Source organism: Haliotis rubra, unplaced genomic scaffold (genome assembly GCF_003918875.1).
Source record: "Haliotis rubra isolate DU_JTF1 unplaced genomic scaffold, ASM391887v1 Scf87, whole genome shotgun sequence".
Lineage (NCBI taxonomy): Eukaryota > Metazoa > Mollusca > Gastropoda > Lepetellida > Haliotidae > Haliotis > Haliotis rubra.
In genome coordinates, this window is record NW_025767601.1 from 1629793 (window position 1) to 1701881 (window position 72089).

Below are 72089 nucleotides of genomic sequence, written 5' to 3' on the forward strand. Positions count from 1 at the left end.
GTAATTATATGTATACATTTTAGTTCAGGGCCCATAATGGTCCTCTGAAAATTAAGCCAGTACCCAGGCAGAATGATGGCCTCAACAGTTTTTGTGTAGTGATTGCTAAGTGCTCAACTATATGCGCCTATGACGATATGTCCATTATGTCCCCCAATGGGAAAGGTTTCTAGAAGTACTGACCGTTATGTTGTACAAAGTAAATGGGGATGGAGTGGTTGGTGTTCACTCTTCACTGACATGATATCATTGCTTTCATGTTTGCTGTTTAGGTTACGGGATATGGTGATATATCTATGAGTAATACGAAAGACAATGAAACAGTAGTATTACAAAGTCAACAGTAGACACCATGGAAGAGGCAGTTTGGTTCCAATTATGATAGATGTATCATGGATTTTCTTTTGTTGTAGGAGGAGGGACGATGTGTGGCAGCATGGTGGCTGATTAGGGTCATCGCTTCTCGCCTCGTGCTATCGCTTTCTCGTCTCGTGCTATCGCTTTCTCGTCTCGTGTTATCGGTTTCTCGTTTCGTGATATCGCTTTCTCGCCTCCGCATTTTAAGGCGAGAAAGCGATGGCCCTAATCAGCCACCATATGGCAGCGTTAAGAAATGTATCTCTGCAGACTTGAGATTTCGTAGATGAGTGCCCTGATAGATAATATCTCGAGTTTTGAGGCTACGTTAAAATGAACTTTAATGAAGCAATGCGATGACAGGTGCAAGTGCATGAGCAGTGCTTCCTGCAGGTAGGAATGCCTGTTGAAGTGTTTTTCCATGGGTGTATCATGTACTGGTAGTTGTTTGATCCCGGCCCACCTGTAGGTTCTTATTTGAATTGGAGATGATATCTTTCTGTGCGCTATGACACCCATCTCTGCACAACCAATTACGTGACTTAAGCAACTGGCCCAGCGATATGAATGTGTACACACAATACTAAATATACAAATGAATATCATTTGTGATTTATTTACGTTTATACCGTTCTTGTTACACGTATGAAGGATGAGTTGAGCTTCATGGTTAGGACCACGATTATTCTGAAAAGGAAATTTGATAGATGACAATACAATGTAATGAATGTACACAAAACATCTATTTTACATCTATTTGGATGAGACAGAATATAGCGTATTCAAAACTTTGTATGTACACAAATGTACACACAAAAAACAGCTTCAACAAACAAAACCACTAAGCAAATATGTGTGCGTATGATGGTATTGAGATAGGTTTCATAAGAAGAGGGTCAACAGTATTCAGTTTAATTTTACTTAGGTATTTCATATTTTGCACAGGGGATTGACAAAAGATAAGAACTGAGCAAACCATTTAGAAAGTGATATGAAGGTCATCAGTTGATATGTCTACATGGGCTTAAACACTCCGGATTAATCAGTGTTTCAAATAAGAAAAATGTTTCTGTATGTTGACTTTTTTATTCTGCAATTGTAATATATGGTTAACGTCTTACCCAGGTCAAGGTCAACAGCTTCCCGGACGTGACGCTGGTAGAGGCTGATGTCTTCCTTGTCTGCTTCTGGAAACACAACGTGAAAACCCCATTGGTGTGTAAGCCCAGGAATTCAAGTAACGTATACATAGAGTATGTTAGAAGCTCATGCTCCCATATGATAAAGCTGTTATAACTTACATCTATTTAATATGGTGAATGTAAACGTGGATGATTAAACGTTAATATAAATGTATCCTCCAATTTGAGTGATACTTGAAACATGAAATATCGTGGCCATGTAAAACCAGTGTGATCATCTTCTTTACCTGTGATGTAACCATCCTGGACAAGGTCCTCCACGTCTCTGGTTGCCAGCACCATCATGATCTCGTCGTCACTGACTTCCCCGTCACCGTCCACGTCAAACTCGCTTACGTCTCGCTTACCTGGTCACGTAAATTATAACATTTCTATTTCATGTTCTCCTGACTATTTTATGTCAGCTAGCCAGACGTGGAGAAGTAGTTTGGTAGTTGTATACGTGAAGTTCCGGGTTAGAATGAACCTTCAGTTACCCATGCTTGTCGTAAGAGGCGACATTTTGGTTACATCGGAAAACACGTAAAACAGAACAAAACAAGGAATCGCAACATTTCAGTGAGCACTGAGATAGTAAACAAATAAATAGATGAGAGCACTAAAACGGGTGAGGAGTAGGATATGATGAACTGAAATGTTGAGGTAAAAACGCAGCGGTGTGAAATGGTACACACGATGGTAAGATGTTTAGGTGAATATAAATATTTAAGATTAACTGTTGTTAAATTAATGAATACCGGCTGGTACAAAAGAATGACGGAACCTGTTTGTTCTAGCTATCGGCATGTACAGACGACGACCTGATGGAAGAAATTCAAAATCGTGAAAAGTCTTCATTGCTACCCATGTCAGAGCAACGGGGCGATAGTCATTTAGCACTTTCGGGTTTTGCCTTTTCGGGAGTGGTACGATGTTAGATGTTTTCCTCATAGTGGGTATATGATTGAATAGCAGGCTCGGTTGACACTTGTCATCGGTTCCCAATTGCGCAGATCGATGCTCATGCTGTGCTCACTGGATTGTCAGGTCCAGACTCGATTATTTACAGACCGCCGCCATACAGCTGGAATATTGCTGAGTGTGGCGTAAAACTCAACTCACTCATTCACTTTGGTAGTTGTATACGTTTCAGCCTATAACAGAATTTCTACGTTGATAACTGTGGTTGGGGAAGAACTACTTCGCACAATACTTAGTTCTCAAATAGTTGCCCATTACACTCCCAGTATCAGGTAGATGCGCACCCACATACGGCACATTCATTTTACAGGCCGTTGGCCATTTATATCCGAATACATATGTAGTTAGTTATTGTTTGCTACTATCCTTCATCGTAACCAGAGATAATAGAGAGCTATCTCACATCTCATAACCTGTTCACACCATACCCCTCACTGCAACCAGACGAGCACCTACCAGATTTAATTGCTTCCCCAACCTTTTTCACAGTTGAGACAACCTTCTTCCCGGCATTGACAACTGAAGTAGCAACACGTCTGACGGCACCTCCAACAGCACGTCCAATGCTCCTCAGCCGCGGGAAACGAATACCCCAGGAATGAGAGCCGGGCAGGGCCACCATGGCGGTCAGGAACAGGAGGACGAGGGCGATCTTCATCTGGATACATAGAATTGACACATGAAAGAACTGTGAGCACTTTGTACAGACAGCTTTTTCATTTCTGTCAGTGACTGTTACTCGCCTTGACAATCACGATGGGCATGAATCTAACGATTCATTATCAGTTAAACATAATACGTAGCAACTAGCGATTAAAGCATTTAGGCTAAATTGATACCAGAAACGGTGGATCATTCTATTCTCATTTTGACAGCAAGAACTGAATTTCCATTGACACAACCTGTGTTAAATATTTGTACATGCAAATATCTAGTTTCCTGAATTACTATGATTGCATGGGACGTCAACAACAGAGGACGAATATGAAAAATGCATTTACCTTTGCAGTTCTGGAAATCAGTCGACTAGGATATGGTTAGACTAGCACATGTTGGATATATATAACATGGATGTGTTGATGGTCACACTCGCTAACTCCGGATACGATGACCTTTCTGACATTATCTGGATATCAATCTGACAACTCATTTACAATCTTTATTAAGTGTGGGTAGCAGGTTTTATGACATGTGTCATTGAGATATATCCTGAACGTATTTGAAAGAATAGTAACCATATACGAAAGGCCAATTTGTGGAATGAATATTTCGCCTTCTACACCAAGTGGAATATATATCGGCTGGTAATCCAAACTACGTATTCTTTCCATTTCATATTTGTTCATATGAAACAATATATGCTTCAAGTCAGAGTTGTGGCAGAGGTTCATTTCTACCACCTCCACATGACCATAAAACGTCTTGAAAAGTTATTGTCCAAACAGCTTTGAAGTAAGTGTTACATGGTGCTATTTGAAAACTTCGTATCAAAGGTGTGCATTAAACATTTTAATATGAAACGTCAAATAGAAAGAATAAGTAGTTTTGATTATCTGTCGATATATACTGAGAGAGAAACTAAGGGAACGCCACTTCATGGCAGTGTTCCTTTATTTGTTTCTCATATTTACTCCCACAGCGCTATTCAAAGCTAGTGATGAAAACTGGCAAATATTAAAGGAACACTTGAATTTTCATGTGCTCCTTTATTTGTTTCTCTCAGTATATATTCCACTTGGTGTAGAAGACGAAATATTCATTCCACAAATTGGTCTTTCGGATATTGTAACGGGTTGACAAAAGAGGAAAACGGAAGGGCATGTCGATCCATCACTCTCGCCATTTGCTGGCATAACGGAGTATTTAACTACTTAAATTTGAGAATGATTTTAATAAATAACCCTTGGTTGATTGTTCAGTCTATTTTATCAATTAAACTAAGCGACAATATCTGACATAAAATCTTCCACATTGTGTACGATGACCTGATTTTGACAGGTAAGTCTGCAAGCTACTGTAGGAACATACAGGGTGTCAGTATAGCTATTTGACAGACGCCAACTATTGATAAATGGACTTTCACACAACATAACAATGATGCACCGGAGATACAGTATGAATTATGATGTGACATTTCACATCTCGTGTTTGTTTCACTCAGGACAATGACACGTGATATGATTTACAGTTTGGTCACTTTTTAACATACATGATTCAAACCATATGAATAATTGTTTAAGAGATGTCGAGCACTCATAGCATATCAATCCATATTTACACCGGGTATATAGATTTTCGAATTTAACCACAGTAAATGTAGCTATTATGGTGTCATTTAATCAAACATCTCTTACACTTTCTTTTCAATATAAAACACAAACCCACAGTCCCGCTACAAATAGATATTTTTTCACAAACTGCATATCACCACACACACAAAATTATGAAAGGAAGACCTTCTTAAATTGAAAAGAAAGTAATTAACTAAAGTGAAATTAGTGCTATGAAGACTTTCAAACGATTCAACTTCAAAACTTCAAACGATTTTCTTGAATGTTTGCAATCTCAGAAACGATATTCACTCACCCAATAATGTTACTTCAGTTTGGCTAGGTATATTGTTATTGATGGCTATGATCCAACAGATCCGCTGACAATAAATAACCCCGGTTGATTGTTCAGTCTATTTTATCAATTATACTAAGCGACAATATCTGACATAAAATCTTCCACATTGTGTACGATGACTGATTTTGTTGACAGGTAAGTCTGCAAGCTACTGTAGGAACATACAGGGTGTCAGTATAGCTCAAGGTCACGGATGTTTATTCTTTTATTGGACAGACGCCAACTATTGATAAATGGACTTTCACACAACATAACAATGATGCACCGGAGATACAGTATGAATTATGATGTGACATTTCACATCTCGTGTTTGTTTCACTCAGGACAATGACACGTGATATGATTTACAGTTTGGTCACTTTTTAACATACATGATTCAAACCATATGAAATACTGTTTAAGAGATGTCGAGCACTCATAGCACATCACACCATATCATATTATGGATTCATTTAATCAAACATCTCTTACACTTTCTTTTCAATATAAAACACAAACCCACAGTCCCGCTACAAATAGATATTTTTTCACAAACTGCATATCACCACACACACAAAATTATGAAAGGAAGACCTTAAATTGAAAAGAAAGTAATTAACTCAAGTGAAATTAAAATAGAAAACTTCAAACGATTTTCTTGAATGTTTGCAATCTCAGAAACGATATTCACTCACCCAATACGCGAGTGAGTTTGGTTTTACGCTGCTTTTAGCAATATTCCAGCAATACCACGGCGGGGGACACCAGAAATGAGCTTCACAAATTGTACCCATGTGGGGAATCGAACCCGGGTCTTCGGCATGACCAGCGAACGCTTTAACCATCAAGCTACCCCACCGCCCCCTCACCCAATAATGTTACTTCAGTTTGGCTAGGTATATTGTTATTGATGGCTACGATCCAACAGATCCGCTGACAATAAATAACCCCCGGTTGATTGTTCAGTCTATTTTATCAATTATACTAAGCGACAATATCTGACATAAAATCTTCCACATTGTGTACGATGACTGATTTTGTTGACAGGTAAGTCTGCAAGCTACTGTAGGAACATACAGGGTGTCAGTATAGCTCAAGGTCACGGATGTTTATTCTTTTATTTGACAGACGCCAACTATTGATAAATGGACTTTCACACACCATAACAATGATGCACCGGAGATACATTATGAATTATGATGTGACGTTTCACATTTCGTATTTGTTTCACTCAGGACAATGACACGTGATATGATTTACAGTTTGGTCACTTTTTAACATACATGATTCAAACCATATGAATAATTGTTCAAGAGATGTCGAGCACTCATAGCATATCACACCATATCATATTATGGTGTCATTTAATCAAACATCTCTTACACTTTCTTTTCAATACAAAACACAAACCCACAGTCCCGCTACAAATAGATATTTTTTCACAAACTGCATATCACCACGCACACAAAATTATGAAAGGAAGACCTTCTTAAATTTAAAAGAAAGTAATTAATAAACTGAAAAAGTGAAATTAAAATTCAAGAAAACTTCAAACGATTTTCTTGAATGTTTGCAATCTCAGAAACGATATTCACTCACCCAATAAGTGAGTGAGTGAGTGAGTGAGTTTGGTTTTACGCTGCTTTTAGCAATATTCCAGCAATATCACGGCGGGGGACACCAGAAATGAGCTTCACTAATTGTACCCATGTGGGGAATCGAACCCGGGTCTTCGGCATGACGAGCGAACGCTTTAACCATCAAGCTACCCCACCGCCCCCTCACCCAATAATGTTACTTCAGTTTGGCTAGGTATATTGTTATCGATGGCTACGATCCAACAGATCCGCTGACAAGATTTACACTGTATTATGTGTATGGACACAGACTAAAATATTACATGAGATAAAAAACCCGAAATGCTGGACATAAGATAACATTTATGCGAAATGTTTGTTCGTTCTTTGCCTCACTCACTCATATCTTATTTCAGTTGGGATAGGTATATTTTCATTGATGACCACGCTGCAACAAATCCACTGACAAGACATACATTGTATTATGTAATGTGCATGTGGATGTGCATGTGCATGTGCATGTGCATGTAAGTGGCATGAAATATGATATGTGATGAATAACACTGAGGCCATACCATGAGAAATGCTGACCGTCCACGCACATAACATCTATGTGAAATGTTGGGCTAGCTAACTTCTTTCGAATGGGGAAGAAATAGACATGGGCCAAGAAGTTTAACCTTTTCTAATGCTTCTATGCATATCGAATGGGCCAAGAAGTTTAACCTTTTCTAATTCTTCTATGCATATCGAATGGGTCGAGAGGTTTAACATCTGCTTACGGTACACCGGTCATAACATATCGTTTATTATTGGTTAAACAGACAATTCCCTTCCACTGATTTATTCATCTGAACTACACATAAGAGAGACGCTGTCACATCTGTTTAGATTTACGTATACACAAAGAACTTAATTAAACACCCCCTGTATTTTTGCAAGGATAGTTTTTCAACACGTACATAACACTTCTCGTGGTGACCACGATGGAAAAACATGAGTTTTTCTGACTCGCGTGATCCTTTGACGCATAAAAAACGACAAATGATTGGAATCCATTTTGTTTCTATGATGATAATTGCTCAGTTTTTAAAAAAGAAAAACACACACTGATTTTCATACAAACCATGTTTGTACAAATATGGCCCTGGAATGTTTAATGTTGAATTGATTGGTGAATGTGAACATTCAAAATATCATTTTCAAGATCAATACCGAGTGTAATCTCCGTGTGACTGTATGGCAGCCAGCCAGCCTTCCTCATACCCCCTGTCAACCTCCTGATCCTCTGAAAGGGAAGTGTACGCCATTCCTCGTGTAAAGCAGCTTCCAATTGGACCAGGTTCTGTGCAGGAGGATCCCTTTGTTGCACACTATGACCAATCATGTCCCAGATATGCCCAAAAGGGTTAAGATCGGGACTCATTCAATTGTGAGATATGTCAGGGGGTGCTCAACTAATTCCTTTGTGTATATATGATTCGGAGGGACTGTTTAACAAGAATGCGGACTACAGCTTTCCCTTTACGTCAGCAACTCCATTCTTTGAAGGCTACATTTCACAAACATTGAGGTAAATCTACTTTGTGTTTTCTATGATGATCTACGATAATCTATCTCACAAGCTCTACTTATTAGTTGTTTCTATAAGAAACCACAAAGACCACTTATAGAAAACGCAGCCTATGCATTTTGTGTTCCAAGATATTATGGTAATCGTGAAAAATGTACTATTGCTGAAATTTATTGTCCAATAATTCATGTTTCTTGCGAATTTCGTGCAACTGCTTGGATGATTTTCTTCGATCATTTTAATACACTCTTTCTCTGGTTTAATTGCAAAATGCATTAACAAGATTACCTATAGATAGAAGCGACAAACCCCCAAATTGGTGCCTATTTCTTGGCGATGGAATGTTTTACTCTGAAATGTGACAAAGATGTTGTCAATGAGAAAGTCCAGCATTTCACATGTAGTTTTCGGAGTAGGCTTCAATGGACATATGCTCTCATTTTTGACAAATTGTCCTGAACCTCTGAAGATATGAATTAACCATTGCCCCATGGATCATGGAGTGAAGTTTCTCCTTAGGTTTGTTATGTTTGATAGTGGTACACAGAACAGAACTCTATCCGTTTCTGAGATTGTAACAATGTAAGCAAGTACTTTGGGTTTTTGAGAATCCACATGGTATTAATTCCGCTTGTTTCAAATACTTTCTGTTAATATGGAGAAAGTCCGTTCTTGACAGTATTACGGATTATGGTTAATCTTTGAGACAGGGATTTGGTGGTACATTTGCTGGACGCAGCAATGTTTCTCTCTTTGTAGGGATTGTTATGTAGCTTTGGATTCCAGTACAAAAGAGGTATGGATATGGAAAGTGGATATGGAAAAAGCTTCAATATCATTCAATGCCAGAGAAGCAAAGTGGATGAAGCCACATATGAGTTTGATTCTCAGATTGACAAAATGTATTGATATAATTCTGGGTGTCATTCTCCACGACAGGGACGTAACGGGTTCCAAACATCGCTCAGTCACTTAAGTCATCTTAACATCGATAGTGTAGCGATGACGTTAGATTCCGATTGTGATAGGATGATGACGTAGCGTCACTTCACCACGAAGCCCATTACTGGGTATCCTGCAGTCGTGATATTCCTGAACTGTTTGTAAATGTTATATTCCTGAAATGTCTGTAAATGTTATATTCCTGAAATGTTTGTAAACCCAGCTTGTAATTCCTCTCACTCAATTTCTCATTGTTATCTCCCAAGACCTGGGTTATATTTCACTGTGGCAGAATTATGTAAAATACAATGTTTGTAATTATATGTATACATTTTAGTTCAGGGCCCATAATGGTCCTCTGAAAATTAAGCCAGTACCCAGGCAGAATGATGGCCTCAACAGTTTTTGTGTAGTGATTGCTAAGTGCTCAACTATATGCGCCTATGACGATATGTCCATTATGTCCCCCAATGGGAAAGGTTTCTAGAAGTACTGACCGTTATGTTGTACAAAGTAAATGGGGATGGAGTGGTTGGTGTTCACTCTTCACTGACATGATATCATTGCTTTCATGTTTGCTGTTTAGGTTACGGGATATGGTGATATATCTATGAGTAATACGAAAGACAATGAAACAGTAGTATTACAAAGTCAACAGTAGACACCATGGAAGAGGCAGTTTGGTTCCAATTATGATAGATGTATCATGGATTTTTCTTTTTGTTGTAGGAGGAGGGACGATGTGTGGCAGCATGGTGGCTGATTAGGGTCATCGCTTCTCGCCTCGTGCTATCGCTTTCTCGTCTCGTGCTATCGCTTTCTCGTCTCGTGTTATCGGTTTCTCGTTTCGTGATATCGCTTTCTCGCCTCCGCATTTTAAGGCAAGAAAGCGATGGCCCTAATCAGCCACCATATGGCAGCGTTAAGAAATGTATCTCTGCAGACTTGAGATTTCGTAGATGAGTGCCCTGATAGATAATATCTCGAGTTTTGAGGCTACGTTAAAATGAACTTTAATGAAGCAATGCGATGATAATGCCTTGCGAGCGTTATCAAGCTGTTAGCCACACCTCAAGCCCCAGACAGGTGCAAGTGCGTGAGCAGTGCTTCCTGCAGGTAGGAATGCCTGTTGAAGGTTTTTTCCATGGGTGTATCATGTACTGGAAGTTGTTTGATCCCGGCCCACCTGTAGGTTCTTATTTGAATTCGAGATTTGAACCTACGATGATATGTTTCTGTGCGCTATGACACCCACCTCTGCACAACCAATTACGTGACTTAAGCAACTGGCCCAGCGATATGAATGTGTACACACAATACTAAATATACAAATGAATATCGTTTGTGATTTATTTACGTTTATACCGTTCTTGTTACACGTATGAAGGATGAGTTGAGCTTCATGGTTGGGACCACGATTATTCTGAAAAGGAAATTTGATAGATGACAATACAATGTAATGAATGTACACAAAACATCTATTTTACATCTATTTGGATGAGACAGAATATAGCGTATTCAAAACTTTGTATGTACACAAATGTACACACAAAAAACAGCTTCAACAAACAAAACCACTAAGTAAATATGTGTGCGTATGATGGTATTGAGATAGGTTTCATAAGAAGAGGGTCAATAGTATTCAGTTTTATTTAGGTATATTTATATTTTGCACAGGGGATTGACAAAGGATAAGAACTGAGCAAACCATTTAGAAAGTGATATGAAGGTCATCAGTTGATATGTCTACATGGGCTTAAACACTCCGGATTAATCAGTGTTTCAAATAAGAAAAATGTTTCTGTATGTTGACTTTTGATTCTGCAATTGTAATATATGGTTAACGTCTTACCCAGGTCAAGGTCAACAGCTTCGCGGACGTGACGCTGGAAGAGGCTGATGTCTTCCTTGTCTGCTTCTGGAAACACAACGTGAAAACCCCATTGGTGTGTAAGCCCAGGAATTCAAGTAACGTATACATAGAGTATGTTAAAGCTCATGCTCCCATTTATAACGTACATCTATTTAATATGGTGAATGTCCACGTGGATGATTAAACGTTAATATAAATGTATCCTCCAATTTGAGTGATACTTGAAACATGAAATATCGTGGCCATGTAAAACCAGTGTGATCATCTTCTTTACCTGTGATGTAACCATCCTGGACAAGGTCCTCCACGTCTCTGGTTGCCAGCATCATCATGATCTCGTCGTCACTGACTTCCCCGTCACCGTCCACGTCAAACTCGCTTACGTCTCGCTTACCTGGTCACGTAAATTATAACATTTCTATTTCATGTTCTCCTGACTATTTCATGTCAGCTAGCCAGACGTGGAGAAGTAGTTTGGTAGTTGTATACGTGAAGTTCCGGGTTAGAATGAACCTTCAGTAACCCATGCTTGTCGTAAGAGGCGACATTTTGGTTACATCGTAAAACACGTAAGACAGAACAAAACAAGGAATCGCAACATTTCAGTGAGCACTGAGATAGTAAACAAATAAATAGATGAGAGCACTAAAACGGGTGAGGAGTAGGATATGATGAACTGAAATGTTGAGGTAAAAACGCAGCGGTGTGAATGGTATACATGATGGTAAGATGTTCAGGTGAATATAAATATTTAAGATTAACTGTTGTTAAAATAATGAATACCGGCTGGTACAAAAGAATGACGGAACCTGTTTGTTCTAGCTATCGGCATGTGCAGACGACGACCTGATGGAAGAAATTCAAAATCGTGAAAAGTCTTCATTGCTACCCATGTCAGAGCAACGGGGCGATAGTCATTTAGCACTTTCGGGTTTTGCCTTTTCGGGAGTGGTACAATGTTAGATGTTTTCCTCATGGTGGGTATATGATTGAATAGCAGGCTTGGTTGACACTTGTCATCGGTTCCCAATTGCGCAGATCGATGCTCATGCTGTGTTCACTGGATTGTCTGGTCCAGATTCGATTATTTACAGACCGCCGCCATACAGCTGGAATATTGCTGAGTGCGGCGTAAAACTAAACTCACTCATTCACTTTGGTAGTTGTATACGTTTCAGCCTATAACAGAATTTCTACGTTGATAACTGTGGTTGGGGAAGAAATACTTCGCACAATACTTAGTTCTCAAATAGTTGCCAATTACACTACCAATATCAGGTAGATGCGCACCCACATACGACACATTCATTTTAAGGCGGTTGGCCATTTATATCCGAATAGTTAGTTATTGTTTGCTACTATCCTTCATCGTAACCAGAGATAATAGAGAGCTATCTCACATCTCATAACCTTTTCACACCATACCCCTCACTGCAACCAGACGAGCACCTACCAGATTTAATTGCTTCCCCAACCTTTTTCACAGTTGAGACAACCTTCTTCCCGGCATTGACAATTGAAGTACCAACACGTTTGACGACACCTCCAACAGCACGTACAATATTCCTAAACCGCGGGAAACGAATACCCCAGGAATGAGAGCCGGGCAGGGCCACCATGGCGGTCAGGAACAGGACGACGAAGGCGATCTTCATCTGAGTACATAGGATTGATACATGAGAGAACTGTGAGCATCTTGCATAGACAGTCTTGTCATTTTGGTCAGAGACTGTTACTCGCCTTCAATCTAACGATAACATAATATCCCAACAAAATAAAAATGGTATGTACATGGAGCATCTAGACATGACAGCGATTAGGTGTAAATTAATAATGGACACTGTCGATCACTCTATTCTCATGTTGAAAGTAAGAGCCTGAACCTCCATTGACACCTCTGTTAAAAACATTCATTTGATGACAGTTATGGATACCACCATTATGTCCACAACAGCACATGGGCTATATATTGGTTAAACACGACCAACTGCATTTACAGCAATTTGTACATACACATGTTAATCCTCCTGAATAATATACTATGATTGCATCGGACGTAAACAACAGAGGACGAACGTGATAGCTATACAGAATCATGAAACATACACTTACCTTGCAGTTCTTGAAATCAGTGGACAAGGCTGTGGTAAGACTGGTACATACTGGGTATATTATATGTTACAGGGAATGTGTGAAACCAGGGATTTCACGTAATCCCTGAAAGAGTCAGTGATTTCATGAAATCCCTGTGACCCCCAGGGATTTCATGTATTCCCTAAAATTTCCAGGGATTTTATGAAATTACTGAAATATTAGCTCAGGGATTTCATGAAATCCCTGTAAGCCCTTATTGAAATAGAGAACACCAAATTTATAATGCGAGTACAGAGTATATCCTGATAAAATTCATTTGTTGGGACAAGATAGCCTGTTATCATACAAGCTATTACACTTCAGTAGCACATTAAAACATAAGGTATCGATTTACACTGGTTAGGACAACGGTTACATTTCTGGAAACCCTGACCACCACAATTCGACTCGAAAATCACAGCTGTGTGGAGAAACAGTCCATTGTCACATCATTCGTAGAAAGAAGACGCTGAGGACATACATGAAATATGTGCTTTGAAAAATACCTTTTCCTTCCCAAAGCCATATCCCAAAGCTCTTCTTCAACAGCGGGATGATGTATATTCCAAGTTACTTCTATGAATGGCCTAGTCTGTTTAAACTTAAACGTCTATTTTTAATAAAGAAAACGAATGATGCTATTTCACTGTAAAATGTTGAGCCATTCCGTACGGAATAATGAGAGATATTTGTGCCACAATATACAGAGTATAATATATGAATATTCAAAATGCAATAATAAGGGTACAAGTTACATTAAGAAGATATATACAAATTTACAGTACGCTTTTTAAGAATATTAAGGCAGGTTGTGACAGATAAAAACGATACACCTGGACAAGCTAGAAGAAAACTAACTTTTTCAACATTCCCAGATTTTTTAAAAAAACATCTAAAAGACTTGTACATTTAGATAAACGTTGCAATCGCTCATCAGCATACAAAGGACAATGCAATAAAACATGACACTCATCTTCAATAAAATAAAGTTTTAAGCTACAAACCTTAACTTCACACATTCACTGATATCCTAACAGGGAATGTGTGTAATGGAACACCATGAAAATCAGTAATTTCATGAAATCCCTGGAAATTTGAGGGAATACATGAAATCCCTGGGGGTCACACTGATTTCATGAAATCACTGAATCTTTCAGGGATTACGTGAAATCCCTGGTTTCACACATTCCCTGTAACATATATAACATGGATGTGTTGATGGTCACACGCGCTAAATCCTGCTACGATGACGTTTCTGACATTATCGGTCTAACTCAAATTAATATCTTCATGCCATTTGAAAGAATCGTACCTATATCGTACTTGAAAAAACAATCTCCACTCGTCTCATATGTACACACGCCATTTTGGTTTTTATGGCACAAAACATACGCCAGCCTTTCAGTTCTGTCAACTCCACGTGTCCATGTATAATCTCTTGAAAAGTCTCGGGTGCTGTAAACCTGATTGGACCACTTTGAAGCAAGAGTTATATGGTGCTGATTGTAAACGCCGTATCATAAATATGCTCTCACATGTTTTATTGTAGAACGTAAAATGCAAAGAATATTGTCTACCGAAAGAGATTAGGCGTAAAAGGTGAAACAGTGAATACAATATGATTAAATCAGTCTTGATACCAGGATAAACATGCCCTGATCCACCACATCCTAAATTTAAATAAAAATAACTATTGTTGCACAACTGAAATTTTAACTACTATCATTTGTTAATGACTTTGTGATAAGTAGTCAAGCTTACTTGTTACGGTTTATTTTTATTGATTATACCAAAGCATCAGACTCAACCTTTCCACATGACTCATCCTTGACAGATTATTTAGTTATTATAGACACATGGGTGGTGTCACTATAGCTGAAAGTCATAGAAAGGCGAAGAACTAGTCTTAATTTGTCTGCCAAAAGCGATTCCGTTTGTCTTGAAAGACAAAGTAGGGATTACAAAGATATTATTGAATGAGTTGTGAAACCAGGGGTTCGACATTTTCACTCACGAAATTTGCACAAAAACGGAGCATTTAACCACTTAAATTAGTAAAATACCTGTTTCTAATAAACGGCCACTGATTGATTGTTCAGTCTATTTTATCAATTATACTAAGCGACAATATCTGACATAAAATCTTCCACATTGTGGACGATGACTGGTTTTGTTGACAGGTGAGTCTGCAAGCTATTGTTGGCACATACCTGGTGTCAGTATAGCTCAAGGTCACGGATGTTTGTTCTTTCATTTGACAGACGCCAACTATTGATAAATGGACTTTCACACACCATAACAATGATGCACCGGAGATACAGTATGAATTATGATGTGACATTTCACATCTCGTATTTGTTTCACTCAGGACAATGACATGCAATATGATATACAGTTTGTCCACGTTTTCAACATACATGATTTCAAACAATATCATATCTAGGAAAACTTTGTCAGACGAATAATTGTTCAAGAGATAGTTTGGAAATCATAGCATATTAATTCATATTTAAATCACTACCTTTAAAATCCCAGATTACAACACACAGAGATGTTTGAGAAACAAACGTTGACGTGTAACCTTGGAGTCGTTTATACATTTTCTAATTTAGCCACGGTAAATGTAAATGGGTCTCATTTAATCTTACATTTCTTACAGTTCATTTTGACTGTGAAACACAAACCTACAGTCCCGCTACGTACGTCACACAAACCAGGTACTCCGTACACACAGACAAACGCTTGATGAAAGTAATTATTAGCCCTTTGAAAATACGAGAATACATGGTGAACAATAGACTTAAATTGTTTCTGTTCCACAAAATGCACCACCAATTCCCTGTTCAAAGATTGTCATGTTCCCTAATAGGATTATAGGAATACCTTAAGAGTGAGTGAGTGAGTTAAAATTTAACGTCCCATCGGCAATATTGCAACCATATCGGAATACCTTAAGAAGTAGGAAGTTCACTAAAGTGGAATTACATTTTCCCTAAACCCACGCCAGTGGAGTTACAGATCATCAGTTATCTGTGAGATTTTATAAGTTCCTAGCGTACACGAGGACCTTTAGACGATAAAACGTTGGGAACGGTAATCCTCAACTCCGACTTGGTGAGAGGTTATTCTTTCTATTCCCTGTACAGTATGACTCTTGTAGTTGTTTAAGAAGTTTAGAAATGGGATTTCGTGATCCAAGAAGGAGACATCAATGCCATGTTTGAAATGTCATCACATTAAATGGCTTTTGATGTTACGAACACTGGCAAAGTCATCTTCAATTATTTGAAACAATGAGTTCATTCAAGAACTTTAATTTTGTGTGGGCTCTTCGGAGTGTAAACCTTCATGCTCATGATCTGGCGTCAGAATGGCCATCGGGCCGGGCGTCTCGTGAAAGAATTTGAGGAAAGTGATACTTTCATTTTGTGTGGGTTCTTCGGAGTGGGAACCTACAGAATGGTCGTCGGGCCGGGCGTGAAACTTCGTGCAATTCGAAAAACTGCTTAGATGCCTTTTTTGACCATTTTAGCACACTCTGGTTCAGATGCAAAATACATCCACAAAATACATACCAATAAAAAACATCTATGTCAGTATAGTGGCTGATGTGGTTGAAGCTCTTGCTCGTCAGCTCGAAGATTTGTGTTTTTGATCCTAACGTTGATATAATGTGTTGATTTAATTCTGTGTTTCAAAACGTTGCTCACTCACTCTCATAGATGTTAACATCGATAGTTTGGGGCATATTCTGATTGATGACGGGTGATCACGTAGCAATGTCTTTTAAGAGTCAGCTTCTCCATGAAACTCGTTTCACTGATATCTGCAGTATATGTTTGTAAATGATATCTTCCTGGCATGTTTGTAAATGTTATATGCCTGGAATGTCTGTAGACCAAGCTTGTAATTCTACTCAGTCAGTTGCTCATTGTTATCTCCCAAGAGCTCCCCAAATTAGATGCTCTCAGATGCAATTTCTTGCTTTCTGATGGTAAAATGACTCCATTTATGTAATCTCCAATTTTATATTAAATATGGTACTGTCCTGCTACGATTCCCCAACTTTTTTTCATGTTTTTGAAAAAGGTTTCTTTGTTCAAAATTGTAGCATCTGTACACAATGTTCTGAACTCAACTTTACAAATATGTTTAGACATATCTGCATGTATACATGCAAATCAACTGTTTTGTTCAGTTTAAGCATTAATATACAATAGTTGTATTAATAACTTCAGTTGACAGTCCAGAAACCGCACGTGAAATTTACATCATATACATGATATATTCAGGTTTGTTCAATATGTTGGAGTCAAGTGGATTGAATGCAATCCTTTTTATAATTACGTCCTTTGTTCTTTAATTATCATTAGGTTTTGCACAATATACTCGTGCACGGCCATCAGCTCTGTTTGACATAAACCTGGACTCATCAGTGAACAGGACACGGTCCCACTGACGTATAGGCCCTCTCCCATGCTGTAGGCGTCTTTGTCGGTGTTGTAACGTGAGAATCTTTCGCCTTGCTGGTCGTCGCACAATGATCCCGAACCGCCCCAAGCGTCGACGCAAGAATTGTGACGATATCCGACTTGGTCCAGGGGTTGTTGCTGCTGTGACTGTTGCTGGCTGGAACCGGTTCCATAGGTGTGTGTGTCTGATCCAGTTGTCTTGTCGTTGGGTCACTGGTGGTCGGACACTGCGGGGACGGTGTCTGACGTGATTGGTTTGCTGATGTCGATGAAATAAGTTTCATACAGTGTTCCTATGAACATTAAGTCGACGAGCAAATTCCCGTTGTGCGGTTAGGCTTGGGGCATTTCAAGTGCCCGACACCGTTCATTTTCAGAAAGCCTTGGCATCAAAAGAGTTTACTTGTGGTTTGAAATTCAATGGATTTTCAGGGAACACTCATTGAACGTGTCTTTATCCACAATGAACACATCTATCCGCAACTCATGTTTAAATATCCGCAGAATGAATAGTTTTTCTCGAAATTGCACGTGCAAAGTCAGTTCACCTGGTTTTCAAAGAGTCTCGTCAAAGTTGCGATTGTACGCTTGGTTATCGTACTGTGGACCTTTTCTTCATGGTTTTGGTAAAACGTGATCCAATTCATCGAAAAATGTATGTGTCACAAGAACTTTTGTTGTTGAGTGTATAAATGTTTGTAACTATGTATTTTTTCTTGTACCCAGACATCTTTTGTGCAGTGATCGTCAAGTGCTCAATTGTGAGGCTTACACTCTCCAACACACACACGCACACAAGCACGCGCGCACACACACACACACATAAACGTGTTCGTGCATTAGTGTATGTCAATAATAACTATCTGAATAAATCAGATAAAGAAACTGCATCTAAATGGGTGAAAAATCCTACAGTAGAATCTGCACATGACACCTATTTGAATATCACAGATGACAAAATTGCATCTGATTGTGTAAACAATCACACATTAGAGTATGTAAGTAATAACTATCTGAACAAATCAGATAAAGAGATTGCATCTTAATGGGCGAAAAATCCCACAGTAGAATCTGCACATGGCACCTATTTGAATATCACAGATGAAGAAATTGCATCTGATTGTGTAAACAATCATGTATTAGTGTATGTAAGTAATAACTATCTGAACACATCAGATAAAGAAATTGCATCTAAATGGGTGAACAACCCTACATTAGAAGTTGCACATGATAACTATATGAATATCTCAGATGAAGAAATTTCATTTGACTGTTCAAACAACTCCACTATGTAAACTGTAAATAATACTCCTCTGAATATCATGGATAATGAAATTATAACTGATTGTGCAACCAAGGCAACATCTGAAACTGTACATGACCATTCCTTGAACGTCATAGATAAGGGAAATGTTAATAATGATTGTGTTTCTTCTGCTGCTGCGGACGGTAATGTTGATGGTGATAGTGATCTTGATGATAATGATGTTGTTGATGATGATGATGATGATGTTGATGATGTTGATGATGATGATGATGATGATGATGATGATGATGATGATGATGATGATGTTAATAACAAAGATGATGCTTTTGCAAATGATTATAATCAACAGATGGTAAGCTTTTTAAATCTAAATGTGTGTGGTCTAAGAAAGAGACTTGAATATGCCGAATTTACAGAGTTTATTGAAAAGTATGACATTATTGGTCTGCAAGAAACCAAAACTGACATCTTTGATGATATAAGATTAGATGGATATGAATTACATATTCATCACAGGTCTGGGTCCTTAGGAAAATCAGGTGGTATTGGTTTTGCAATCAGAAATACTTTAAAAGATTTAGTCACATGTCTAGAAGAAGAAAGCACTTATGTTCTGTGGATTAAGATATCAAAGTCTGTGTTTCACGTTGATCAGGATATGTACATTGGTATTGTATATCTCCCACCTGAAGGTTCTAAGTATGTGAATTGTAACGCATTTAATGAGATTGAACAATCCCTATTACACTGTCTATCAGTCAGTGATTATGTAAGCCTTATGGGGGATTTTAATGCCAGAACTAACACTATGTGTGATTACCTTTTACTTGATAAGCACATTGTTGATGATTTCGAAATGGACGTACCACAACTTGAAAATGATATTAACCCTCTGAATATATTAGACAAACTGAGCCTACCACACCAGAGGTGCACAGAAGATGAAGATAGGGCTAACAACTTTGGGTTTAAATTGATAGAATTGTGTAAGAATTTAAATCTCTTTATCTGTAATGGAAGAGTTGGTTCAGAAAAAACAATCGGCAAAGCAACATGTAAAGGTAAATCTGTTGTGGACTATGTTATTTCGTCACCATCATGTCTATGTCTTTGTGTTAATTTTGAAATAATTGATTACTCATCATTATATTCAGATGTCCACTGCCCTGTTCAATTTGTTTTAAAATCCCATAGAAACATCACAAATGAAAGTATCCATCCCTCGGTAAATCCATTTGAAGAAAACATTACTATATACAAACCGTTACGATATGATCCCCAAAATCGGACCTCTACTGTAATAATATAAATGTTGATAATATGGCACGCCTCACTGAGCGTACACAATGCGTAAGCGAACGCGGTGTTGACCCAGATCTGGTCAACGAGCTTGCAACAGACATAGCGCCCGTGCTGGTGGACGCTGCACGCGAAACCTTCGGCGTCAGGAGTGCGCGCGCGAATCGTCCCAAACAGAATAGAAAGAAAAAAGATAAACCGTGGTTTAACAATGAGCGTAGGAAAATGCGAAAATCATTCCATAAAGCTAAAAGAAAATATAAGTCACGTAACACTCCATTAAATAGAACGCACTGTCATCAAACGTCAAGAGCGTATAAAAATGTATGGACAAAAGTATGCGACAATATCAAAATGAGACCACTAAACAGTTTCGTGTCCTTATGAAACACTCGCCCAAAGAATACTGGAAGCTACTGAGTAAAGGGTATGTCACTAGATATGATAATACACCTGATATTGAAACATTCTTTGAGTTCTATAGACATTAATGAATCCCAGTCTAATGAGGATATATCAGATGATGTTGTAGATGATCAACAATATGACACTGATGTCTTAAATAAGGTTATAACGGGTGAGGAAATCCTTTCAGCAATTAAAAATCTTAAAAGAAATAAAGCTACTGGACTAGACTTTGTTGAAAATGATTATTTTATTGATGCTTCCACACATTTAATACCACTCCTAACCCATTTCTTTAACTTGATACTTTGTTCCGGATTTGTACCAGACTGTTGGTTACGGGGTATAATCAGACCGATATATAAGAAAAAGGGCGAACAACTAGATCCAAACTCATATAGACCAATAACAATTCTCAGTTGTTTCGGTAAACTATTCACAAGTATACTTAATGCGAGGCTCACTAAGTTTGTAGAAGTAAATAATATTTTAACTCGAGCTCAAGCAGGATTCAGAAGAGGTTTCTCTACAAGCGACAATGTATATGCTCTACATGCTATTAGAGAAATTTTAAAACAAACAAAACGAAAACTCTATTGCGTCTTTGTTGATTTTCACAAAAGCTTTCGACACTGTGTGGAGGGCTGGTCTGTGGTATAAACTGCTAAACCGTGGAATATCTGGTAAATTTCTTAGCTTAGTAAACAACATGTATAAGAATATAAAATCCACTGTCATGTAACATAATCAAATATCCTCATTCTTCCCATGAAACACGGGAGTAAGACAAGGGGAAAATGTATCGCCACTTCTGTTTTCACTTTTTATAAATGATATTGAGCCCTTTCTACTGAAACGAGGAAGTAAAGGTGTTAATCTAGAATACCAAACCGAAACCGAATTGATACTTTGCCTGTAGTTAATCTACCGTTGGACTGTTTAATATCGGCATTTGACACTTTGATTGCTCCGATCCTAATGTACTGCTCTGAAATCTGGGCATTTTTGAAAACATAAAACTAATAGAAAAAGTTCATTTAAAATTTCTTAAATTAGCAGCAGGTCTTCGAAATTCAACACCTAACTATATGATTTATGGAGAACTTGGTAGGGAACCCCTCTACATCAAAATATACAAACGTGCTATTCTATTCTGGCACAAAATGGCAAGTCATAATGAACTCCAAAACTAACAAATATTATCTACAGATTTATCACCAGTAATTTCACTGACAACAATGAAAAACTACTATGGACAACGTTCGTTAAGAAAATTTTAAATAACTGTGGATTAGGTGAAATATTTGACAATCCGTTTATGTGTTCTTCACGGTGGTTAGCTTCAAAAGTTGAAGACATATTGAAAGACCAGTTCCTGCAGAACTGGCATAGTTCCATTACTGAAAGCCCGAAAGTTGTGTACTATAAAATGTTTAAAGAAAATATAAGTTTTGAAAAATACCTTTATCTACCTAAAAACGTCTATTATCCAATCTTGAAACTTAGAATAACAAATCACAACTTACCAGTTGAAACCGGACGCTTGTCTGATACCCCAAGATTGGAACGTGTGTGCCATCTATGTAATTCCCCGGCGGTTGGTGATGAGTTCCACTACCTGTTCAGGTGTGAAGCCCTTCTCCAGCCGCGGTCTATACACGTACGTAAAGATCTCTACGAATGGCTAATATGTTCAAGCTAAAAAAAATGTTTATCTAGCACCAGAGTAAAAAATGTGAAAAACCTGTTTAAATTCATCAACATCATCTTTAGACTAGTTGCAGCTGCATGAGAATCATGTTAACTTACTTTGTCATATTTCATTTAAAATGTCACTATATATATGTATTTACCTTATATTGCTGTCATCTTGATTGATTATATTATCATATGCGAATTTATATTGTACTTTTCTCATGTACCACCGTTGGTGGGTTCTTTTGAGAATAAACTGTCTGTCTGTCTGTCTGTCAATAACTGACTGGCTTTTGAGTATATAGCATATAACTGACTGGCCATCTTGGTATATAGCATATGACACCGTGGCCATTGTCAAAACATTTAACCCTAATCTCCCTATAACGTATGGCCGATGACAGTGTGACGATATGACCAGTATATTAACAATGGAAACAATTCTGGAAGAACTGACCGTCATGTTGTACAAACTATACGCGGATGGACTGGTTGGTATACGCTCTGCACTGACGTAGTATGATTGCTTTCATGTTTGTTGTTTTAGGTAACAGAATAAAGTAATATTCTTCTAATTATCTAATATATAATGAATATCAAGGAAAATGAGTGAGTGAGTGAGTTTGTTTTACGCCGCTTTTAGCAATATTCCAGCAATATCACGGCTGGGACACCAGATATGGGCTTCACACACTGTACCCATGTGGGGAATCGAACCCGGATCTTCGGCGTGACGAGCAAACGCTTTAACCACCTGGCTACCCCACCGCCCCTCGAGGAAAATGAAAAAAATAGTATCACAGTAGTAGTAGACACAATGACGATGTGCGGCAGCTTTAAGAAATGTATCTCTGCAGACTTGAGATTTCATGGATGAGTGCCTTCATAGATAATATCTCGAGTTTTGAGGTTAGGTATAAAGGAACGAAAATGAAGCAATTCGATGATCATGCCTGGCAAGCGTTATCAAGTCACTAGACATAAGTCAAGCCAAGGTAAATTGCATGAGTGAGAGCAGTGCTTCCTGTTAGGTAGGAATGGCCGATCTTGCATGGGTGTATCATGTACTGATAGGCATTTAAGCCCGAACCCCCCATTCATATGTTTATCTCCGTATTGAGACCCAGAGCCACGGGTAAGGTGCTGAGAAATCTAGACACATTAAGAATACACAAATAATATTACAAACACAAATGAATATTTTTGTGTGATTTATTTACGTGTATACCATTCTTGTTACACGTGTGATTGATGAGTTGATCTTCATAGTTTTCTCTTAGGAACACGATTATTCTGAAAAGGAAATTTGATAGATGACAATACCATGTAATGAATATACGCAAATCATCGAGTTTACACCTATCTGGATCAGACAGAATATTGTGTATTCAATTCATGTCCACAAATGCGCACACATAACATTTCCAGTAAACAAAACCACTGAGCAATATATGGTGATTCTACCGCTGTGGTGGAAAGGTGATTTTGTAATAATATTTCTTTTCAAAATGAGCAAGTTGAGGAACACAATCACAAGAAAGTCAGCAGAGTTTAGTTTTACTTTGGTACATTCACATTTGGCCCATTGGACTGGCAAAGGTTAAGAATTGATGCAACCATTTAGAAAATGTAATGAAGTTTGCCACAGCTTTCGAATCTGGATTGTCAATGGACCCAGTGAAACCAGCAATTATCATTTCTCACGTGAGTCAGAGTACAATTCATTGTTGTGTTTGGGGAAATGTGACATGTCTACATGGGCATATACACTCCAGATTAATCAGAGTTTAAAAATGTGAAACTTAAAGCAAAAACGTGTGATAAGATTTAAACCCTGTTTCTGTGTGTTGCGTGTGAACGTTTGCAAATTGATTCTGCAACCGTTTAACGTCTTACCCATCTCGAGGTCTTCAGCTTCCCGGACGTGACGCTGGTAGAGGCTGATGTCTTCCTTGTCTGCTTCTGGAAACACAACATGAAAACCTCATTGGTCTGTAAGCCTAGGAATTCAAGTAATATATAAATATAGTATGTTAGATGGTCATGTTCCTGTGATATGTGGAATGTTTACCTCCAAAAGTTAATATAAATTTCTCTTCAAATGTGAGTGATACTTGAAATATGAAATATCGTTATCATGTAAAAGAACTGTGGCCATCTTCCTTACCTGTGATGTAACCATCCTGGACAAGGTCCTCCACGTCTCTGGTTGCCAGCACCATCATGATCTCGTCGTCACTGACTTCCCCGTCGCCGTCCACGTCAAACTCACTTACGTCTCGCTTACCTGGTCATGCAAATTACATTTCTATTTTACGTTCTCCTGACTATTTTGTATCAGCTAGCCAGTCCTGGTAGTTGTATACGTTGCTGATTATTCCAGAATATATAACTTTGGTGTGGAACTACTTCGCCCAATATTTCCTTCTCAAAAAGGAGATTTGTTTTGTAATTCATATCCGAATAGTTAGATAGTTATTTCTATTATCATTCTTATAACTATTACCTAGAGATGATAGGTGGCTAGATATACATCGCTTGGTTGTTTGCCAACGATGGAAATTATCCGAAAATGGAGATAAGCCTTATTCTATGCCTTAGCATTATTTCAAATCTCATAACATTTTCCCAAAATGCCCCTCATTATCATCAGACAAACAAGACCTACCAGATTTGATTGCGCCTACAACCTTCTTCCCGGTATTGACAACTGTAGTAGCAACACGTTGGACGGTACGTCCTACAGTACGTATAATACGCCTAACCCGCGGGAGACGAATACCCCAGGAATGAGAGCCGGGCAGGGCCACCATGGCGGTCAGGAACAGGAGTACGAGGGCGATCTTCATCTGGATACATAGAATTGACACATGAAAGAACTGTGAGCACTTTGTACAGACAGCTTTTTCTTTTCTGTCAGTGACTGTTACTCGCCTTGACAATCACGATGGGCATGAATCTAACGATTCATTATCAGTTAGGGTGCACGTACACTACGTCCTATTTTCTATGCCATGCGTCATGCGAAGCGTTTAAAAACGCACACCGCGTATTTTACTATGACCGTGTACACAACAACCGATTTGTCAATGCAATGCGATCCTATGCGATGGAAATAGGTGCTGCACCTATTTTCATCGCATCGCATCGCATCGCATATTTGTAATCGCATATGATTCCATGTGTGACGTCATCATTTTGCTAAAATTAAGGGTGTTTCCCAATGATATGCGCTTCACAGACAATGTTAGCGTCATTCATGTAAAGTGACATGGTGCAGCTACTATTCCCTATTCATAACATGACCGAGAACAACAATACAATTAAAATATTGTATTTCATTATTGTTTCTTTCAGAAATGCATACGTTTTATATGTTTAACTTCTTTGCCAAATATACAGGTGTAAGTAGTTGATGCTGAAGGTGTAAGTAGTTGATGCTGAAGGTGTAAATAGTTGATGCTGAAGGTGTAAATAGTTGATGCTGAAGGTGTAAATAATTGATGCTGATCAATCTGAAGGAGTATTTATATACAAGGCGTATTTAAAGGTTTACAATGGTATACTATAGCAAAACACAAGAGGAAAACGCATGTAGTTTGATAGAAAATCGGGCGTAGTGTGAATGCACCCTAAACTTAATATGTAGCAGCTAGCGATTAAAGCGTTTAGGCTAAATTCATAACAGAAATGGTTATTCTTTATTCTCAATTTGACAGAAAGAGATTGAATTTCCATTGACACGGCCTGTGTTAAATATTTGCACATGTAAATATTTGTGCATGTAAGTTTCCTGATTTACTGTGATTGCATCGGGCGTAAACAACAGAGGACGAACATGATGGCTATACACACTCATGCAAAATACACTTACCTTTGCAGTTCTGGATATCAGTGGACAAGGCTGTGGTTAGACTGGTACACACTGGGTATATATAACATGGATGTGTTGATGGTCACACGAGCTAAATCCGGATACGATGACCTTTCTGACATTATCTGGATATCAATCTGACAACTCGATTAGTTTGAGAGACATCAAAAGAGTAGGATTGGGAGTGTATTTCACATTTTAACACTTTCTATCACTTTGATGTAAATTTTGCTATGCATGCTAAAGCTATGGATAACATATGTTGACATTTCTACATAAAGTTGTTTTAAAAACCGTTGTTTTTCTTAAAAGTTATGCGACTTTTCTGACATTATCAGGCTAACAATCTGACAACTCAATCAGTATCTTCTTTAAGTGCGGGTGGCAGTTTGTTTGACTTGTCTCAATGAGAATCCTTAACTATTTTAAATACAAAACTCCACTCGTCAAAACCACGCACTGAACGCAAGTCATTTTCTTTCATCTGAAAAGAATTCTAAATTGCAAAATGGCGATCAGGATTTCTGTCACTGATGCGTCATATTTGGACATGGCTTCCACGTGTCCCTAAAACGTCTTGAAAAGTTCTTGAGTCCGGTAAACCTGATCAAACACTTTCAGGTAATTGTAATATGGTGCTATCTCGTATTAAAAGTATGCTCTTGATTATCGGCCGAAACAGATTCAATTTGAAGTAATAAGCGAGACTGTGATTACAAAGATATGACTGAACCAATCGTGACACCAGGTGTCCGTCAAAAGGATAAACATGCCCTGTTGTACCTGCATGATCGGTCACTCACGAAATTTGCATAAAAATAACTATTCTCATGGAAACGAATAAGGGAACACATGAAAGTAAAGTGTATCTTTATTCTTTAACCAGGTTTCTTCACAAGGTATGTATTGCACTGCGGATGAAATACTGGGAACAAATAAAGCAACACCTGTACATTCATGTGTTCCCTTAATCCAACGGGGCATTTAACTGCTTACATTTGTTAATGACTATTTGTAATACTTAATCAGAAATTTGCATAAAAGTAACAATTTGTTTTCCATCAGTGCATTTAACTATTAACATTTGTTAATGACTATTTGTAATAATTAATCACTTTTTATTGTTTCAGTGTATTTATATTGATTATGCTAATGGACTTCAGCTGGCACACACCCCATCCACATTGTGAACGATGGTTCGTCCTTGACAGATGACAAATGCAAGCTATCATAGAATCATACAGGGTGTCAGTATAGCTCAAGGTCACGGATGTTTGTTCTTTTATTTGACAGACATCAAGTGTTGATAAATGGAATTTCGCACAACATAACAATGATCCATGGAGATACAGTATGAATTATGACGTGACATGTCACATCTGGCATGTGTTTCACTAAGGACAATGGCACTTGATATGATGTACAGCTTGATTACCTTTTACCATCGATGATTCAAACCATATATTCAGGCCAAACATAGCTACACGATAACTTGTTCCAGAATCAGCGAACAGTCATAGCATGTCATACCCAAACCTCTACCTTTAAAATAGCAGATGTCAACACAGAGAGGTGATCAACATTGATATGTAACCTTCAAGTCGTCTTCCACGGTACATGTAGCTATTATCGTCTCATTTATTCACAAATATCTTACAGTTTTTAATCACTGAAAAACGCAGACCAAAAATTCCACCATAGATGTTAATTGTTCACAAACTGCAGTGACCAACCCTGCCCCTCTCACACCAACCTCTCTTGATTCAAGTAAACATTAGCCCTGTGCATATTCGAGAATGGATTGTGAAAGTCACAAAAACGATATCTTGTGCACATACGAAATCAAAATATATATTGGAAATACAGTAATTGGTATATTGAACTGAACACATATGCATGTGCTACGTTTCGTAGGTGGTTTCGATATGGGCACGTCTCGACAGCACGATATTCAAGTACTATCTTGGCCTGCAAATTCAGCGGATGTCTAACCTATAGAGTATATGTGATTAGTGTATAGATAACGTCTCTGTAAAATGTGGTGATAGGACATTCGGCAAGAAAAGGGCATACCTATCGGTACCGACTGTGCCCCCGCCTTGCTAAATGATTTCTTTATGCACATAAATGGTATAAAAATGACTCAAACTTGTAACAGCCAAGAAGTTCAGATATCGTTTAATTTTTAATTGTGCTCGATGATTAGATATGGTTTAATCATGCACGATGATTGGGTATCGTTTAAGTATGCTCAAATACAACCTTCCCTTTCACTGAATTCACCTGCCCTACCAATTAAAGACTCACAATTAGATATATGTATACTAGGCACATAAAGAAACTGTGGATACAAACAATTTAAATCTAACTTTATCAAACTTGTGTAGACACATAAGGATTCAAACTCAGAGATTAATGAGATGTATCCAACTTGCAGGCACGTGCCACGTTCCGTGACGTCAGTGGGTTCGTCCTTGCAATACGTTGTTGCACGTGCATTCCGGGAAAGAGAAACAGAGCAAATGAATGCCACACAATACTGTCACTTTGGAAAGCTCAACCCTTGCCCTTGCGATCGTTCAAAAAATTAAACGGCTATTGAAACGCATAGCATGCCAAGGCTCACGTCTGCATAACGTCATGAGGCCATTGGGATGGTCCGTGGGGGAATGTCTCAACGAGAAGTGGCTGCACATTTCGAATGCCACCGGAACACCATTTCTGCACTGGTGAGACGCTACCAGAACACACATGACGTCATCGATCGGCCACGTTCTGGACGTCCACGTGTATCAACGCCAACACAGGACACATGGATAAGGGTGACCCATCTTCGCCACAGGTTTCAGACTGCAGTGATAACTGCCCGAACCATCCCAGGACTTCGCCGTATCCACCCCAACACAGTTCGACAACGTTTACGCCATCACGAGATCAGACCACGACGTCCCGCCATACGGCCTATCCTGACACAAGGTCATCGACAAGCTCGCCGAATATGGTGCCGAAATCATGTCCGCAGACCCTTGTTTTGGTGGAGAAATGTTGTTTTTACAGATGAGTCCAGGTTTAACATTTCCCATAGTGATGGACGTCAACGTGCCTATAGACGCGTGGGAGAACGTTATGCACAGGCCTGTGTCTTGGAGAGGAATCGCTTTGGTGGTGTTTCCGTGATGATTTGGGGTGGAATAACAGCACGCCAAAGAACTCCTTTGGTGATTGTTCAGGGCAACTCAACTGGTGTGGGCTACAGGGATCAGATTCTTCGACCTGTGGCAATTCCTTTTCTGCAACGTCATGGCCCTGGGTTAACATTCCAACAGGACAATGCCCGCCCTCATACGGCAAGGGTTGCTATGGATTTCTTGCAACACCACAACGTTGACTTACTGCCTTGGCCTGCAAATTCACCGGATCTCTCCCCGATAGAGCATGTTTCGGACGAGATGGATCGAAGTATACGCCGTCTTCCTCATCCGCCAGATAACGTCCTTGACCTTGCAACAGAACTTGAGAGAATCTGGCGTGACATCCCACAAGCCTTCCTTGCACGTTTAATAGGCTCTATGCGTCGTCGATGCACTGCTGTCCTCAATGCCGATGGTGGACATACCCGTTATTGAGCTTGTGACATGGTCGTTTGACCCCTGTCCCGCTTGTGGACTCTTGACGTCATTGTGATTGACTTTTCATTTGAAATTCTCCCGACTTGTTATGGTCTCATGATCCCTCCATTAAAGCTTATATGTACCTTTGACATTGTTATCGTACTTATCAACTTGGATAATATTTTGACAATGCACAGTTTCTTCATGTGGCTAGTATATATAGAATCAGAGTAATCACAAACTATCCATAAATCTGTATTACAAGAGCGATGACCTACTTCATATTGTTCCAGTAGCTCCAGCCTTACGTGGCTACATGTTCCAACATTGAAGAAACAATCGTCTACACACTTTGTACGATCATTTCCATGAGTGTTATTTATTAATGGATGTTCTAGGCACTAACTGCACATCGAGTGTCACAGGGGAACAGATAATCCATCCGAACGTCGTAAATTCTACTGATACTGTTTTGCTGGTTTGGTAGTTACTGGGTAAAACATCTTGAAAGAACATAACGGACGCATTTCTTTTGCTATTGTGACATTCATGTTTTAATGCAAGACATAGTGTTGTCAGACAGCTGATATCTGAGATATATTTTCCCATGTTACTTCATAACGATCTAAGCTTGATGTATTATATGAATTCTTATTAAATCTCTATTTAAGACAAACATTATCTATTGACAATAAGATCTTTCCAGTCTCCATCGGGTAATTTCCTGACTCATTAGACTTGCAAAACATTTTTCGTTGTTTGTGGGTATTGCTTAACTTAATATAATCTGCGTCTTTCTGCAGATGTCTTTACTGTTCTCAGATCAGAGTCGATGATCGAAGTGAAGAAACTGCATAATATATTTTACATAATAATGAAATCGACAACCATTTCCGGGGTCATAGGTACCCGCAGGTAAGGTAGAAACCATTGAACGATTATGTTTACCAAATAAGCAGGTGTTTGTGAATCACTCTCAAAAGGGTGATGGTACCAGGTGTTAGCGAACGAGTGAGCGTGTCCTTCACCTCCGGTTGCACTCATCACATACACACGGAACGGCTAATTCATGTTCTAACCTTGGTCAAATAACCTTTGCGCCAGGGTCCTGTGACTTGGAGATGTCCATTCGAAAGAGGGTCGATAAATGGGTCTACTCGAATGGTTTTACCATCCATCCTGATTGGTGCCGGTTCTCTCTACCGATATTGCAGTGGACGTGTGTCTGGGGAGGGTGAGAACTCCTAATAATCCGTTTATGAACATGAGCATGGGTGGAATTGCCTCGGATGACATGTGCCTTTATGCCGAATTTTCTTGTTTCAATAATGTTTGAACTGAATTAAACAAAACTGGAAGTATATAATATATATTTGATATTTCACGTTTCTACCGATGCATTACATTTCACATGTAGACACATGCTATCCTCTATTGATTCGTGTATAGCATAATAACAACCCGGAATGATTGGGCATTGACTGAAAGTCATGTGCGGAGCTGACGGGTGATGTGACGGGTGCTCTGCTACTGGAAACATGTTGGAAGTGCCAGGTTGTTGATTTGAGACTATGTTTTTGTAATTCCAATCTCGTCAGTTATGCTTTGGAAAAAATGTCAACGTCAGAACATAACCAGCCTCAATAATCTGATAATCTGATAAACAGTTGTGAATTATGCCGATCGGTCACTGGAAATCAGTGATTTCGCCAAGTGGCTAAGCATGGCCTGTCAGTCTCCAGAGGAGGACATACTGGTGGATCGCAGCAAAAGACATATTTAGTGCATGTGCAATAGTAATGACCAGAGTTGCCATCGACCTGTAATGCCTTATCAACAATTAGCCCACGTTGTAGATCTTCAACTTGTCCTACGCCTTGTTGGACACGCCTTGTTGACGGATAATATGCCACGCACGACCTTTCGCACCAAGGTTACATAGTTTCAGAAGCGGCCCCTCATGCCATGCCTTTTCGTTTTCAAGGCAACAAAGACATTTGAGTGTCAAACTCCATAATATGAACTAACCTCCTTTGATACATATGCGGCAAGCCACACTGGAGAGGATGAGGGACATCAGGATTTATAGGTTTTCTGTTGGGTCCGAATCAGTTTAGCAACAGTCTCTCAAACACCTTCCCAATCACCGATGTGAGTGCGATATTTAGCTGGGTTGCATTTGTCTTTGTTACTTCCTTGTGGAATAATAGTCCCAGTTCTCGTCATGACTGGAACGTGACATGAACTGACAACCATATTATGAACATGGAGAAAACGGACAACTTTTTTCAAATATTTTAAGAAATTATATGTCTTAACATGGAGAAAACGGACAAAGTTTTACATACCGTTAATTCACTTAGCTAAGAAATTTTACTTTCTTCTACCTTGTGAAAACCTTTATGCTATTCTGTCTGAAGTTTAATCTATCGTACCTTGGCACTACCATCAGGCATCTTTTCATGTATCTCTCAGATAATCTGTATTAATATTTATGATAGACTAGTTTATTTCAATACTGATTAACACTATGCTGTTTTGAATATGTAATTGTATACTGTATACCTTGTGTAAATCCCTACTTGGGTAATGTAATAGAGTGTGAGAATATTATGTAACTGTGTAATAAACTTTTCGTTTTTTCACTTAGGTCTTGTGTTGTGTGTGGCTTGGTATAGTGGTACCTCTTGCCAAGAGAGCTTCGCCAAACACTCGCGTGTTAATAATATTATGGTGGTGTACCAGTTGATTGTCGGTGTAATGGCGATGCTGGACAGTAATATAGTCAGGTCCCGGAGCCATTCCTTTTCAGCTTCTTAATGATTACTGTCTCTTCATAGGATGTAACATCTGCCTACAATGAGTGAGTGAGTGAGTTAAGATTTAACGTCACATCGGCAATATTTCAGCCATATCGTGACGAGATCTGCCTACAGGATTGGACCGTAGTATGGCGCTGTTTGCTGTATCACTCAGTTTGATTTTGTTTTCTCATAAAAGCCTGTGCCAACAGTTCTATAAGATTCACCAATGTCCACTTCACAGGCAGAGTTCAGCTCTGTCTGCTTATGTCTGACCGACTCCCTTTCTGCTTTTCTTTTCTGCAACGAAAGTCGCATCTGCTTTGTACTGTTTGTTAGTCTGCAGGATCCCCTCTAGGTTTACCTGGAGATGTTCAGTGTCGTCTGACCTGACACATCTGGTAGTAGTCCAGACGGTGCCTCTCCAACAGGGTTTGAGATATTGCCTGTTGTATCCTGTTGGGATGTACATCGCTGTTCACTTGTGGAGAGAGCTCACTATGAGCATCAAAATAATATTCCGAGATGTCGCTGTTAGCATGTGTCCTAAGGTGTCATCAAGTATTTTGTCGACTTCTGATGAGTTCGTCTTCAGTTGAATATAATTTCTCTCATTTCTAAGTTGGAGTGCATAACTCTGGCTCTGTTAAGAACGCATCACTAAGAAATGATACTACCACCGGTGAATGATCCGATATTTCATAATACTGTTATCGACAGATGACATCAGCACGGACGATTGAAAATGTAAGAATATATAATCGATAAGAGGTAACCGTGTTCCAGCCTTATTGCACCTTGTCTTTAGATCTCCTTGAATAACACCACAGATGATGCAATCATGTTCTTTGCATCCAAGTATGACTGCAGTATCGTAAAACATTCACTGGCTTTTCTCGTCCAGATCACATGGAATATTGAGGAGTGCGTCGGTAAACAGCAAACAAAAAAGGTGCGTGTTTATTGCTATTGTTATCATTTAATAGTTCGTATCTATTAGAAGAGAACCGTCATACTAACACGTGTTTGTCAACAGGCATCGACAGCAGTGGATATTGCACATGTGAAGATATTCCTGTGAGAGTACAACGATACAATTTGACTTGGACATTCCATACACAACACACAGATTTCGGTTTCTATACAGGTGTAACGGGTTTACTATACAGGTGTAACATTTACTATGCAGGTGTAAAGGGTTTACTATACAAGTGTAACAGGTTTACCGTACAGATGTAACGGGTTTACTATACAGGTGTAACGGGTTTACTATACAGGTGTAACGGGCTTGCTATACAGGTGTAACGGGTTTACATACAGGTGTAATTGGTTTACCATACATGTCTAACAGGTTTACTATACAGGTGTAGCGGGCTTACTATACAGGTGTAACGGGTTTACTGTACAGGTGTAACGGGTTTACTGTACAGGTGTAACCGGTTTACTATACAGGTGTAACGGGTTTTACTGTACAGGTGTACGGGTTTAGGTTTACCATACATACAGGTGTAACGGGTTTACTATACAGGTGTAACGGGTTTACTGTACAGGTGTAACGGGTTTACTGTACAGGTGTAACAGGTTTACTATACAGGTGTAACGGGTTTACTATACAGGTGTAACGGGTTTACTGTACAGGTGTAACGGGTATACAGGTGTAACAGGTTTACTATACAGGTGTAACGGGTTTACTATACAGGTGTAACGGGTTTACTGTACAGGTGTAACGGGTTTACTATACAGGTGTAACAGGTTTACTATACAGGTGTAACGGGTTTACAATACATTTGACGCCGATTAACTGCACAGCTGCGTAACCATTTGCAGCTGTATCCACGCTGGTACTTATGGGTACTTGTATACACAACAATACATAGTTTGAATGTTTGCTATTATACGTGGACCAAGATAACGTGGTCACATCTGAGTATAAGTCATGACCTTGATGAGAGTGACATCCCTCAACTACATGTTGCACTATCATTATTCCTCAACATTCTCCACTACGCAAAGGTCCAGAACTCCATTAGACCACACACATAATGTTTTCGGCACTTTCATCACCACTTCATAAAGTGCTACATCGGCGTCAAGGAACATCAGTCGAACCCACCGTTCCACTGTCCCGAATAATCATTCTGCAAACTAAAGTTTAGGTTCTGTTCTTCCAAAGGCACATTTTGCCCAAGGACAGACGTCTTTGTGCGGTGGTATGGAATCAGGTTTCCACCTAAAAGACAGACGTATAATGGAGACCGAACCTTCAGGCCAGAGAGTCCAAGATTCCAAAATAATCAATGAATTCTTCAGCAAAATCTAAAAGAAAAAAGAAGTACACTGAACCGCAACACTTGTACTAATACATGTATTTACCTGAGACAATACGTAATCTGATGAATTTGTTGTCGCTGTTGTTATTATGATTATTAACATCGTGATATTACTGTTATCATCATCATGATCATCATCATCATCATCATCATCATCATCATCATCACCGCCACCACATCATCCAAATTAATGTATGCCTCAAAGAGGGTCCGGATGATCCTGGCTCAGTCAGGCTGGTAAAGCTCATCATCAGCTCAGGGTCCTTGCCCTCTTTGTGACTTCTCTCACTGCCTAGTCGAACCCATCAAAAACGTTTCCGGAGAATGGAAACTCCCAAACACCGCAGCCTCCTGATACACAGAGAGTTTCACAAGGACAGTGTTCCCTGTAGCAAAACTGGGTATTCTTCCAATGTCAAGCAGTATGTTCGAGATACCCTACCTAAGGCAGCTACAAAAACGGGCAGTGCAAAGGTGCTTGAGAAGCTGGCGTGACGTTTCGTAAGTGTAGTATGCATGTTTGCAATGGTTTTATTCAACAAATCACAATGATGTCAAAGAGGAAAAGAAAGCAATGCTATATGATTTTATTAATATGGAAAAAAAGACCAAAGTGACTGGTGAGCAGCAAACAGAAAGCCTTTGGTTTAATTTTCAGGCCAACCGTGTTCATCAAACTTATGGAGTCTACCAAGTGGCTGTTCTTCTCAACACATTGCTCATGAAGTCGATGTAGTGGAAGGTCAGAAACGCTTTCGTTAAAAATGGTTGACTCATTTCTGCACCGTCAGGCAGTACAGAAACATCAACAAAATCAACATTTCCAATTATATTATTTTTCCTACATATTGGGAGGCCTTACGAAAATTGCGGAATGCCTTGTTTTTACTTTGAGTCTTGACATGACGAGGCGTGAGAATTCATTCATTTATTGCACACGACTAAAGAGCTACCAGGAGAGTAGCTTGGACCCTTCACCCAATATTAGTCTCCTATGCGTAGGTACAGCAATTCTACGTATGTTGGATTGTTTAACGAAAAGTGTTAAAGCGCGATAGTGATTGGATCTTGCTTTACCCTGGCGTCAGCAATATTGCCAGGGAAAACGGCTACGCCCTTGTTTGGTAGAGTTAAAATGAGATAACAGGATATTCGCTGGTGATGTATTTGTTATGGTTAATATAGCTTTGTTTAAATTTGCAGTGTTTTCAACCTATTAACGAATGTAATTTAAAGTAATTGTTTTGCATTCCAGAACATACTGAATTGACAAATAAACACTCGTATTATGGATAACAACTTCTTGTTTATTCCATTTAATTAGCAGCGTGCGTGGCCTTAATGCAACATACGAGAAATTGTTATCCATAGAGTCCTGAGTTGCCTTATGCAATTCCAAGGTCATAAACATCAAGGGTATTCTTTCCTTTGCCCCTCGGCCTGTCATTATCTGAATCAGTTCCGTCAGCAGCAGCATGCGTAACGAACACGTCATCAATAGCACTCAGACAGCTAAACTAACCAACCGACCGTCACTCGTCAGCTCTTAAGATAAGCAAAGGGGTAAAGCTAGACTAAGGCTTAGTCTCTGAATATATATAATTTTGATAGTAACAAACAAGCCCATTTATATTGAAAAGGGGCCCTAAGGAGACCAGAGATTGAACCTGAGGAAATCTAGACTTGCTTTATTTAGGGCTTTAGCACTGCAGAGAGGGCTTGGCAGTAGGGGAAATTATGTGGTTCAGGGTCTGTGAGACAGACTAGGGTAAAGCCAACACTCGTTTCAACTCGGAACTACCGAATTCTAGCAACGTCGAAGGAATGCCACTCTGCAAAGCAAGACGTTGCTTGCTACAACTTAAGGCCACCGATGCCAAGCAGTATTGAGCGGTATTTCATTATTTGTTTGTGGGGCTGTATCGATATGTGCGTCGGAGGTGCATAATATAATTGTGATTATGTGCACAAAGGGGCCGATAGCATACCTGTATTGCTGACGACACAGGCCTCTAGTCTCCGTTTGGGTAAAACTCATACCGCCAACGGAGTAATATTGGATGACCTCCTGTTGATGAGACAAATAGATCTATACTGTTGATATATTTTAACTTATGTGTTTAAGAACTGACATGGAAGGACGTCTGTTGCGGTTGAAGGTTTTACAGTAAGTAATCTTTTACGTCATGCTGCCATACGTACGTTTTTTCTGTACCAGATTGTCACTCCAACAACGACGATGCCGATACCAATCACGCAACCAACGGCGACCAGCACCCACTTCATCACAGGCACTGGAATATTGATAAATACATCTTGGCTTTCTCGATACACTTTCTAAAGACGCGACCTCGTTACGGGTGAGGAGCCGAGAGAAGAAACCCAACTATATTTAGAATATCCTAAACACTGTGTACAGGGTTTCCATATCACTACACTAGATGTTTTTAAACTCAATGTAATGAATAATGATATGTCACTCCAATGAATGTTCTCATTTAGGCATTTAGGATCAAATATCAAATATTTGCTTTAACAGGAGATATGCTGTGGACATGTTTGCATACCTCAAGTACCGAATGTATGCCAGCATGTTTACTAAAGAAATTACTGAAACAGATGTCCATGTCCCTTTTTGTCCATCAGCATCAATTTACTAAGTATGATAGTCACCACGGAAACCATTCGTAACACTATGTGGTCACTACCTACCCGAAGCTGAGACCTGCACTTGAGGCGTCACTGATGGGCTGTTTGTTGTAGGGGTAGTTGACGTCGTCCTCGGTGACTTTGAAGAGCGTTCGGTCGTCAGTGTCACTTCTGTGTTGTGTGGCGTCGATAGTGTCTGGACCGAGGACGTGATGGTGGTTGATATAACCATGGAATTGTTTGATGGGAATATTCCTGTACTTGTTGAATACAACGAAGAAGAAGTCGGTGACACATCTAGTGTCGCAAAAGAGCTCATTGATGTTGAGGGCGATGTCAGATCTGTAAGCGATGTCAAAGATGGTATCACATCTGTACGTGATGTTGAAGGCGATGTCACAACTGTAAGTGATGTCGAAGGTGGTGTTACATATGTAAGTGATGTTGAAGGCGATGTCACATCTGTAAGTGATGTCGAAGGTGGTGTTACATATGTAACTGACGTTGAAGGCGATGTCACATCTGTAAATGAAGTCGAAGGTGGTGTTACATCTGTAAGTGATGTCGAAGGTGGTGTTACATATGTAAGTGATGTCGAAGGTGGTGTTACATATGTAAATGACGTTGAAGGCGATGTCACATCTGTAAGTGATGTTGAAGGAGATGTCACCTCCGTACGTGATGTTGAAGGTGAAGTAACATCTGTCGTCGATGATGGCACTTCAAGTATTGTTGCATCTGTAGTTGATGTTTGGGGCAATATCACCGTTGTGGTTAATGTAGGAAATAGCATGATTTCTTCAGTTGAGGATGTTGAAAGCAACGTTGCACCTGTCTTTGAAGCAGAAGGTGAAGTTGCCAATTGTGTTGACGATGTCAGACGCGTATTTAATGAAATAGTAGGGGATGATGATGAAGATGAAACATTTGTCGTTGATGATGGATACAGCATTGTTGCATCGGAAGTTGAAACAGACGACGTTCTCCCATCTGATGTTGATGATGATGATGTAGAAGCTGATGACACATCAAGAGGTGATGATGAAGAGAGTATTATTACTTCTAGTCCAGATGATGTAGAAGGCAATATCAAAACTGTATTTGATGTAGAGGGTGTTATCGCTCCTGCAAGTGGGGATGTAGTGTGTGGTGGCGAAGAAGGCGCTGTCACATCCATAGATAGTGAATCAGCAGATAGTGATGATGTGTCAACTGCCAAGACAACACGTGTTTTTGAGTTCGTTGGGATTTGTAATGTTGAGACACCCAACGGTACTGGTGTTGTTAATTGTGACATTAAGACGTCCACCGGTCCTCGTGATGTTGAAATGTCCATCGGTACTTGTGATGTTGAAATGTTCACTGGCATTTGTGATGTTGAAATGTACACTGGCTTTTGTGATGTTGAAATGTCCACTGGCATTTGTGATGCTGAAATTTCCACCGGAACTTGTGATGTTGAAATGTCCACCGAAACTTGTGATGTTGAAGAACCGACAGGCATCTGTGATGTTGAAATGTCCACTGTCATTTGTGATGTTGAAATGTCCACTGGCGTTTGTGATGTTGAAATGTCCCATGGCATTTGTGATGTTGAAATGTCCACTGTCATTTGTGATGTTGAAATGTCCACTGTCATTCGTGATGTTGAAATGTCCCATGGCATTTGTGATGTTGAAATGTACACTGGCATTTGTGATGCTGAAATGTCCACCGGAACTTGTGATGTTGAAGAACCGACAGGCATTTGTAATGTTGAAATGTCCACTGTCATTTGTGATGTTGAAATGTCCACTGGCTTTTGTGATGTTGAAATGTCCACTGGCATTTGTGATGCTGAAATGTCCACCGGAACTTGTGATGTTGAAGAACCGACTAGCATTTGTGATGTTGAAATGTCCACTGGCATTTGTGATGTTGAAATGTCCACTGGCTTTTGTGATGTTGAAATGTCCATTGGCATTTGGGATGTTGAAATGTCCACCGGAACTTGGGATGTTGAAATGTCCACCGGAACTTGTGATGTTGAAGAACCGACAGGCATTTGTGATGTGGAAATGCCCACTGGTATTTGGGATGTTGAAATGTCCGCCGGTACTAGGGTTGTTGAAATGTCCACAGACACTTTTGATATTGAAATACCCACAGGCACCTGTGATGTTGACATGTCCACAGGAAAAACTAGTGATGTTGAAATGTCCACCGGTATTAGGGTTGTTAAAATGTCCACAGACCCTTTTGATATTGAAATACCCACAGGTACCTGTGATGTTGAAATGTCCATCGGTAGTTGTGATGTTGACATGATAGTCATGCTATTGGATGTTGAGAAACGCACCGGTACCGGGGTTGTTGATATGTCTCTCAGCATTGGTGTTAATGAGATATCCGTCCATACTTCAGACACTGGCTTTGTTGAAACTGTTGTGGTTTTGTGGGATGCAGAGGCGTCTTGGGATAGTGCGATGTCTGTCGGCACTACGATTGTTGACATGTCCACTTTTACTTGAGATGTTGAAATTTCCCCTGGTGTTTGCAACGTTGCGATGTCCATCGGTACTACGGGCGTTCTCGATGACGTCACTACTGACCCTTCTGATCTTACCGTGATGGTTCTTTCTGTTAAAGCTTTTGGTGATGTTGTTTCCAAAGTCATCTCTGATTCGTGTGTAGACATCGTTGTTGTTAGGGGCGCATCTGTAGTTGGCGGAAACGTCCATGATGATGCTGTGATTTTTGTTCCGGCAGCTGTATTTTGAGTTGTTGAATAGTCAACGAGGTCAGAAGTCAGTGGTGTTGTTCGTGATGTCTGTATAATGGTTTGTGTTGTAGTGGAAGATAACAACATGGAAGATGATGTTGGCAACGACATTGATGTCCCTTCTAACAATCTTGGCGATGACGTGTGTTTTGGTGACAATGGTACTGAATCTGATGAGGAACTAATACTAGAGGATGGCTCCACTGACGTTGATGTCGTACTGAAAGTCGGCGATGCAGTGGGTGACGTCGATGAGACAAGAATATGATCTGGTGGATGAAAACGATTAATTTTATTAGTTTATGGAAGTGGTGGAGTAAAGGACAGAACGATGAGTGAGTATGTGTGTGAATTATAGACCCAGGGAGTGAATGACGAACTGAACAAGTGAGTGAGTGAAAGTGAGGAAGATGGTGTAAGTGATGAAGTGAGTAAATCAGCGAGTGGAAGAAGATGTGAAGGAGCAGGCCGAGCAGATGGAGTGAATGTTTGGGAGAGTGAGCGGTGGATAGGATGTACTATACTAATGGAATGTACATGTTCTGTGTAGTGAGAGGATAAACTGATTAGTAGTACTCACGACATGATTCTAAAGTTGTGACCAATCCAGGATTCGAACCCCCCACTCTGACTGTGAGGCACCTAATCGCCAGCAGACAAAGTAAGCGATCTAACCAACTCAACAACTGCGACTTCCACCAAAGCCGTCAGACCATTTTCGTTGAAGACTCTGTGGCGGCTGAGTGGGTTAGATCGGTAACTTTGCTCGCGATAGGTTGGGACTTAACCCCACCAAGTACTAGAATCTATATTTTACCGAGAAGTTTGACCACTTTCTAAAATCCATTGTCGAATTGTAGTGGTGACCCTTGATAGGGTTTACCGCTGTGGTGTAGTAGCTGGTGCACTGTTGGGACGACTGGTTGGATCACTAGTGGTATTGTGATGTACAAGTAGTGCATTACGGGTAGTGGGTATATACAGGTAGAGGGTATACGGGTAGAGGGTATAAATGTAGATGTTGTACAGGTAAAGGATATACGGGTAGATGGTATAGAGGTAGAAGGTATACGGGTAGAGGGTATAGAGGTAGATGTATACAGGTAGAGGGTATACAGGTAGAAGGTATACAGGTAGATGTATACAGGTAGAGCATATACGGGTAGAGTGAGTGAGTGAGTTTAGTCTTATGCAGCTTTTAGCAATATTCCAGCAATATCACGGCGGCGGACACCAGAAATGGGCATATACGGGTAGAGTGTATACAGGTAGAGGGTATACCGGTAGAGGGTATACATGTAGAGGGTATACCGGTAGAGGGTATACAGGTAGATGGTATACAGGTAGAGGGTATACAGGTAGAGGGTATACAGGTAGAGGGTATACAGGTAGAGGGTATACAGGTAGAGGGTATACAGGTAGAGGGTATACAGGTAGGGGTATACAGGTAGATGGTATACAGGTAGAAGGTAAATGCATAGAGGGTCTACCTGTACAGGGTATACCGGTAGAGGGAAAACAGGTAGATGGTATACAGGTAGAGGGTATACTGGTAGAGGGTATACAGGTAGAGGGTATACAGGTAGATGGTATACAGGTAGAGGGTATACAGGTAGATGTATACAGGTAGATGGTATACGGGTAGAGGGTATACAGGTAGAGGGTATACAGGTAGAGGTATACAGGTAGATATTATGCAGGTAGAAGGTAAATGCATAGAGGGTCTACCTGTACAGGGTATACCGGTAGAGGGAAAACAGGTAGATGGTATACAGGTAGAGGGTATACGGGTAGAAGGTATACAGGTAGATGGTACACAGGTCAGGGTTTAGAGGTAGATGGTATACAGGTAGAGGGTCTACGGGTATAGGGTATATGGGTAGACGGTATACAGGTAGATGTTATACAGGTAGATGGATACGGGTAGATGGTATGCGGTAGAGGGTATGCGGGTAGAGGGTATACAGGTAGAGGGTATACAGGTAGATGGTATACAGGTAGAGTGTATACAGGTAGAGGTATACAGGTAGTGCATGTATGGTATACAGGTAGAGGGTATACAGGTAGATGACATTCAGGTATAGAGTATACAGGTAGAGGGTATACAGGTAGAGGGTATACAGGTAGATGGCATTCAGGTAGAGAGTATACAGGTAGAGAGTATGCAGGTAGGGAGTATACAGGTAGATGTATACAGGTAAAGGATATACAAGTAAAGGGTATACAGGTAGAGGGTATACGGGTAGATGGTATACAGGTAGAGGGTATACAGGTAGATGGCATTCAGGTAGAGAGTATACAGGTAGGGAGTATACAGGTAGATGTATACAGGTAGAGGGTATACAGGTAGTGCATGTACTGATAGTTGGTATACAGGATGTGTTGATAGCTGTACTGTTGTGATGTGATGGTAGAGGGTAGGGGTTATACAGGTAGAGGGTATACAGGTAGAGGGTATCCAAGTAGAGGGTATACGGGTAGAGGGTATACAGGTAGATGGCATTCAGGTAGAGAGTATACAGGTAGGGAGTATACAGGTAGATGTATACAGGTAGAGGGTATACAGGTAGTGCATGTACTGATAGTTGGTATACAGGATGTGTTGATAGCTGTACTGTTGTGATGTGATGGTGATGATACAGAGGTAGGGTACAGGTAGAGGTATACAGGTAGAGGGTATACAGGTAGAGAGGTATACACAGAGGGTATACAGGTAGAGGGTATACAGGTAGAGGTATACAGGTAGAGAGGGTATACAGGTATATGGGGTATACAGGTAGATGGTATACAGGTACAGTAGAGGGTATACAGGTAGATGTGTCAGTATACAGGTAGAGAGTATACAGGTATACAGGTAGAGTATACAGGTAGAGGTATGCAGGTAGAGGGTAGATACAGGTAGATGTATACAGGTAGAGGGTATACAGGTAGTGCATGTACTGATAGTGGGTATACAGAATGTGTTGATAGCTGTGCTGTTGTGATGTGATGTTAGAGGGTAGGGGTTATACAGGTAGAGGGTATACAGGTAGAGGATATACAGGTAGAGGGTATACAGGTAGAGGTATACAGGTAGAGGGTATACAGGTAGATAGTATACAGGTAGGGAGTATACAGGTAGATGTATACAGGTAGAGGGTATACAGGTAGAGACCATACAGGTAGATGTATACAGGTAGAGGGTATACAGATAGTGGGTATACAGGTAGAGGGTATACATGTAGTGCATGTACTGATAGTGGGTATATAGGATGTGTTGATAGCTGTGTGTTGTGATGTGATGGATGTGTGTACAGTCAGTGTGCACTGAATAGTTTATCATAGTTACCTACTGGTTGTTTGTAAATCCTACCTGCGGCAGACACGTATATGACGTCGTCTATCTCCCTGGAGACATTATCTCGGCCCCTAAACGACAAAGAGCACATGTAGAAGCCCTCAGAAGATTGGTCGAAGTATTTAATCTTCATATAAGCCGCACCATTCTTGTACATCAATGTAACACTATCCTTCAATTCAAAGTCTGTCACAATATAATTGAAAGATCGGGAAAATGCTCCGATTTGTAGAAAGAATTCCCACTGTGAGATTTTCCTTGTGAAGACAATTCCTTCCAGTCGTTCGCCTGGTTGGAGACTGACTACACATTGTAGGGTGGTGTATGCGCTGTTGGCGACGGCAGGCGCCTGGACCCGGATGTCAACTGAGGCCATGTCGGACATCTGAAACACTGAAAGCAACAACACAAGCCCTTGTATATCAACCTCCGTACATCAAGTCCAGAGGTATCTGTATATAAACGTATATTTGTGCGTACAACAGGTATCCCACTTTACCGGCAACGGCAATGACTGTCTAATAACAATTCTATTCCGTACTCTTAAAAACGTAGGTGAATTTCATTTCTAATTTACGATTGAAAATATGGGTCAATCAATGTTGATATGATAATAATGAAACTTTTGAGAGTGCATCACCACTTGCACTGCCTTATTGCCATAGTTATCGCTCTTGAAAGATGATTGGTGTATGACGTGAAATTTCATGTGTACGATTTTCATTTTCAAACTAACTAACAAACAAAACAAAACAAAACAAAACAAAAAAACAAACAAACCCAAAACAAAGAACAAAAATCCACCTGGCTTCCTATCAGTTGTATAAGCTCTAATTCAGTCCTTGTATTCAACCTCATCTATTGTATAAACAACTCATTCCTATCTACTGTAACAACAACTCATGTATATATTTTCTCAATTTGTTACTCATGTATCACTTGCTTGACAACGACATTAGAACCTATGCCGAAACGTCGCCTCCACAGAATAAAAGAAGTTGTATATCCATAATAATTGTCATTATTATTATTCAACAAAAACAAACAAAAAAACAAAACAAATCAAACAAAAACGCCCAGAAAGAAACACTAACAACTGTGTGATTCAAGATGATTGTCAAAGTTATTGGTCTACAGTGATTCATCGACCTTCTTGACAACACCCCATGCACGTGTATGGGGCTACTGCTTTGTGCACGTGCATCCCATGCGTATGAGAAATGGTGGTGCGTTCATAAGATGCCTGTCTTTGAAACGTTTGTTAACGCTTATACTTCTAATCCAAATTGAAAGTTCAGGTTCCCCTACTTTTTAAAAAAGTATAATTATGTATATCATGGATACATTTATGTCACTTCTACATCCATCAATATCAACAACACACACATATGTGAGTCTGTACATCAGCAACGTATACCAACACTTACCTGTGTATATCAGTAACAAGTAAGGGTGTATATCATGAACAAATACCCCATACATCTACAAAGGACCATATATCAACATGACATCTCACTGTATATCAACAATACATATCTCCTCATAGGAACAACACAATTGTCTTTCAAAAAACATTTCTGGTATCCCCCGCCGTGATATTGCTGGAATATTGCTAAAAGCGGCGTAAAACTAAACTCAGTCAGTCTTTCAAAACACGTGCCTCTTGAATCTAGCAACACATACCCCTGTAACGTAAATAAACACTGAACACTCTAGCAATAACAAAGTCCCCTTTCTTTCAGCCTTGTATAACATGCAGCAATACCCTGTATATACCACCAATGTATACCTCTGTTCATGCACATAAATTATACCTCTACATATCAATAACAAATATGATCATACACTAGCATCACACAAGTCTGAAAACCAAACAGTTGTACCTCTGTACATCAATCTGCAATGTATATGGAAGGGATGGATGATAAAAATTATGAATCTGAAGTAAAATATAACAATTACACGTATTCATCATGTTTATATGATGAATGAATGGATGGGTTGTTGAAAGATGGAGGGACTGGAGACAAGATGAAGAAGCAATGAATCGACGTTTCTTTTCTATACTCCTCACAAAATCATGGAAAGATGCAATAGAAAGGTGAAACCTATGTACATACGGTTAACAAAATGAAATGAAATGGTATTGAGCTATGATAGACTTCATCAAAAGCATGTACCCGTGAAACAGTCGTGCAAAATGTGCTGCATTGATGGAGCAAAATGTTAACATTAAGGTTCAAGTCAGTTTTGGACAGTGAAGCAGTGTCCAGTAACGCGCGTATGACCACCATGAGCACAAATGCAAGCTTCTAAACGCCTTTGCGTTGACCAAATGAGCCTTTAAAGCTGCTGTTGTGGAATGTTCTGCTGTTCTCTCTGTAACGCCTGTTCAAATTCATCCAGGGTCTGGGGGTGAACATGGAGACCGTAAACACGACTTCCAATAATGTCCCAAGCATGTTCAATGGGATTAAGATCAAGTGACCTTGCAGGACAGTCCATATGTGTGATGTTGTTGATCTAAACAACATCGATAACAACTCTTTCTCGGGCATTATCATCCATTAACGGGCATTTTCATCCATAAACATGAAGTTAGGACCCGCTTGTTTTGCCAGAGGAATGATTACAGGTAGGTTTACACCGATCAGACTGCATGTGTGAAGAGTGGAGCACATTCATGCCACACATTTTGCATGTTGTTTCTGAGTGTGGTTGTGTTCGGGTGATGTTGTCAATGTTATCAGATAAATCAATTTGACAGTTACCTTTCAGTAACATGTCGGCAAAAATCGCTATCGAGATTGATAAAGATATTGCACTGAACATACTTTTTGCTTAATTTTTCGTGAGGAGTATATATTGTTTTAACAGTAGGATTAATATGACCGACTGGATGGATGACTGGATAGACAGAAAGAAGGAATGAAGGATGGACAATGTAGAAAAGGACACGACATATAGGGGCAGTTGCAGGAACGCATGGACGAGTGGGAGGATCCTATGACGACTTACCAGACAATGTACTGACTACCAGGAGGATGTTCACATCGTGTTCCATGGTGAAGATGACTGGTGTTCGTTCACCACGTCACGCCTATCCCAGGTTTCATGATTCAAGTTCTCAAGATGTCGATTTCACAAATATGAACTTGGATCTTAGTTTGTGAAGGTTATCCAAGCGTAGGTACCTCATACCAGTCACTGATCCTTAAATGGGTCACCTGAGTCATTAGAAATGTGCACCCAACGTCCACAAGGAAGCATGCACGACTTGTCTAAACATCTTCGTTTACTCAAGGAGATGCGTGGGCGGCCATGCAGTTTCACACTGATGTTATAAACCTTGGCTAGGAAACAGTATGGGACAGACAGCACTGGGTGTGTGAGAATTTGAAACCCACATAGTTATATGGCCACTGAGAAATATCTATTGATCAAATGTTGATTACAAAATCACCTATAAGGGCTTTTGAAAGTATAATTATTACCCCTGCCCTTGCGTGTTGAAATGCTGTAAACACTTGATTAGGGCCGGGGAAAGATACCAAATCACCCGGAACAGATGCATGATAAAATGTCAAGCGTTCAAAGTTAATAGTTTCCTATATTGATGTTAACGACGTATTGCCTGTCATCAACCACTGCCACTTGATTGATGTAGGCGTGATCGCCCACCACGACGTACACGCCGAGTGGATGGCTGATGTCGCCTCTGTCATGAGGCCGAAGATGGCATACACTTTCAGGGCACTGACAATTTAAAACTATGCCATGATCGAGCGTTATAACAATAAATAAATGTCCCTCCCGAGAGCCTGAAGTGATATCCCCATGCAATGCCCCACTCGATTACCGGTCTCTGCCGCACTGATGGATCGCTCTAATACTCTACAGGAAACACGGTGGGCGATAGTGATTCCCGCTGGAGTACAGAGTATTGCCGGGTATGAACCAACACGCATCAATAGGCGGTCTTCATTGGCATATTGCAGATATGAGGCACGTTTAATCTTAGCTTATTAAACAACAAAGACGCCGATCTCCGTACTAAAACTCTCACATTGCGCTATCCGTGATATGCAGAAAAATACAGTGATTGCAGAACAGAAGTCATTTTTTAATAAAAAAAAAGATATCAGTTTTCAAATATAATCGTTAGGATACTGACTTTGATCATGCCAACGCAGCAATCGATGGGCGGTAGTTTGGATTGTTTGAAGATAAACTGGGCTTGAATAATGTGCACGCAAGAGGACAGGTGTACTTGACTGTTGAAAAAAGACATTCCGGAGCGCAGTAGGTATAGGCGGAGAAGTCCAATCAACAGCGACTTACACACTGGACAAGTGCAGTCATTGTTAATAAGAAAAACCCGAAAATGTACGGCAATAGCTAATACCATTTCTCAGTACCAGATCCACGTCACCTCGACATGTAAACATAACACAACGACACTGCCGAACAATTACAAACGATTTTAAGTTTGTTAAATTCAGGTATTTGCCTGGCCCTGAAAACACAAATCTGTTACCATTGTGCTACCCATACTCGGCACAAGGCCTTTGGGGTATTGCACCCAGCGCTATTCTGCTCAAGGACAAACCTCATGTAATCTATCAATGTCAACAGAAACCTCTGGATGGTCACGATGTTTGCAACATGTGGCGCACAGCAAAATTATTAATTACAACACGAAGGTGAACCCGTATTTGCTAACAAAGCTTTGTATCCTAACTCATAGATATCTGAATATTCCCATATGTTTTATTAGACATAATGATCCATACTTGTAGTAGTAATAACAAGAGTTATAATGATAAATTTAAAACATTCTGGCTGCATTCCGTGTATAATTTTGTTTCTTAGTTGAAGACAATTGAGAACGACCAATAACACTTTGGAAATAGTATTACTCTTACAAACTAGGCATGGGCGAGAGTGATGACTTACTAGATATGTTAATGTAAAAGCATAATACATACTTTGGAAAGTCAACATATATGTTCTAATACGTCCGTACAAAATGGTGTCAGTACCAAAGCTCCTTTCGCGACAGGTTCAATAATTCCAATTAACTAATCAAGCAGAGTAGGAATCCTGCCTCACATTGGGGAGGAAAAAAACGAAGGCAATTGTCTGAGAATTTTTTTTAAAATATGAACACGTGTTGTTTGTTCTTTGAAGTGGTAGAAAGTGTGAACGTGTGAAATACACTCCCAATCCTACTCTTTTGATGCCTCTAGAACTAATTGAGTTGTCAGATTGGTATCCAGATAATGTCAGAAAGGTCATCGTATCCGGATTTATCGAGTGTGACCATCAACACATCCATGTTATATATACCCTACATGTACCAGTCTAACCACAGCGTTGTCCATTGATATCCAGAACTGCAAAGGTAAGTGCACTTTTCATAAGTGTATATTCTGTCTGTCGTATTTGTCCTCAGATATTCAGGCTAATGTGTACATGGAAAATATCCAATACAATTACTTTGTATATAAGAATGGTGCACATTAAGTTTTTAGGGTTTAACCAAATATATGTCGTCTTCGGTGAAATGGACATTATATTTTTGCACAAGACTGGCAAATTAGCGTTAAACATTGTCATTAGAGGTACTAATACTAATGGCAAGAGGATACTGTAGAAATGTGTTAATAGCGGCGTAAAATCATATTATTACTCAGATTCTTCGCAACTGTTAACGTTGAAACAAATGTCACAGTGTCACAAATGACATTCTCAGAACGTCAACGGATTAACCCATACGTTTCTACCCAGATGAAAATCGCACTCGTCCTCCTGTTCCTGACCGCCATGGTGGCCCTGCCCGGCTCTCACTCCTGGGGTATTCGTTTACCGCGGTTTAGGAGGATTGTACGTGCTGTTGGAGGTGCCGTCAAACGTGTTGGTACTTCAATTGTCAATGCCGGGAAGAAGGTTGTCTCAACTGTGAAAAAGGTTGGAGAAGCAATTAAGTCTGGTAGGTGCTTGTTTTGTCACGATAATGGGCATTTGGTTAAGTCAACAAATAAGGTTTAAGGATAACCTCTATCTCATCATACATCGTATGTTAACCAACATTGTACCACTAAATTATACTGAAGTGATTAATCAGGAATGGGGCAAGATACGCTCATGGATGGATAATGTTGAATTACTGGGCAACGATTTAAGAGGAATCCGGTAAAATAAACCTTCCAGTACTGTCTTTATACATTGATGGTACATATTTTAGGAAAGGTACGGATAAAAAACCCAACCTGTCTATGTCTCTGTCTGTTTGATTTAGTGTGAAATCGTCCTGACCAGTGTATCGTTGTTTACACTTGTCATGTTGGTCCATGTCAGTAATAAACGTATCCTTATAACTATTTACGTGACCAGGCAAACGAGACGTAAGCGAGTTTGACGTGGACGGTGATGGGGAAGTCAGTGACGACGAGATCATGACGGTGCTGGCAACCAGAGACGTGGAGGACCTTGTCCAGGATGGTTACATCACAGGTAAGGGAGATAACCACTCTAGTGGCGAAGGGTCACGATTTTTCTTATTGCAAGTAACACTCACATTTGGGGAGGGTTTTTGATAAATGTTAAAGTTGGTCAATCTAAGATGAACGTCCAACATATGTAACAGGCCCTACTGTCTGCCTTCCTTGGTATCCATAGCTCCATGGCCTTCACTTTGTGTTTCCAGAAGCAGACAAGGAAGACATCAGCCTCTACCAGCGTCACGTCCGTGAAGCTGTAGACCTCGAGCTGGGTAAGACGTTAACATTGCAACATTGCTGCAAAATCGTGTATATTCCGGATCAGCGGTTTTTAACTGCATCTTATTCCAACATCTGAATGATCGCCCAGCATATGTCCATGTAGACATAATTCATTTCACTGTGCAGTACGCTGAAGTTTTGTCGGTTATGGCCTGAAGTGATTTCACAAGAAGAGTCCACTGTAATGTCTGTGGAAGGTATAAAAAGCTTTGATGACACATTGCCATCAAAACGCATAACTCTTTTTTCTTCGACTATGCCGCCGTGATATTGCTGGAATATTGCAAAACTATATCACTCTCTTCGACTATGTTGATTCTGTGGACCAGACAGTCCCTTATAACGCCGTTACCAGAAAGTATATTATTGACAAAATATGTACATCCCTCTCTTCATGTTATCATCTTGTGTTTATTTTCTCTTTTAGAATAATCGTGTTGACAAGAGAAATATACGGTGTCCTGCTCATCTTTCATATCTGTAAGAACAAGAGTATAAACATAAATAAAGTCACAAGTATTACGTGTGTGTTTGTAATATGTTAGTAGGTGGAGGTGGTGAGTGAGTGAGTGAGTGAGTGAGTGAGTGAGTTTAGTTGTACGCCGTTCTCAGCAATATTCCAGCAATATCACGGCGGGGCACACCAGAAATGGGCTTCACACATTGTGCCCATGTGGGGAATCGAACCCGGGTTTTCGGCGTCACGAGCGAACGCTTTAACCACTAAACTACACCCCAGTTGGGGTGTAAAGTGGTGTAACCTTGTCGTAGCAAAGTTCCTGTTTTTAATCAAAACCTGACACGACTGCAAATTCTGCTTTCTCCCGCCGTCAAATTGTTGACGAGTGTTGACGAGTTCTGGAAAACCAGCAAGTGGATAGTGTGTGTGGATTTGAATCCCGATATGTACACTGACAAACAGTCTATACTTGATTGAAAAACTACTTTCGCCTTGAGCTTGTCGTATGGAGGACAGAGGCGCGTTTGTTGATTCACCAAAATACGGCTAATTGTGGGATAACATTTGCTGCTGGGTATAACGAAAATGTTGCTGTGTGACGAGATAAGAATTGGTTTCACTGGGGAAAACATTCTACCCTCGCGAAGGGATGCATTAGTGAAATTGAATGCAAAAATGTTCATGGAAGGTATTAAATACGTGAATTCCAGGCAGCTGCTGGGCTGGTCAGCAAATTGCCCAGAGGGCAAAAGTTTGTCACACCAAAGACGGAAAAATATATCATTTCATGTGACCCTGCCTGGCGCTCGGCATTAAGTGGATCAAACTAGCACTGATCTGGTTGAGCTTAGTTGACTGTCTGAAGGGGGTATCCACTTTAAACACCAGCATGCTATCTCCGTGGGACTGTGCAACAAAACTAGCATTACTACGGACCAGGACAAGCGTGTTAATTTTGTGTCGTCACACATTAGCTCTCTATAATCATACATAGAGGGCAGTGGCATGCTGTTTACTATATTTAGACTGGACGACAGGATTGGTCTGGAAATATCCAGCCCTATTCCAGGATAGTATTATGGTGCTTTGTGTGAGTACCCAGGGGCGGATACCGCTATTTGAGAAAGGGGATGGGGGTGCACAGTTAATTATCACTAAAACGGGAGTTTCAATAGTCATTTAATCAACTTTCAGGACATAAACACACACACACACCACCACCCAAAAAAGGATCCCCGCCAGGATCCGCAGTAGTCCCAATTGGCTTTCTTGTCAAAGTCCTTCCAAGTGGCGTGATGGTCATTATTGGGAATTAGCTCGGATTCCGAAGTAACAAGTAGATAATTACGAGAATATTTACCAAAATGGAATATTATCGGCAGATTTAACGTGCGCTTCCCGACATTATGCGCATTTCGCAAACGACCGCCAGGCCATTTAGTGTTTGCTCAAGAGAGGGGTGATTTGACCGAAAGGTATGGCAACCTGAAGGGTTGCATAATTAAAGGACAAGGTATGATAAGGGTGGTTTTTGGCCCACAAACAGAATTGGCTGAACACATGTTATTTGTTTAGAGACAAGATGGCTTTGCATAAAAAAGCTATTTTTTAAATGATCTGAGGCCATAATTTCAATGCAAAGGGGCCAAAAATGGGTTTTATCAGTTCCCATGAAAAAATAACAAGAAATCTGAAATATCAGTGTGCCATAATGACTTATATACAACTATCAGTTTATTTACATACAAACAGTATCAGTTTTGCAACAGGTATTCATGATGAAGAAACATGTCAACATCAATCATAAGGTTTTAACTTCAAGGGGCCCAATTAGGGTTGCAATCCATTGTGGACAGTAATTCAATTACATGCCAATTGATTACAAAAAAGCTCATTATTCACACCTTTCTTTGCAAACATAAACTATAGGTCAATTTTACAACATGTACTTATGATAACCAATCATGTCCCACAAAATATAACAGGGGGCCCATTTTAGGTCTAATTACATTTTGGGCACAGCTTGATTTTAACAAGTAAGTGTTAAAAGTCAGTATTCACAACCGGTTTTAGCAAATATACAGTAAACATCTCATTCACAACATGTTATTACAATAACCAATCATGTTGCACTAAAAAGCACAGGTCTTGACCTCAAAGGGGCCTATTTCAGGTGAAATTACATTCTTGGCACAGCTTGATTTAACACCATGTAAGTGTTAAAAGTCAGTATTTACAACATTCTTGCAAATATATACAGTAAACATCTCATTCTCAACATGTTGTTACAATAACCAATCATGTTGCACTAAAAAGCACAGGTCTTGACCTCAAAGGGGCCTATTTCAGGTGAAATTACATTCTTGGCACAGCTTTTTTTAACACCATGTAAGTGTTAAAAGTCAGTATTTACAACATTCTTGCAAATATATACAGTAAACATCTCATTCACAACATGTTATTACAATAACCAACCATGCTTCCCTAAATATCACAGGTCTTGACCTCAAAGGGGGCCATTTTGGGTGAAATTACATTCTTGGCACAGCTTGATTTTGACACCAAGTAAGTGTTAAAAGTCAGTATTCAAAAATCTTCAAAAAGTAATTATTCACAACTCATTCACTGCAAAGATATTTAAAACATCCACTTTCACTCTTCATCCACATGGTCATCAATCTCTGAATCAGTTTCTGAATCACTGTCAAGAACTGCAGCATTCAACCGTGTATCACTAGAGTTGCTGGAAACTGGCATATTGTTTTGGTGTCTGCCATACCCAGATCTTCTCTCAACTGAAAAACAGATGACTTTATATCAAAAGAAAATTCTGTTTTAAAACTTTGATATTATAAATCCATTCAAGGGTAACATTACTTATTTATTTTCAAATGTCAGTAGTCTGGCCTTGAAGGCTTATGCAGATTTAATCACCACTGAGACATCAGTATTTCTGAAATTCTGTCACATTAAATTAGAAAATTGAAGAAAAAGATATTGGTTATTTTTTAGCACTCATATTATGCTTACCTTCTACCTCAAGTTTTAAGTTGTCATCTTCATGAAATGACACTCCTGAAATCAGTCCAAGCAAATTTCTCTTATCTGAAAACAAATATTTGAAATCATAAAAGAATTATCATTATGTTCAAGAAATTGGTGCTTTCTAATTTTTCTAATGCTAAACATGTCAATAGTATAGTTATATAGGGAAGGGAATTGACCTCCAAAAGCATAATCAATTGTTGAGGCCACTTTTTGATCAATTATAGATATAAGATAAAACCAACTGTTAGAGCACATCAAAACAAAGGTAATCAGTCCTCAGTTTTAATATGACAATTGAAACCAATAGTCATTGATTCTGTAAACATATTTTTAAGAAGAAATGGTGAACGCTTTTATTGATTATGTGATTTGGTTATCGGTAATTGACTGGCAGCCCACAAAATATCCATAAACTAATTATTTGTTTGATCAGTGCACCACTAATTAACAGCTCTGGACAGTTTGTAAATATTTACTTAAAGAAATTACCATACTAACATTTTGAAACAATGCTTACCTTCTACAGGTTCTTTAATGTGTGGGAACAAAGTGGAAAAGTCAGTGTCTTTAGGCTTAAACAAGATTTACATGATGTTAATTCAAGTTTGTTTGAACAGTGTAACTTACATTCGCAAACTTAAGAATTTTTTTTTACAAAATTTGTATTTCATGTGCACAAGTTTTGTCAGACAATTTACAATGCTTAACTTAACTTTGAAGAAGAAAAAAAAGAAAAGAAAAAAAACATTAGGATTTGAACCTGAATGTCTGATAACAGAAAAAAAAAATTAAGAGGCCATCACTGTAACCACTAGGCTACAGATTCTACTGTTACTGTTTGTCACTTTAAGCTTATATATTACACTTTGCAACAATGTGTCACTTGACGTCTGCTTGCATTTCATAATCTGCTAGACCTTGATACAATGTTCTTATTCTAACAATATTAAATGTAGCCTGATATATCCTAGAAAACATCAAAGTACATTATTTTTGTTAAAATGTGTATGTTTATACACAGTTACATCCAGTGGAATGCCAGTGTTATTTGACAGTGACAGGTGTCACAGAGGGGTTTGCTAAACAGATGATAGAACAAATATGATAAAATTCTAGGATAATTACAAAGATTCTCACCTTTAGAATGCTGCCTGATCATATTTTGAAAAATCTTCTGATGTCTTCTTTTTTTTCAAGCAGTGATCAACAGGGTCTCCAAAAAACTACCCTTGTTTACCTCAAAGTAATCAGCCTTGAGAGTCCCTTACGATATTGAAATTTTTAATAAACATGTTTGATAAGTTCATTTTAGTGCTCTAAAACATTCAAAATAGTAATGAATCATGGTATAGTTGTGTAAATGTGACGGATAGTTTTCAGAGATATTACATTACGCCAATTGTATGAAATTTAAATCTGGACATTTGCCGGAAATGGTAGGGTAGCTGAACTACGGGGTGGTTATTTGGTATTAATTTTGTTTGTATTTATGTTTTGTTTTTTGTTTAGTTCAGGTTATGTGGTTTTAAATTTTTATAGGTACAAGTTGGTTATTTTGGATTATGTGCGACCTGGAGGCCAGGTTTGATTAGAAATATATACCTAAGGCTTTGAGGATTTGGGTGTTGTTTGTGGTGTTTTGAGTGGGTTTTTTGAGTAGATGTTTTAGTTTAGAATTTGAATTTTGGTATTTACTTTGCCACTCTTGGAAGGTTTTGTGTTTGCATAGGTTTTTTATTTCGCTTTTACGTAGTGGTATGTTTAAGTTAACTTCTGGGAGTTAAGTGGGCGTTAAGACATGGTCAGAGATCCATATGAACTGTACCTTTTTGCCTTAGGCCTGGAAGATCCTGAGCGCATTTTCGTATTTTCTGCCTAACATTTCTTGTTCAAACTATTTATTCAAAATTGAAACAATAAAAAGGTTATGGTATGCTGGTGATACGAAATGGAGTGTGTCCTATTATGCAATACAATAAATGTGTCACACGCTTGTCCGACCCCGAACGAAAACACGAAATTGTAAACAAAATAAATAAAGTTTATTATGAACAAAACTACTTCATGTAATCAATCTCAATGCTCCCAACAACCACTCACCAACCTAAATATACTGAGTCAAAAAAGAAACTTCACAAAATGTAATTTAAAAAATAATGAGTAATTATTCTCTGATGATACATCTATGTATCCGAAATGGGATCCCTATCTTTCGACTCTAGAAAAACGTTAGCAAAACCCACTCAAACCCATCCATTCGTCGTGCAAATGACGTTAGTGTCAAATCAGGTTTTGCACGTGCAGTCGATCACGTCATCTTCGCATCGAAGTTTTCTTCATATGCACGTGTTTGCATTGGCCTCAAGAATTGAAAAAACACTTTTAAACCACAGTTCTAACGGTACTTGAAATGCCACGATTGTCAAATGTGCAACGTGAATGTGTCGTTGGTATGTTGCAAGCGGGAAGATCAGTTATTGACGTCGCAAGAGCAATGGGATGCAGCCGTCGTACTGTGTATGACTTGCGAGGTCGTCTACAACAAACTGGCCACTTCTGATCGCCCAAGGTCGGGTCGTCCACGTGTGACATCACGAGCAGAAGACCGACAAAGACCTACGTGACAGATTTCTGCCGGCTACACGAACCAGGGCTGAGATGTTTAGAGGTCGACTGTCCTCACAGACCATTCGAAATCGGTTGCGGGCTGCCAATCTCAATTCTCGACGTCCATATCGTGGGCCAATATTGACGCCGTTTCATCAACGTCAACGTCTGCTGTGGGCCCAACGTCACCTCCGATGGACCCAGAGAGACTGGAATCGAGTCGTCTTTAGCGATGAATCCAGGTTTACCCTCAGATTCACGGACGGTAGGCATTGAGTCTGGAGACGACGTCGTGAACGGTATGCCCAATGTTGTGTACAGGAAGTCGACAGATTCGGGGGCGGAAGTTGCATGGTGTGGGGTGCTTTCTGTGGGAACAACCGTTCCCGACTTCTGGTCATCCGTGGAAACCTCACAGCTGCTGCTTACCGCGACCAGGTGCTCACCCCTGAACTCGTTCCTTTCATGGCGGCTCATGGCCCAGATCTACAGTTCCAGCATGATAATGCTCGGCCGCATACCGCGATGTTGACACGAAATTTCCTTCAAAACGCTGGAATCAACGTCATGGACTGGCCATCGAGGTCCCCTGACCTTAATCAAATAGAGCACGTTTGGGATGCACTTGGGAGAAGGCTTCGTGGTCTTAGGAACCAACCTCAGACTTTGCAGGAACTTGGCGCTGCCTTGCAAGAGCAATGGCGCAGAATCCCCAACCACGTGTTCACAAGCATCAGGCAGTCGATGAGGAGACGGTGTTTGGCAGTGGTGAATGCATGGGGCGGCCATACACAATATTGAAGTGAGAAATTTCACATTTTTATTCTTGTGACTTGACATTCTGTATACCCATGTTTTGGAACGGTGGTGTAGCCTAATGAAACTGATTATGGCACTGTCAGTGTATCGAGTACATCACACAGATCTCAGCAATGAAATAATAACAATTTAACCATCTTACCATCTCTTGTTCTTTTATAGTGCCCTGAAGAAAGAATGTGAAGTTTCTTTTTTGACTCAGTATACATGTGCAAACAATCCACACATGCAAACACTATTCACTGAAGCATTCACATGTACCAAACATACAATAAATACATCAAATAAATGTTTCTAAACAGATATAGTAGTACAAGTCAAACACTTGGAAGAAGTTATCCACCATAACGTGGGCATGAGTATCCACCATAACGTGGGCATGAGTATCCACCATAACGTGGGCATGAGTATCCACCATAACGTGGGCATGAGTATCCACCATAACGTGGGCATGAGTATCCACCATAACGTGGGCATGAGTATCCACCATAACGTGGGCTTTAGTATCCACCATAACGTGGGCATGAGTATCCACCATAACGTGGGCATGAGTATCCACCATAACGTGGGCTTGAATATCCACCATAACGTGGGCTTGAGTAGTAGCCAACACAAGACTATGAGTTATTTCACGCAGTCAATGTAACAACTTTACCAAAGTCTTTTGGTTACACTGCCGATCCAATGACATCACCATGACATCACAGCTGACGACGTTCCACACAGCTGACGACGTTCCACACAGCTGACGACGTTCCACACAGCTGACGACGTTCTACACAGCTGACGACGTTCCACACAGCTGACGACGTTCCACACACAGCTGACGACGTTCCACACAGCTGACGACGTTCCACACACGAACATACATGTAAGCGTAGCTAGGACACAGCTAAATACTTGACGTACGTCGAATAGCCAACAACTACCCTGCCCCTGATGTTCAACATCAACAGGCTCATAATAGCCCATGCATCCACTTAAAGCAAATATATCATCTGTTTAACACTCCTCTCCAATCACTCTCTTAAATACACAACAGCACATGTATTCCCCATGCAGCACATGCATCAACCTATTATCAGATTGTGTGTTTGTGTGTTTGGGCGATCCACTCTTGGTGATTGTGGCTAAAGAGCTATTTTTGTGACAAAATGAAATGACATTTATTGAGGGGAGTACTAATCCTACATTGAACTTCGTTGACACATTTACTGCATGCTTGGATGTTTATAGTATTGCAATAGATGCACTTACCCTGGGCTAAATCTTAATGAGCCTAAATTGGATCTGCATAATGTTATTCTAATATTGGTAATGACATGCTTCCTTTAGAAAAAATCAAGGTCCTGTATTAAAGTGTAGACATAGCCTTTGTTTTACCGAAATGTGTGTCAACGGAGTGAGTCTAGAATTTATCTTGAATCATTTGTTAAACTATGTAGTCGTCACTTCTGCCTTTTTAAATTATGTGCTTGTGGGGTGACTTTTTAGGATTTTAGACTCGTGTCTTTCTCTAAGCTATTACTGATCATGGTGAAACTAATAATCTATATTATATTTTCCTAATATCTGAATCCTAATATATCGCTTCTTGAGGTTAATAATTATTGATCATGATTTTGGTATAAATTATTCCTCCAGGATAGTTTGAAAGTTTAAAAAAACCGTATACTCAGAGGCGAAAGTTACTGGGAAATGGAAATCAGTGTTTTAATTGGTAATCTTGGGAAAGAATTTTTGGATTTGAACCACGGAATGAGTGTATTTATCTTACTGTTCAAAGAAACGCAACCAAACGCTTGATGTTCGAATTGCAGTTTCGCAAGAAGCAAGACATACTGGACAGAAAAATGGCCAGCAATGTTTACTTTAAAAGGCGAGCCAAACAAACGCTGATCATTTCCACTCAATGTTATCAAACTTGGATTCTAGTTTTGGATATTTTCACCAATATACTTAGATTGCTTGTAAAAATATTTTGTAACTATATTTGGAATTGAAAACAGACGCAATGAAATGTCGTCATTGAATTATATTGTCAATTTCATTGTCCAAAGCCAAACAATCTCACAATCGATATTACCTGAAAAGTAATAGCATTTGTTGATAATTATTGAGCACACATTCATGTAGTTATAGCAGCTTTACCATTAATTTGGTATGTCGTTAAACTTACTAACCGAGCAATAGTGACATCTGGACTGTTATCAAACTTGGATTCTAGTTTTGGATATTTTCACCTATATACTTAGATTGTTTGTAAAAACATAAAAAATAAATGTCCCTCCCGAGAGCCTGAGGTGATATCCCCATGCAATGCCCCACTCGATTACCGGTCTCTGCCGCACTGATGGATCGCTCTAATACTCTACAGGAAACACGGTGGGCGATAGTGATTCCCGCTGGAGTACAGAGTATTGCCGGGTATGAACCAACACGCATCAATAGGCGGTCTTCATTGGCATATTGCAGATATGAGGCACGTTTAATCTTAGCTTATTAAACAACAAAGACGCCGATCTCCGTACTTAAACTCTCACATTGCGCTATCCGTGATATGCAGAAAAATACAGTGATTGCAGAACAGAAGTCATTTTTTTAATAAAACAGATATCATTTTTCAAATATAATCGTTAGGATACTGACTTTGATCATGCCAACGCAGCAATCGATGGGCGGTAGTTTGGATTGTTTGAAGATAAACTGGGCTTGAATAATGTGCACGCAAGAGGACAAGTGTACTTGACTGTTGAAAAAAGACAGTCCGGAGCGCAGTAGGTACAGGCGGAGAAGTCCAATCAACAGCGACTTACACACTGGACAAGTGAAGTCGTTGTTAATAAGAAAACCCCGAAACTGTACGGTAATAGCTAATACCATTTCTCAGTACCAGATCCACGTCACCTCGACATGTAAACATAACACAACGACACTGCCGAACAATTACAAACGATTTTAAATTTGTTAAATTCAGGTATTTGCCTGGCCCTTAAAACACAAATCTGTTACCATTGTGCTACCCATACTCGGCACAAGGCCTTTGGGGTATTGCACCCAGCGCTATTCTGCTCAAGGACAAAACTCATGTAATCTTTCAATGTGTCAACAGAAGCCTCTGGATGGTCACGATGTTGGCAACATGTGGCGCACAGCAAAATTATTAATTACAACACGAAGGTGAACCCGTATTTGCTAACAAAGCTTTGTATCCTAACTCATAGATATCTGAATATTCCCATATGTTTTATTAGACATAATGATCCATACTTGTAGTAGTAATATCAAGAGTTATAATGATAAATTCAAAACATTCTGGCTGCATTCCGTGTATAATTTTGTTTCTTAGTTGAAGACAATTGAGAACGACCAATAACACTTTGGAAATAGTATTACTCTTACAAACTAGGCATGGGCGAGAGTGATGACTTACTAGATATGTTAATGTAAAAGCATAATACATACTTTGGAAAGTCAACATATATGTTCTAACACGTCCGTACAAAATGGTGTCAGTACCAAAGCACCTTTCGCCATAGGTTCAATAATTCCAATTAACTAATCAAGCAGAGTAGGAATCCTGCCTCACATTGGGGAGGAAAAAAACGAAGGCAATTGTCTGAGAAAAAAAAGAGTTAAAATATGAACACATGTTGTTTGTTCTTTGAAGTGGTAGAAAGTGTGAACGTGTGAAATACACTCCCACTCAGACACTTTTGATGCCTCTAGAACTAATTGAGTTGTCAGATTGATATCCAGATAATGTCAGAAACGTCATCGTATCCGGATTTAGCGCGTGTGACCATCAACACATCCATGTTATATATACTCTACATGTACCAGTCTAACCACAGCGTTGTCCACTGATATCCAGAACTGCAAAGGTAAGTGCACTTTTCATAAGTGTATATTCTGTCTGTCGTATTTGTCCTCAGATATTCAGGCTAATGTGTACATGGAAAATATTCAAACAATTACTTATACTGTATATAAGAATGGTGCACATTAAGTTTTTAGGGTTTATCCAAATATATGTCGTCTTCGGTGAAATGGACATTATATTTTTGCACAAGACTGGCAAATTAGCGTTAAACATTGTCATTAGAGGTACTAATACTAATGGCAAGAGGATACTGTAGAAATGTGTTAATAGCGGCGTAAAATCATATTATTACTCAGATTCTTCGCAACTGTTAACGTTGAAACAAATGTCACAGTGTCACAAATGACATTCTCAGAACGTCAACGGATTAACCCATACGTTTCTACCCAGATGAAAATCGCACTCGTCCTCCTGTTCCTGACCGCCATGGTGGCCCTGCCCGGCTCTCATTCCTGGGGTATTCGTTTACCGCGGTTTAGGAGGATTGTACGTGCTGTTGGAGGTGCCGTCAAACGTGTTGGTACTTCAGTTGTAAATGCCGGGAAGAAGGTTGTCTCAACTGTGAAAAAGGTTGGAGAAGCAATTAAATCTGGTAGGTGCTTGTTTTGTCACGATAATGGGCATTTGGTTAAGTCAACAAATAAGGTTTAAGGATAACCTCTATCTCATCATACATCGTATGTAAACCAACATTGTACCACTAAATTATACTGAAGTGATTAATCAGGAATGGGGCAAGATACGCTCATGGATGGATAATGTTGAATTACTGGGCAACGATTTAAGAGGAATCCGGTAAAATAAACCTTCCAGTACTGTCTTTATATATTGATGGTACATATTTTAGGAAAGGTACGGATAAAAAACCCAACCTGTCTATGTCTCTGTCTGTTTGATTTAGTGTGAAATCGTCCTGACCAGTGTATCGTTGTTTACACTTGTCATGTTGGTCCATGTCAGTAATAAACGTATCCTTATAACTATTTACGTGACCAGGCAAACGAGACGTAAGCGAGTTTGACGTGGACGGCGACGGGGAAGTCAGTGACGACGAGATCATGACGGTGCTGGCAACCAGAGACGTGGAGGACCTTGTCCAGGATGGTTACATCACAGGTAAGGGAGATAACCACTCTAGTGGCGAAGGGTCACGATTTTTCTTATTGCAAGTAACACTCACATTTGGGGAGAGTTTTTGATAAATGTTAAAGTTGGTCAATCTAAGATGAACGTCCAACATATGTAACAGGCCCTACTGTCTGCCTTCCTTGGTATCCATAGCTCCATGGCCTTCACTTTGTGTTTCCAGAAGCAGACAAGGAAGACATCAGCCTCTATCAGCGTCACGTCCGTGAAGCTGTAGACCTCGAGCTGGGTAAGATGTTAACATTGCAACATTTCTGCAAAATCGTGTATATTCCGGATCAGCGGTTTTTAACTGCATCTTATTCCATCTGAATGATCGCCCAGCATATGTCCATGTAGACATAATTCATTTCACTGTGCAGTACGCTGAAGACATAGAGTTGTGTCGGTTATGGCCTGAAGTGATTTCACAAGAAGAGTCCACTGTAATGTCTGTGGAAGGTATAAAAAGCTTTGATGACACATTGCCATCATAATACCTAAACGCTTAACTCTTTTCTTCGCCTATTCCGCCCCTGATATTGCTGGAATATTGCAAAACTATATCACTCTCTTCGACTATGTTGATTCTGTGGACCAGACAGTGTCTTATAACGCCGTCACCAGAAAGCATATTATTGACAAAATATGTACATCCCTCTCTTCATGTTATCATCTTGTGTTTATTTTCTCTTTCAGAATAATCGTGTTGACAAGAGAAAATATAAGGTGTCCTACTCATCTTTCATATCTGTAAGAACAAGAGTATAAACATAAATAAAGTCACAGGTATTACGTGTGTGTTTGTAATATGTTAGTAGGTGGAGGTGGTGAGTGAGTGAGTGAGTTTAGTTGTACGCCGTTTTTAGCAATATTCCAGCAATATCACGGCGGGGCACACCAGAAATGGGCTTCACACATTGTGCCCATGTGGGGAATCGAACCCGGGTTTTCGGCGTCACGAGCGAACGCTTTTACCACTAAACTACACCCCAGTTGGGGTGTAAAGTGGTGTAACCTTGTCGTAGCAAAGTACCGGTTTTTAATCAAAACCTGACACGACTGCAAATTCTGCTTTCTCCCGCCGTCAAATTGTTGACGAGTGTTGACCAGTTCTGTGTGTGGATTTGAATCCCGATATGTACACTATACGTCTATACTTGATTGAAAAACTACTTTCGCCTTGAGCTTGTCGTATGGAGGACAGAGGCGCGTTTGTTGTTTCACCGAAATACGGCTAATTGTGGGATAACATTTGCTGCTGGGTATAACGAAAATGTTGCTGTGTGACGAGAGAAGAATTGATTTCACTGGGGAAAACATTCTACCTTCGCGAAGGGATGCATTCGCGAAATTGAATGCAAAAATGTTCACGGAACGTATTAAATACATTAATTCCAGGCAGCTGCTGGGCTGGTCGGCAAATTCCCAGAGGCAAAAGTTTGTCACACCAAAGACGGAAAAATATATCATTTCATGTGACCCTGCCTGGCGCTCGGCATTAAGTGGATCAAACTAGCACTGATCTGGTTGAGCTTAGTTGACTGTCTGAAAGGGGTATCCACTTTAAACACCAGCATGCTATCTCCGTGGGACTGTGCAACAAAACTAGCATTACTACGGACCAGGACAAGCGTGCTAATTTTGTGTCGTCACACATTAGCTCTCTATAATCATACATAGAGGGCAGTGGCATGCTGTTTACTATATTTAGACTGGACGACAGGATTGGTCTGGAAATTTCCAGCCCTATTCCAGGATAGTATTATGGTGCTTTGTGTGAGTACCCAGGGGCGGATACCGCTATTTGAGAAAGGGGATGGGGGTGCACAGTTAATTATCACTAAAACGGGAGTTTCAATAGTCATTTAATCAACTTTCAGGACATAAAACACACACATCCCACCCCCAAAAGGACCCCCACCCCCACCCGCCCAGGATCCGCAGTAGTACCAATTGGCTTTCTGGTCAAATTCCTTCTAAGTGGCGTGCTAGTCGTTATTGGGAATTAGCTCGGATTCCGAAGTCACAAGTAGATAATTACGAGAATATTTACCAAAATGAATTTTATCGGCAGATTTAACGTGCGCTTCCCGACATTATGCGCATTTCGCAAACGACCGCCAGGCCATTTAGTGTTTGCTCAAGAGAGGGGTGATTTGACCGAAAGGTATGGCAACCTGAAGGGTTGCATAATTAAATTTGTATGAAATTTAAATCTGGACATTTGCCGGAAATGGTAGGGTAGCTGAACTACGGGGTGGTTATTTGGTATTAATTTTGTTTGTATTTATGTTTTGTTTTTTGTTTAGTTCAGGTTATGTGGTTTTAAATTTTTATTGGTACAAGTTGGTTATTTTGGATTATGTGCGACCTAGAAGGCCAGGTTTGATTAGAAATATATAACTAAGGCTTTGAGGATTTGGGTGTTGTTTGTGGTGTTTTGAGTGGGTTTTTTGAGTAGATGTTTTAGTTTAGAATTTGAATGTTGGTATTTACTTTGCCACTCTTGGAAGGTTTTGCGTTTGCATAGGTTTTTTATTTCGCTTTTACGTAGTGGTATGTTTAAGTTAACTTCTGGGAGTTAAGTGGGCGTTAAGACATGGTCAGGGATCCATATAAAGTGTACCTATTTGCCTTAGGCCTGGAAGATCCTGAGCGCATTTTCGTATTTTGTGCCTAACGTTTCTTGTTTAAACTATTTATTCAAAATTGAAACAATAAAAAGGTTATGGTATGCTGGTGATACGAAATGGAGTGTGTCCTATCAATGTGTGCAATACAATAAATGAAATGACATTTATTGAGGGGAGTAGTAATCCTACATTGAACTCACACTAATCTCGTTGACACATTTACTGCATGCTTGGATGATTATAGTATTGCAATAGATGCACTTACCCTGGGCTAAATCTTAATGAGCCTAAATTGGATCTGCATAATGTTATTCTAATATTGGTAATGACATGTTTCCTTTAGAAAAAATCAAGGTCCTGTATTAAAGTGTAGACATAGCTTTTGTTTTACTGAAATGTGTGTCAACGGAGTGAGTCTAGAATTTATCTAGAATCATTTGTGAAACTATGTAGTCGTCACTTCTGCCTTTTTGAATCATGTGCTTGTGGGGTGACTTTTTAGGATTTTAGACTGGTGTCTTTCTCTAAGCTATTACTGATCATGGTGAAACTAATAATCTATATTATATTTTCCTAATATCTGAATCCTAATATATCGCTTCTTGAGGTTAATAAATGATCATGATTTTTGGTATAAATTATTCCTCCAGGATAGTTTTAAAGTTTAAAAAAACCCGTATACTCAGAGGCGAAAGTTACTGGGAAATGGAAATCAGTGTTTTCATTGGTAATCTTGGGAAAGAATTTTTGGATTTGAACCACGGAATGAGTGTATTTATCAAAATGTTCAAAGAAACGCAACCAAACGTTTGATGTTCGAATTGCAATTTCGCAAGAAGCAAGACATACTGGAAAGAAATGGCCAGCAATGTTCACTTTAAAAGGCGAGCCAGACAAACGCTTATCATATCCACTCAATGCAGTCTTAAGATGTGGTTTGGTTGGTTGGTTGGTTGGTTGGTTTGTTGTTTAATGCCGCACTCAGCAATATTCTAGCTATATGGCAGCGGTCTGTAAATAATCGAGTCTGGACCATGCAATCCAGTGATCAACATTATGAGCATCGTTTACGCAATTGGGATACGATGAGATGTGTCAACCAAGTCAGACGAGCTTGACCACCCGATCCCTCTCATGACAAGCATGAGTTACTGAAGATCCATTCTAACCCGGATCTTCACGGGTTTTAAGATGTGGAGAACGCCTGTATTCATCGTTCTGGAACAAGTTGGACATGCCACGCCTCATGATGGTGAGCTACTATCGGTATGCTTCAGTCTGGTATCTGGCATCACGACGGTGCTCGTCGATTCAGCGTCCACAGAAACACTGTTTGGCACGTTTAAAGAAAAAAATATCCCTTAGTGGCCGCCCACAAGTAACGATCCCAAGTCAAGACGGATGGATTCGAACACAATTTCTAGATGAACTTCATGTTTCAATTTGGAAATCCACATGAAACAATATAAAATATGGCCCATCAAATTCGTTTCAAAATATTCAAACCTGTTTCATTCTCTCACGTTGAATATATACTTTGTGGTCTTGACAGAATACTTTCTGCGTTTACTTAAGACATTGACTCCAACAACTTGAAAAGGATTCTATTTGTTGGACTGTTATCAAACTTGGATTCTAGTTTTGGATATTTTCACCAATATACTTAGATTGTTTGTAAAAATATTTTGTAACTATATTTGGTATTGAAAACAGACGCGATGAAATGTCGTCGTTGAATTTTATTGTCGATTTTATTGTCAAAAGCCAAACGATCTCACAATCGATATTACCTGAAAAATAAAAGCATTTGTTGATAATTATTGAGCACACAGTCATGTAGTTATAGTAGCTTTACCATTAATTTGGTATGTCGTTAAACGTACCAACCGAGCAATAGTTACATCTGGACGATTACACTGAGAACAATATTGTGCGGTTTGATGGGGGTTCCCTGCCCCGGTACATCAGTATGATCTACATACATCTTATTTCGACGGAGCAGGTGAATCCTGTGTGTCGAGGTGTAGATGCATAGCTGCGTCTTCAGCGTCTCCTACGTCTCGGCGTTGCCAATGGCATTTGCCATGCAGTTTCTTGCACGCTGTATGTAAAACAAACACAAGGAATAACATCTTAGACATAGCTTCATAGTGACACCTGGATTAAATATCAGTAAATCAGCAGTACTAATGAAGAAATCGTGACAAACTGTGTATCGATATTTGCAATTATAGTGTAAGGAAATGTGTGGACATGCATGGATGACAATGCAAACATAATGGTATAAAGCTTCATTGTTGGTGTATTGGCTCATGGTTAAAGCTAAAAACTACACCATAGCAAACAGCTGTTTGTTATTGACATGAACAATAACTAGTTAGATTTGTGTGTTGTTTAACGCCGCACTCAGCAATATTCCACTTATATTACCAAAGCTCCACTTATATGGCGGCGGTCTTAAAATAATCGAGTCTGAACCAGACAGTCCAGTGATCATCATGAGCATCAATCTACACAAATGGGATACGATATGCGTCAACCAAGTCAGCGAGCCGGACCACCCGATCCCGTTAGTCGCATCTTATCAAAGGGCATTGGGTTGCTGACTGGTAAAACTAGTTGCCAGTTATCCGGGCATTTATTTATCTTTTATGAATTATCATTTCTAGATGGGCCTTTGTTACATATCGCATTTGGAATAAATATAAATAACAGGAAAAATTCCACATATTTTCCCCAAGCTTGGGATAAATATTGAATAACGTCACCTTCAGAATTAAAACACATACATATATCTGTCGCCGCCTTTGCAGGATCATGGTTCACATACCGTTTGAAGAGTTTGCTTGGCTCCACTATCGAACACGTCAACCAGAAGATTACATGTCAACATCTAAATACTTGTATATACACAAACATATGCAAACGTACGTCTTGTTCCCCTAAATAGCCTCCGAAGCCATGAACGACGTCTCCATGCGTCACCGGAGTGTAGCAGCAACACTGCGGCGACTAACACCACAAGCAACACCGTGGCCTTCATCTGAAACATATGGAACAGTTTCACAGTATGTGTGTTGGTGTTTTTCAAATACAGAAACCAAATAATCTCAGCGTATATTGTATACAACTAATTTGTGACTACACTGTTTCACCTGCCCCCATATACATCATATACAATAAATAAAGACTGACAAATATTCACTGTCTGAGATTAATACATTTATTAATACCACACATTCGATATTTACTCACATTGAAAGGAATGTATATTGTAGTTGGGGAATTAGGAGTTAAATGCACTGTCTTTAACAATTAGATTAATGTTAGACTGAATTTATCGTCTCTAAATTTCATTTGAAACCGAACACATCTGTTGTGTTAATATGTGTAACAGTGTGGCAGTGTTGTAAGCGGAAGCGGTCATAAAATCAGACGCATTTTCTCTCAATCCAAAATGAATGTGTCTAATTGTATTGATTGTCCAATCAAATTCGGGTATTTTACGTAGTCATGGTAGAGTGAATGATATCATTGTTTGCTGTAAGTGCTATCTAAAATTATTAAAAAATCTATGATAACATATCATTCTAGCACGACAATGTGTGATACTCGATTCTGATTGGCTGAGAGCTCATCAAAACCGTACTTAAATGACAGTTTAAGGACCGCTAATTAAAGTGACCGATTCACCGGGTATGAATACAACGAACTCGTTGACCCTATTGTTTGTAAACAAACATGTCGGACAACGGCAATTTCTATCTCGGCAGCATCTTTGGTGTTTTTGAAGTAAAAAGCGAATGGTTTGAAGAAGAATTTTTTTACCCTAATCCCAGTGAAGAAACGAAGCTGGAAAATCCGTCAGCAGCGCAAAAACGGCAGTATATTCAAAGCGACTCCAGATCTACGTGTGTAGACGTCGACAAAACACGTCGCCCCACACATCCTTACCTGACCGCTTCCGTCCCGGCCGTAATGCCCAGTCTTCCACTTCCACTGTCCATGTATCCCACATAAAACGTGTCATGTCAGGTCTTTTCCAAATTGGGAATAGTAGGGTGGTTATCAACAATTATTTCCGTGAATAAAGTTAGTAGCGACTAAACTTAGCGAGTTCACGGATTTCATTTGGGCGAGTCGATTGTCATACAGGAGGGGAGATCAATAATTCGCTTGAGAAAAATCAAATAATTGTACTTGCTCACAGTATTAACTGTATATTTTTTTATTTAGGTATGCTACTTGTTACAAATACAAGCATACTGTTTCCTGAAATTTAGCATTTATGTTGTTGAAAATGTTTTATTTTGTTCATTACACAACCTGTCCCTCAACCGGACGATTCCAAGCGATTTCCAGGACAAAAGGCCCCTTTGCGCCTTGTGTTCTTGCGCGCCAAACAGTTCGGTTTTAAAACGCTTATCAGTCGTGCTAGAATGAAGATAAAGCTACTCTGTTTTCAATTTTGCGGTCCTTTATCGTTGATTTAAGACCGCTAAATGTTTAATTTAGCGGTCTTAAATCAACGATAAAGGACCGCAAAATTAAAAACAGAGTAGCTTTATCTTCTAATTAAATGAATCCCTGATGTCACCATAGCAAATGTTAAAATTATTTTAGATGTTAATGTATTACAAGTGCATCTTTTATATAAATATATTTCCAAAATATAAATTTCCCTGAGCGGCATTTTAGAATGTGGGAAGTGAAGTAATGACCATTATTATGGATTAACATGGTTTTTTTTTTATCTCTTGAGTGCGACGATACAAATTATTGTGCCGTTTGATTATCTGTATCGAAACACTTCACTCACGAAAAAAACGACCTTGTTATCCATAAACTCGTTCAATATACAGTGGAAGTCCTCTAAACCGGCATTCGTTGGGAACGGCACACAATGCCGGTATAGAGGGCGTGCCGGATTAGAGGGCTTCCACTGTACCAACATATAACATTTTTAGTTAAGTTTTTGATATTATTATTCATTGAGTGATGTCCCAAAAAAGTTGTTATTTGATTAAACGGGTTCCTACAATGCTATATCAACAGTTCATTTGCGACAACAATAAACGAAAGAATGACGTAAAATAATGAATAATAATATCGCATATCATATAATTTTCATAACGTCCTACCTTGTTAATGAACAAATTCCAACTGTGCTTTAACCTCTGACAGTAGCTTGTTTGTAACTAGGATGTATCACAATCAACGACCAATCAGACCCATATGTCGGACGTGTTTATTGCAAATTAAGGCGTGCAGCAGTCGGGATAATGATTGCAAAGCAGATAACACACTTACATTTGACATGAAAGCTTTTACACCATCAGTCCAGATGGTAATTATTCACGGTACTGTACGTGATTGGTTTAAGCTAACCTGGCACGAAATGCCAGATTTGAGATTGGAGAGCTTTTTGGGTCCAATCACGGCATGTCAACTCATATGGAATGAGAGCCTAAAGAGATACAATAGTATCAGGAGATGTGTAATAGATTTACAGCGATTCTTGTATATTTGATTTCACATTTTCATTAACTGGAACATCATGAAATACTAACTATATACAGCCAAAATATGGCATTTTTGTCTGCAGAACTCACATGTCTATAAGTCAAAGACATCACAACAAAATATCAATGACAATATAATAGACAGCAGAGCAAATATCTGTTCGTGTTGGAGGGGCAATTACACATGTTGTTCACATGATGCATGAAGTGCGAATATACCATGGTTAGAGAGAGAGAAGGGAGAAAGAAAAATATTTTATTAGTGTATTCCAGTCTACAGAATGAAAGTACATAAAATGTGATTATAATTGGAAAAGCGACGGCCAACATCGGTCTAAAAGACACCAACATTATTACATAAATACTAAATGGATATTTTTCTATAAACCATAAGACTTGCACTCGAGTAAAATATTAGGGTAATACTACGCACCATGTATATATATATACCCCCACTCCAACCGGCGCCGCTCCACCCTACCTCCCCACAGACCGCTACATGTATGCACACAGAAAAGGATTTAGACGACAATCCACGCGTCCATATGTTCACAACCAAATGCAACAATCATGAAATCCAACCATGAACTAAACCCATATTATACTGTCACATGTCACAACCATATACAAAGTCATAGAACACAAACGTGTATTAAAACCATATATCCCAACAAATGTCTCAACCATATGTCACAGTCATGCAACTAAAACATGCACTAAAGCCACATATCACATCCATGAAACAAACATATAGCACAACCATATACAATACACTAAAAGTATGTATCACAACAACACGTACCAACAATGCAACACAAACTTTGTCATGTGGCAGTGTTGTTCATTGTATAACACTGTCACTGTATGACATTGTTTCTGTTGACATTTTTGGGGCAGTGGTTTGAAAAAGTTATGCTCGTCCTACACCGTATTGGCCTTTCTAACATAGTCTGTAGTTAGGCTATACATAGGGAGTGCGTTTGTGTCCATTGAAACTCACTTTACATGACTGTCAAATATAGGTAAATCACTTCCACCTTGAATTCTCAGCCTAGGCCAATGTTGGGTGAAGTGAGGAGAATATCATAATCATTTTTTTCAGTTATAATTAATGCCTATATTACATTGCTGTTGTATTTATACTGCCACTCTGCACTGCCATTGTAAGTCATTTGTAGTAATTTGTAAACGTTGCTAAATACAATTGGTAATTATATCCAATTTCTGCATTGTTCGTTGCTTTCACACCGAGTCTTTAATTGACTGATTTCTGGTTAAATTATAGTTTCGTTTTGGGAACTTAGACGTAACAACATGTACTAAAACATGTGTCACAACCATTCAGTATGATGTGACCTTATCTATGCTACAAACAGTTCATGTATTAAATGAATATATAAATGACAGTATGGTGCATTTTGTTGTATTAAGTATAAAAACAATCAAAATCGATGATCATATAATGACAATACACATACA

The 72089-nt window shown here is 39.4% G+C and overlaps 4 protein-coding genes and 1 long non-coding RNA gene across 6 annotated transcripts in view; 2 read left to right on the forward strand and 3 right to left on the reverse strand.

Moving 5' to 3' along the window:
• Window positions 1-947: 947 nt before the first annotated feature.
• Window positions 948-3584, reverse strand: LOC124263191. Its single transcript, XM_046697766.1, has 5 exons — window positions 3521-3584; window positions 2976-3177; window positions 1787-1906; window positions 1479-1544; window positions 948-1044 (listed from the first exon to the last, which is right to left on the reverse strand). Exons 2-5 carry the CDS (start codon window positions 3175-3177, stop codon window positions 1040-1042), a joined length of 393 nt encoding a protein of 130 aa, XP_046553722.1. The 5' UTR covers window positions 3521-3584; the 3' UTR covers window positions 948-1039.
• Window positions 3585-10554: 6970 nt separating this feature from the next.
• Window positions 10555-26245, reverse strand: LOC124263167. The gene is made up of 5 exons (XM_046697735.1): window positions 26237-26245; window positions 12545-12746; window positions 11366-11485; window positions 11071-11136; window positions 10555-10641 (listed from the first exon to the last, which is right to left on the reverse strand). Exons 2-5 carry the CDS (start codon window positions 12744-12746, stop codon window positions 10637-10639), a joined length of 393 nt encoding a protein of 130 aa, XP_046553691.1. The 5' UTR covers window positions 26237-26245; the 3' UTR covers window positions 10555-10636.
• A 22778-nt stretch (window positions 26246-49023) lies between these two features.
• On the forward strand, window positions 49024-51032 carry LOC124263190. The gene is made up of 5 exons (XM_046697764.1): window positions 49024-49129; window positions 49516-49717; window positions 50122-50241; window positions 50435-50500; window positions 50938-51032. The coding sequence occupies exons 2-5, from the start codon at window positions 49516-49518 to the stop codon at window positions 50940-50942; spliced, it is 393 nt and encodes a 130-aa protein (XP_046553720.1). The 5' UTR covers window positions 49024-49129; the 3' UTR covers window positions 50943-51032.
• Window positions 51033-61301: 10269 nt separating this feature from the next.
• LOC124263170 lies at window positions 61302-63247 on the forward strand. Its single transcript, XM_046697738.1, has 5 exons — window positions 61302-61328; window positions 61718-61919; window positions 62324-62443; window positions 62637-62702; window positions 63152-63247. The coding sequence occupies exons 2-5, from the start codon at window positions 61718-61720 to the stop codon at window positions 63154-63156; spliced, it is 393 nt and encodes a 130-aa protein (XP_046553694.1). The 5' UTR covers window positions 61302-61328; the 3' UTR covers window positions 63157-63247.
• Window positions 63248-66812: 3565 nt separating this feature from the next.
• LOC124263171 overlaps window positions 66813-72089 on the reverse strand; it is a 5364-nt gene continuing 87 nt past the window's right edge. The window contains exons 1-3 of one of the 2 annotated variants that reach the window (XR_006894786.1): window positions 70230-70357; window positions 68020-68131; window positions 66813-67189 (exon numbers count right to left, since the gene is read on the reverse strand). This is a non-coding gene — a long non-coding RNA (uncharacterized LOC124263171). Of the gene's footprint in view, window positions 67190-68019; window positions 68132-70229; window positions 70358-72089 lie in introns of those variants that run through there. The other variant, XR_006894787.1, reaches the window with a different exon arrangement.

What these genes read in the sequence shown, in the direction of transcription:
- LOC124263191 (XM_046697766.1), bottom strand. Translation starts at nt 3,177, where the DNA reads ATGAAGATCGCCCTCGTCCTCCTGTTCCTGACCGCCATGGTGGCCCTG. An exon ending in TGGGGAAGCAATTAAATCTG is followed by an intron (nt 1,907 to 2,975) that starts GTAGGTGCTCGT and finishes TTACGTGACCAG; the next exon opens with GTAAGCGAGACGTAAGCGAG. An exon ending in CCAGGATGGTTACATCACAG is followed by an intron (nt 1,545 to 1,786) that starts GTAAAGAAGATG and finishes TTGTGTTTCCAG; the next exon opens with AAGCAGACAAGGAAGACATC.
- LOC124263170 (XM_046697738.1), top strand. Translation starts at nt 61,718, where the DNA reads ATGAAAATCGCACTCGTCCTCCTGTTCCTGACCGCCATGGTGGCCCTG. An exon ending in TGGAGAAGCAATTAAATCTG is followed by an intron (nt 61,920 to 62,323) that starts GTAGGTGCTTGT and finishes TTACGTGACCAG; the next exon opens with GCAAACGAGACGTAAGCGAG. An exon ending in CCAGGATGGTTACATCACAG is followed by an intron (nt 62,444 to 62,636) that starts GTAAGGGAGATA and finishes TTGTGTTTCCAG; the next exon opens with AAGCAGACAAGGAAGACATC.
- LOC124263190 (XM_046697764.1), top strand. Translation starts at nt 49,516, where the DNA reads ATGAAAATCGCACTCGTCCTCCTGTTCCTGACCGCCATGGTGGCCCTG. An exon ending in TGGAGAAGCAATTAAGTCTG is followed by an intron (nt 49,718 to 50,121) that starts GTAGGTGCTTGT and finishes TTACGTGACCAG; the next exon opens with GCAAACGAGACGTAAGCGAG. An exon ending in CCAGGATGGTTACATCACAG is followed by an intron (nt 50,242 to 50,434) that starts GTAAGGGAGATA and finishes TTGTGTTTCCAG; the next exon opens with AAGCAGACAAGGAAGACATC.
- LOC124263167 (XM_046697735.1), bottom strand. Translation starts at nt 12,746, where the DNA reads ATGAAGATCGCCTTCGTCGTCCTGTTCCTGACCGCCATGGTGGCCCTG. An exon ending in TGGGGAAGCAATTAAATCTG is followed by an intron (nt 11,486 to 12,544) that starts GTAGGTGCTCGT and finishes TTACGTGACCAG; the next exon opens with GTAAGCGAGACGTAAGCGAG. An exon ending in CCAGGATGGTTACATCACAG is followed by an intron (nt 11,137 to 11,365) that starts GTAAAGAAGATG and finishes TTGTGTTTCCAG; the next exon opens with AAGCAGACAAGGAAGACATC.